This window comes from Lepidochelys kempii, chromosome 14, assembly GCF_965140265.1.
Source record: "Lepidochelys kempii isolate rLepKem1 chromosome 14, rLepKem1.hap2, whole genome shotgun sequence".
In the NCBI taxonomy this organism is placed as follows: domain Eukaryota; kingdom Metazoa; phylum Chordata; order Testudines; family Cheloniidae; genus Lepidochelys; species Lepidochelys kempii.
This window is the reverse complement of record NC_133269.1, coordinates 33,586,166-33,657,684: the sequence shown is the minus strand read 5'-3', so window position 1 is coordinate 33,657,684 and position 71,519 is coordinate 33,586,166. Positions and strand designations below refer to the sequence as shown.

At 49.6% G+C, this 71,519-nt stretch overlaps 1 protein-coding gene and 1 pseudogene across 1 annotated transcript in view; one reads left to right on the top strand and one right to left on the bottom strand.

Annotated features, from left to right (window-relative positions):
• The window catches only part of LOC140898124 (E3 ubiquitin-protein ligase TRIM21-like), a 16,210-nt gene extending 4,960 nt beyond the window's left edge, over nt 1-11,250 (bottom strand). The window contains exons 1-2 of the mRNA XM_073311571.1: nt 11,226-11,250; nt 10,712-10,801 (exon numbers count right to left, since the gene is read on the bottom strand). Coding sequence (XP_073167672.1) covers nt 10,712-10,801; nt 11,226-11,250 — 115 coding nt within the window. The remainder of the gene's footprint in view (nt 1-10,711; nt 10,802-11,225) is intronic.
• Nucleotides 11,251-15,913: 4,663 nt separating this feature from the next.
• On the top strand, nt 15,914-70,334 carry LOC140898123 (butyrophilin subfamily 1 member A1-like; annotated as a pseudogene).
• The last annotated feature ends 1,185 nt before the right edge of the window (nt 70,335-71,519 follow it).

Genomic DNA, 71,519 nt, shown 5'->3' with positions numbered 1-71,519 from the left:
AGACCTTCTGGCTCAGGCTGGAGCTGGGGCTCTGAAGCCCAGGGAGTAAGTGTGGGGTTCAGACCCAGGCTCCAGCCCCAGACACAACATCTAAACAGCTGTGTTTAATGCTTAGCTCAAACCCCAGAAGCTGATGTCTGTCACCCCGGCTCTGAGACTCGCCCAGGAGGGCTGACAGAGCAGCACGGTACAGACACCTTCCATGATGGTGGGACATTCACTCTCCCAAGCTGATGTCTGGAGGGCCAGCAACAGCCAAGGGTATTCCAGCTCCCATTGCTGGAAGTGCCCACGCACCCACAGCGATGCACAGAGGAGGGCCAGTGACTTGAAAGAGTCACCCTGGCCCATTGCAGACAGGGCTGGTCCAGTGCTGTGCACAGACTGTGGGCAGGACGGGCATATAAGATGGGGCTGCCTCCAGAAGCAAGGATGGGCAGACTGGCCTGGTTTCCCAGAACGCTCGGGGAACAGAGGAGTCCCAGGTTATTAGACACCCTGCCATGGGGAGGTCAGGCCCAGGACTGTGGGAACCCTATTTTGGGCTGGGAAGAGTTCCCCCTCCAGGGTCAATTTGTTTTGACTACACAGAAAAGGGACACATAAAAAGATGCTGCCCTACAAGAACTTTGGATTTTGGACAGAGGGGATCGGGGATGTTGCTATGGGGCAGTGAGAGTTTCTAGCACTGAGCAAAATGGGTAGCTAAGAAAGCAGGCCCTGGGGTATAAGCTTCAGAGGGAGAGGCCAGCCATGGGTTTCAGATATCCCTCTGCTTACCAGGGATATCTTAGCCTCGCTCCCAGAAACAAAGCTTGAGAACTGGGGGCATTTGAGTAGCTTCCTCCAGGATCCTGAAAGGACTCCCTTGGAAAATGATCCAACCAGCAGCTTAGTGGACAGCAGGCTCTCTGGGCCAGGGGAGCTGAGGAAGAAGCTAAATGTGATTCAGCATTTCTGGTGGTCCCAAGAGGGTGGTGTTACTAGAGCTCTGAGAGGGCTATTGAACAGCTCTGTAATTTGCAGGCCCAGGTACGGGTTTTCTTACTGAAACTGGCCAAGCAACAGGAGCAAGCCCACTGACCAGAAGACAGGCAGAAGGAGCTACTCACAGAGCAGGAGAGAAGCCACCAGGTTGTGGCTGTGGAGAGCAAACAGGTCAAGGCACTGAAAAGAAATAGGGCATTCGGCAGAAGAAATTCTGCTCTAGCTCCCAAAAAGCCCAGCTGTTGAAGATTAAGCTCCAGCACCGACATGAGCCGAGGACTGATGAGATTATTGATATTCAGGAGAAACTCACAGCTGCTGAATGTACCAAGCGCCAGGTACCATCCCACAGGGAGGAAGTGGCAGTTGGAATTGACAATACTCCTGGTCAAGGAGCCCAGGCCCTAGAGGAGAAGCAGCACCTGGAGACCGGAATCGTTCAGCCGAGGGAGGAGTAAAGCAACAGGGAGATGGGGAACAACAGTCTCCAGGCAGCCAAGGTAGCAAATGAGCCATGCAAGAGGAAAGTTACCCAGGAGCCAAAACGGGAAGGGCTTGAACAAGCCCTAGGCCTTGGAAGGAGGGGCCCAGAAAGGGCTGCAGGATGGGAGTGGTGTGGCTGGGAAACTAGAGGAGGGTTTGCTGGGACACAGGAGCCTGCCACGCTGGTTAGAAGGAAGAAACCTGGAGAACTTGAAACAGAGGGTGTCTGCAACTGAGCGGGGAGGTGAGATTCCCAGCTCATGTAGATGTACCTACACTAACTCTGCTCAAGCTAGAGCGCTAAAAGTAGCAGTGTAGCCCGGCGAGGAAGGGCAGCTCGGGCCAGCTGCCTGAGTACGTACCAAGGGGGGCTGGGCGGGTTTCTACTCAGATGGTTAGCTGAAGCTGCCACCTGTGCTACCCTGGCCACACGGCTGTTTTTAGGTGCTAGCTCAGCTACGTCTACATGAGCTGGGAATCACACCTCTTAGCTCCAATGTAGACGTTTCCTAATAGAGGAGAAGGAGCAGCTCCTGGACTAAGTTAAAGAACTAGACAGACTAAAGCTGAGGGTTCAGGAGAGGGCAAAGGTGCAGCCTGAGGGCTCTGGTGTGTGCGATAAGAGAGCCCAGCAATAAATCACCAGGAGGCTGCATTTACACAGGGGAGTGCAGTGATGCTGCGGGTGTCCTGGGAGGCTTTTTAGGGGAACAAGTGGATCAGTCACTGAAGGGCTGGATGTCGATGGGCACAGATACAGAGGTGCTGGCTACAAAGGAAGCTGCACTAGTGGCCGAGTCCTCTACAGCGACCCAGCAACCCCACCCACAATGGACTGGGCAGAGCGAGAAGAAAAGGTTGCTGCAGCTGAGGGGAGCAGGGCAGAAGGCCTTGCACAGCTGAGCACCCTCCAGGCCCAAAGGCTGAGGCCCTGCAGGAGCTAGAGGAGATGCGCTGACAAGGGACTGGATCTCAGCCCAAGCCATCCAGTGGGAACGGGAGCAGGAGCACTGGAAGGAGCCCATCTCAGCACTGGAAGGTGACCGGGAAACAGCAGTGTTTGTTGTTGCAGAAGAAGCTGACTAAGCTCCAGATCCAGCTTAAGATCGAGTATGGAATGAAGCCCGGCTCTAAGACGCATACGAAACAGGAGAGCCCAGAGGCCTTGTGGAAAGAGATGAAATTATGTCAGAGAGAGAAGGCGCAGCTTCTCCAAAAAACAGAGCAGCTGGGCAGTGAGCTACACCAGCCGGCTGGAGACAAGAACAGCGCTGTGGTGGGTGCAGAGGTACAGGCCCATCGTGTGGAAGATGGACTGTCTGAGGTGGAGATTGCACCTGCTGGAGGGAAAAGCCACCATAAAAACATACGTCCAAGAGGAAGTTGAAATAGAAAAGGAAGAGACTGGGGACCTCTCTCCCCAGAGACCTGAAAAAGCAGCACAAAGCCCGAACCAGAGCTGGGCTAAAACGAAGTCCATCCTACAGGAAAAGGGGAGAAGCAGAAAGGCACTTTCCCAGCTCCTAACATTACACCCAGCCAGGTGAACGGAGGAGGATCTGAAATGTGCTCCCAGAGCTCATTTACTGAAGGCTGCAGGAAAGAAAAGCTGTGCTCAGTAATAATTAGAGATGCTAATAAGGAGCTATCTGAATGAAAGACAAACTTAACTCCAAAGGGCATGTGTGTGAGTGTGTCCTGGGAGGCAGCTGTTGGAGGGACCTTGTAGCTAGGTGGGTCTGTGTGTAGCAGACCTTATTTAAGCTAACCTCAGCCAGACCTGGCAGAGCCCTGAAGGGCCTTGTGATGAGCACATCTGGTGTGTACCTGGCTCCGGAGGAAGCTCTGTAGCCAGCCTGTATCTGTTACAGCATCATGACGGCAATGGTGAAAGCCTGGTGCTATTGCCTACCTCTGCTATGGCCAGAGGGCCTGACTCACACAGTACATGTTGTTCTGAACTACGCCATGCTGAAGACTATGGGAGATTTTGCCCATCACATGAGCTACACAGGACTGTGGGGAACACAACTCCTGGTCTCTTCATTTTTTCACAATTCAGTGATGAGGATAAAAATATGGCCAAGGGCCTTGTAGGTTTCCTTGTGGCAGAAGGGCAGGAAGTGCCCCCTGGCTGCAGAACATCACCAAGTGTTAGCCACGGTCAAGCCTGCTTTTAGGTAAACGGGGGGAAGGGAGGTCATGGGGGCCGGCCCTTTACGGGGAGTCAGGGATCAGCCTACCTGTGACAGGCTCCTGTAAGGGAGAACCAGCCAACCCAGCCCCACCTGGAAGTAATGAAATCCCTAGTGCCTGGTTGGCAGCTAAACAGCTAATGAGCCTGATAAAGGGTTATCAGGGCTCAGCTGAAGGGATCCCAGAAAGAGGAAGCTGCTGAGGAGAGGGGGGCCCAGGACAGCTCACAGAGCAAGGACCCTGGAAGGGGTGCACCTAGAGAGAGGAGCTCCTCTAAGGGGGAGGAGCTGCCAGAGATGACATTGATAGAAATAGCAGCTGAATGAGGACAGAGGCCTGCAGGTGAGGTCTGCAGGGAAAAAGGTACAGTCTGAACTGAATCCAGCTCCAGGAAGGAGGGCTGGGGTCTCCTGACTCGAGGAGAGTGAGGACCTTGAATTAGAGCCAGAGGCTAGAGCAGAGTGAAGGAAAAGATTTTATTTTGGGGTTTGCTGGGACTCAGAGTAGACCCCAGCAGGGGACTTTTGTCTCAGCCCTTTTGGACTGTGGGGAGCAGTTTAAGGAATGCTGAAGAGAGTAAACTGAGGCAGGGCAGTTGCAGGGCCACCCAGAGCCGGCTGAGGGTGGTATGTGTGGGCGCCACCCCATGATGCGTCTGCACAACTGGCCCCCATTTAACAGAATTGCCCGTTCCCCAGGCAGACAGAGCCTCGCTCTCTCCAGTCTGTCTGCTTGGGCCCAATGGAGCCTGCGTCGCTGAGTGAGAACCTGGAGCAACTGAGCACAGGGTGGTGCCTCCCACCTGACTCCTGGCCTCCCCATCCCAGCTCCCAGGCTGTTGCCTCTTGCCTGTGACTGCCCCGTCCTCTGAGTGCCCCTGCCCTGCCCTGTGCCCTGGGGGTGCTGAGCCCCCTGCTGGCTGTACATTGAACTGGGAGTGACCCAGGGCCCGGCAGGGTCACTACAATACTCTGTCAGACCCAGCCAGACAGGCCCAAGGGTGCACTGGGATCCTTGCATCATCTTGGCGTTTGCTGCTCCCCTTGCTGGGCCTTGTCCGCACTCAGACCGGGAGCCCTTTGGGGCCAGCAGCCCCTTGTTCTGTCTCTGCAGCGCCTGGCTCACACATGGGCACTCACTGCCCAGCCCCTAAGGTCTGCATGACAGCATGGGGCCTTCCCCATTGCACATGGAGCCCTGGTTACTCTGCCCCACAAATTCACGCAGTGACTCCCCCGAGTTGCCAGACCTGGGTCCCTGGGGTCAGAACGCGGGCAGTCGAGTGGCACTGACCAGTCAGGGGCTGGTGGGGTGGGTGGAAGGAAAGGGTTAATCCCAACACGGTGGCACTTTGCTGCCTGGCCCTGGCTGGTCTCTGCCCTCCGGGTGCAGCACAGGGCGTGTGTCTCTGAGCAGGTCCCTGCCCACTCGCCCGGCCACTTGCCCCAGACGCAGAGAACCCAGGTGCCGGCGGAGGAGCAGCCCCAGCAGCGCCGCATTGGCCCTGGCACGGGCTGAGCCTGCGAGCGCAGCACCAGAGGCAGCGGCAGAGAGAGGGGCTCCGCCAGGCAGAGCTGCAGAGGAGGGGTCAGTGCTGGGGCAACAGGCCGGCCTGGGTCAGGGGCTGGGAGCTCTGGCCACGAGAGCGCGGTACCAGCACCAATGGCCCTGGCCAGCTGGGAACAGCCAGTGAGTCTCTCAGGGCCTGGACCCTGCCCAAGACAGGACAGCTGGGGTGTGTGTGTGGGCCGGGAGTGGGGGCAGGAGGCTCCCCAGGGGCTGGAGATTCCCTAGAATGAGGCATCGAGGAGACGGGCTCAAGATCACAACAGGCTCAGGGGCCAGGGGTGTGGAATGGCCCAGAGAGCCCAGCCATGCCCAGGGCCCCGTGGCCATAGAGTGCGCTGGGCTGGGGGCGGGGAGGGAAGCAGGGCTGGCAGTGCCAGGGGTCTGAAATAATCCAGAAGGAGCATTTGGCCTTGCTGACTCTAGTCTTGCCCTGCCATTCTGTCCTGATCGCTGCCACCAACTCCACCTCCTCCTCATCATTCTGGCCCACCACATAAAAAACAATGGCTCACGTTTTAGGTTCTTTTTCAACAAATTATCTAAGTATATGAATGTGCCGATGGACGTTCTACAGCATCTCTGTCTACCTTCCTGAGCTGGGGTGTGTGTGACTTTGCTAAATGTGTTAATAAACTATTTGTAAATCTAAAAGGGTTCCTGATGTAAGCAGTGTCAGGATGAGCTCCACCCTGACATCTGGTGGTGAGGTGTGGCAAGTTGTGGAAAAGAACTTCAGGGGCCGATCTCATTTGCATAGGCACACCCACCACGCCTAGAATGAGACCATAGCTGCCCAAATGGTCACTTTGGCTGCTGTGGGATCCCCAGTGTCTCTGTTATTGGGGCAGGAAGAATAAATTGTTATTACCCTGATTATGGGAACTGTGCTTGGAACTGTACGTGGCCTTTTGTTATGATGGAGGGATTCACCATCAACTAAGTAACACTCGCTAGGCAAGGGTCATGGGTTCCAAAACTGTGTGACTGGAGAGAGGCTGGGGACAAGTATTAATACTTGGTGGCATGGGCCCCTTGGTGAGGGCCTTACATGCTGATTGCGCTTCCTCCTCTCTCCACTGTGGAATATCAGAGCTAATTTTGGTTTCATTAGAAGTCTAGTTATAGGCTGCTGAGCTCACTTTGGGCTGACAGTGCACCAGCACTAGGGCTCCCCTACTATAAGCTGAATTCACCTAAGAGCTGAAATCACTGAGTGTTGTGTTAAGTAGTGGGGGAGCCTGAAGATATATTGTGGAGCAGTTTGAGGGAGGGCTGGTGAAGCAGTTAGACGCGGAGCAGTGTGTGGATGGCAGGAGCTGCTTGTGGGCCGTGGAGCTGAGTGAAGGAGTTCGTGGGGCGGCTGGCGGAGCGGAGCGCAGCTGAGCGAAGGAGTTCGTGGGGCGGCTGGCAGAGTGGAGCGCTGCTATGGAGCTATGGGGCGGTCAGCTTCAGATCGCGTAAGGTGCCTCTTACCCCCGTCCCATTTCCACCCAGGTTGGGAGGTAAAGCTCCGCAGATAAACTTTCGAACTCTGGGGCTGCCCTGACCAGGGACAGAGACTTTTGGGACTTTTGGGACTTTTGGGACTTTTGGGACTTTTGGGACTTTTGGGACTTTTGGGACTTTTGGGACTTTTGGGACTTTGGGTGATTTGGGGTTGCTGGACTCAAGAACCAAAGGGAAAAGGGCATGCCCCAATTTGCCTGGGGTGGGGTTGTTTTTGCTCATGGGTTGTGTTATGAATCCTGTTGGTGGTGTTTCCCCAACATAATGCCACATTGTTTCTCTCTGTTATTAAAAGACTTTTGCTACTCAGACTATGTGCTTGCGAGAGGGGAAGTATTGCCTCTTGGAGGCGCCCAGCGGGGGTGGTATATATTTGTCCCAGGTCACTGGGTGGGGGCTCGAGCCGGTTTTCATTGTGTTATTGGAATGGAACCCCTAGATATTGAACCTGGCCCTTGTTGCTGCCAACTCTGACGGGCAGAAGGGTTACATTTTTGGGGGCTCGTCCGGGATGAGAGATGTGAAAGGGCTTTTCGAGAAATCATTACTTGCCTAAGTCATGCTCCAGTCCTAGTTTTTGCTGACCCAAGCAAACCATTTATCCTGCATACTGATGCCAGTTTGGAGGGTCTGGGAGCAGTCCTGTACCAGGAAGTGGAAGGCAAATGTAAACCTGTAGCCTTTGCCAGCCGAGGATTGTCTGATAGTGAAACTCGCTATCCCACCCACAAGCTGGAGTTTTTAGCCTTGAAATGGGCCATCACTGAGAAATTTCGAGACTACTTGTATGGTGCTCAGTTCCAGGTGTGGACAGACAACAATCCACTGACTTATGTGTTAACAAGTGCTAAGCTGGATGCTACAGGGCAGAGATGGGTGGCCGCCTTGGCTAGCTATGAGTTCAGCATTCAGTACCGATCAGGGAGAAGCAATGTGGATGCAGATGCATTGTCCAGGCGTCCGCAGGCTCCAGAAGTTGCTGTGATACCCACAGATGGAGTGAGAGCTATTTGCAGTGTGAGTCGCCGAGAGCCAGAGGCCCGTGAAGGCTTTCAGGGATGTGTTGCAGAAGCTTTGGGCCTGCCCCCTGAATGCATGCCTTCTGCTTCGGTGAACTATATTGCATTAGACCAATCTCCTTTGCCCATGCTCAATGCGGCTGACTGGCAAGAAGCCCAGCGGCAAGATATTGACATTCGTGATACACTACTTGCCAAAAGGGAGGGGCGAAGCCCAGCTGCGGTTGTCCCACCTAACCCGGAGGGTAAACTACTATTGAGAGAATGGACCAAATTAAAACTGATTCAGGGAGTGCTACACCGAATGACCACTGACCCTTTACAAAAACAACGAGCACAACTAGTACTGCCAAAAAAGTACAGAGCCCTGGCCATGAGGGCCCTGCATGATGACTTTGGGCATTTAGGGATGGAGAGGACCCTGGAACTTATTCGTAGTAGGTTCTATTGGCCCCGAATGGCTGAAGATGTTCGCAGGAAATGTGAGACTTGCGCTCGATGTGTTCAAAGGAAAACTCTGCCCACGAGGGCTGCATATCTCAAGAACATCACCAGCAACAAACCTTTGGAGTTGGTATGCATTGATTTCTTGTCTGTAGAGGTAGACAAGAGGAATGTTGGAAACATTCTAGTAGTGACTGACCATTTTACACGGTATGCACAAGCATATCCCACACGTGATCAGAGGGCCACCACCGTTGCTCGAGTATTGTGGGACAAATATTTCTCAGTCTATGGATTCCCGGCTCGGATACACTCTGATCAGGGGCGGGATTTTGAGAGTCACCTTCTGAAGGAGGTGCTGAAGATAGCAGGAATTAAAAAGTCTAGGACAACGCCTTATCACCCCCAAGGTGATCCTCGGCCAGAGAGGTTCAACCGAACCCTATTAGATATGTTGGGAACTTTGCGACCAGAGCAGAAGGCAACCTGGAGCCAGCATGTCGCATTTCTGGTGCATGCCTACAATGCCACAAAGAACGATGCTACGGGAGTCACCCCATATCTCTTGATGTTTGGGCGAGAACCAAGATTACCCATAGACTTGTGCTTTGGTGTATCAGAGGATGGAGATAGCTATGAAACTCATCAGCAATATGTATCCCGACTAAGAGAAAAGCTGCGGGATGCTTATCGCTTAGCTACCGCTGCGGCTCGGAAGAACGCAGACCGCAACAAACATCGATATGATGCTAGAGTGCGTTCGCAGGAGCTCCAGCCGGGGGACAGAGTCCTGCTGCGAAATTTGGGTATTGCTGGCAAACACAAGATAGCTGACAGATGGAAGGCAATACCTTACCTGGTGATGGAAAAGCTGGGAGATCTGCCGGTCTACAAGATCAAACCTGAAGACGGTCCAGGGCAAATAAAGACGGTGCATAGAAACCTTTTGCTCCCTGTGGGGGAATTGGTAAGCACCCCTTGTGAGATGGGCCATGGCAGGGCCGCCGGGCAGAACAGAGGTGCTAGACCAAAGTTGCCATCCAACACAGACAGTGGGCCCCCTGCAGCTAACTTACCCCTATTCTGCACATCTGAGAGTGAGTCTGAGGAGGAAGACACAACCCTGGTGTATCCTGGGATGGAGACAAGATTTCATTCTCGATCAGCTGAACCAAACGAGAGTTTTCCCTCTTCCGCCCTAAACCCAATGGCGGAACTATTTAGGCCCCTTTCTGATACCCCGGTGCTGCTGATGAGACCCCCCTGTGATGACACACACAGGTTATTGGACAATGGGGACAGACAGGTAGAGGATGTCCTGGGCACCTTGGACCCTCCAGCGTTAGAACTAGGAGTGCAGGGGCCTACGCCAGTAGCCGAGGGACCCTCCAGGGAAGCCTCTCCATCCGTCACTCAGGAGGATGTTCCCCCTACTTCGGCAACAGAGATTCTCAATAGACGAGACAGGGTGATAAGACCAGTGAAACGGTTAACTTATGATGCACCTGGGGTGACTAGTGAGGAGCCAATACATTTAGCACACAGGCTTGTGGAAGCTAAAGTGGGCTTCCTGAGGCCCTTTGGAGGAAACCAATGAGTTGGTATAAAGGGAGTGTGATTTGTCGGGACGACAAAGTCTCAGCTTGGGGGAGGATGTAAGCAGTGTCAGGATGAGCTCCACCCTGACATCTGGTGGTGAGGTGTGGCAAGTTGTGGAAAAGAACTTCAGGGGCCGATCTCATTTGCATAGGCACACCCACCACGCCTAGAATGAGACCATAGCTGCCCAAATGGTCACTTTGGCTGCTGTGGGATCCCCAGTGTCTCTGTTATTGGGGCAGGAAGAATAAATTGTTATTACCCTGATTATGGGAACTGTGCTTGGAACTGTACGTGGCCTTTTGTTATGATGGAGGGATTCACCATCAACTAAGTAGCACTCGCTAGGCAAGGGTCATGGGTTCCAAAACTGTGTGACTGGAGAGAGGCTGGGGACAAGTATTAATACTTGGTGGCATGGGCCCCTTGGTGAGGGCCTTACATGCTGATTGCGCTTCCTCCTCTCTCCACTGTGGAATATCAGAGCTAATTTTGGTTTTATTAGAAGTCTAGTTATAGGCTGCTGAGCTCACTTTGGGCTGACAGTGCACCAGCACTGGGGCTCCCCTACTATAAGCTGAATTCACCTAAGAGCTGAAATCACTGAGTGTTGTGTTAAGTAGTGGGGGAGCCTGAAGATATATTGTGGAGCAGTTTGCGGGAGGGCTGGTGAAGCAGTTTGACGCGGAGCAGTGTGTGGATGGCAAGAGCTGCTTGTGGGCCGTGGAGCTGAGCGAAGGAGTTCGTGGGGCGGCTGGCGGAGCGGAGCGCAGCTGAGCGAAGGAGTTTGTGGGGCGGCTGGCGGAGTGGAGCGCCGCTATGGAGCTATGGGGCGGTCAGCTTCAGATCACGTAAGGTGCCTCTTACCCCCGTCCCATTTCCACCCAGGTTGGGAGGTAAAGCTCCGCAGATAAACTTTCGAACTCTGGGGCTGCCCTGACCAGGGACAGAGACTTTTGGGGCATTGGACTTTTGGGACTTTGGGTGATTTGGGGTTGCTGGACTCAAGAACCAAAGGGAAAAGGGCATGCCCCAATTTGCCTGGGGTGGGGTTGTTTTTGCTCATGGGTTGTGTTATGAATCCTGTTGGTGGTGTTTCCCCAACATAATGCCACGTACAGTTCCAAGCACAGTTCCCATAATCAGGGTAATAACAATTTATTCTTCCTGCCCCAATAACAGAGACACTGGGGATCCCACAGCAGCCAAAGTGACCATTTGGGCAGCTATGGTCTCATTCTAGGCGTGGTGGGTGTGCCTATGCAAATGAGATCGTCCCCTGAAGTTCTTTTCCACAACTTGCCACACCTCACCACCAGATGTCAGGGTGGAGCTCATCCTGACACTGCTTACATGTATATGATGGAAGCCACTTCAAGCTGGGGGTTCCTGCCGCACCCTCAGTATCCCTGGTAGCAGCACCTTTCCAGACATCAGCTCCAGTCATTGGAATTCATTGAGATTCAACAGACTCCTGCTCTCAGAAATCTCCTTCCTTGTAGGTCCCAACAGCCCACAACTTTGAAAACTGCCACTGAGCACTCCCTGGCCATCTACCCTTTGTTTTATCCTCAACAATGGAAAATTAACTTTACTAAAACATCAGAGTCACCTAAGTGAACAAGTAGCAGGCACGTGGGCTTGCATGTTCCAGGCTCTGTGCATGAAGCGCATTTGGGTTGTGCAGCTAGAGTAACATGCATGCCCTCATGCCCGTCATACAGGTCCTGAATACACGGGAACGCCAGGCAGGCAGAGCGGGGCAATGGAGCTCAAGGGACAGAATAAAAGGTATGACAGGCTGGATGCAGCCTGCAGACCATAGCTTGCCCACTCCTGGTCTACACTGACCACTGCATCATTCTAACTAGGTCGCCCTAAGCACTACGCCTCTTGTCAAGGTGGTTTTATTATGTTGGGGTTGCAGGAGAACATAAGAACGGCCATACTGGGTCAGACCAAAGGCCCGTCTAGCCCAGTAGCCTGTCTTATGATAGTGCCCAATGCTGGTGCTCCAGAGGGAATGAACAGAACAATAATCATTGTGATCCATCTCCTGTCACTCATTCCCAGCTTCTGACAAACACAGGCTAAGGACACCATCCCTGCCCATCCTGGCTAATAGCTATTGATGGACCTATCCTCCATGAATTTATCTAGTTCTTTTTTGAATCCTGTTATGGTTTTGACCTTCACAACATCCTCTGGCAAGGAGATCCACAGGTTGACTATGCGTTGTGTGAAGAAATACTTCCTTTTATTTGTTTTAAACCTGCTAACTATTAATTTCATTTGGTGACCCTAGTTCTTCTGTTATGAGAAGTAATAAATGACACTTCCTTATACTTTCTCAACACCAGTCATAATTTTATAGACCTCAATCATATCTCCCCTTAGCCATCTCTTTTCCAAGCTGAAAAGTCCCAGTCTTATTAATCTCTCCTCATAGGGAAACTGTCCCACACCCCTAATAATTTTTGGTTTCAGAGTAGCAGCCGTGTTAGTCTGTATTCACAAAAAGAAAAGGAGTACTTGTGGCACCTTAGAGACTAACCAATTTATTTGAGCATAAGCTTTCGTGAGCTACAGCATCCGATGAAGTGAACTGTAGCTCACGAAAGTTTATGCTCAAATAAATTGGTTAGTCTCTAAGGTGCCACAAGTACTCCTTTTCTTTTTGCTAATAATTTTTGTTGCCCTTTTCTGAACCTTTTCCAATTCCAATATATCTTTTTTGAGATGGGGCGACCACATCTGCGCACAGTATTCAAGATGTGGCTATACTATGGATTTATATAGCGGCAACATGATATTTTCTGTCCTATTATCTATCACTTTCTTAATTATTCCCAGCATTCTGTTCGCTTTTCTTACTGCTGCTGTACATTGAGTGGATGTTTTCAGAGAACTACCCACAATGACTCCAAGATCTCTTTCTTGAGTGATGACAGCTAAGTTAGACTTCATCATTTTATATGTATAGTTGGGATTATGCTTTCCAATATACATTACTTTGTATTTATCAACATTAAATTTCATCTGCCATTTTGTTGCCCAGACACCCAGTTTTGAGAGATCCTTTTGTAGCTCATCACAGTCTGTCTGGGTCTTAACGATCTTTAGTAATTTTGTATCATCTGAAAATTTTACCACCTCACTGTTTACCCCATTTTCCAGATCATTTATGAATATGATGAATAGGACTGGTCCCAGAACAGACCGCTGGGGGACACTACTATTTATCTCTCTCAATTCTGAAAACTGACCCTTTATACCTACCCTTTGTTTCCTGTCTTTTAACCAGTTACCAATCCATCAGAGCACCTTCCTTCTTATGCTGAGCAGCTTACCTGCTTAAGAGCCTTTGGTGAGGGACCTTGTCAAAGGCTTTCTGAAAATCTAAGTACACTATATCCACTGGATCACCTTTGTCCACATGCTTGTTGACCCCCTCAAAGAATTCTAGTAGATTGGTGAGGCATGATTTTCCTTTACTATAACCATGTTGACTCTTACTTAATAAATTAAATTAATCTATATGTCTGACAATATTGCTCTTTATTATAGTTTCAACCAGTTTTCCCAGTACTGAAGTCAGACTTACAGGCCTGTAATTGCCGGGATCACCTCTGGAGCTCTTTTTAAAAATTGGCATCGCATTAGCTATCCTCCAGTAATCTGGTACATAAGATGATTTAAATGATAAGTTACAGACTACAGTTAGTAGTCCTGCAATTTCACATTTGAGTTTCTTCAGAACTCTTGGGTGAATACCATCCAGTCCTGGTGACTTATTACTGTTTAATTTATCTATTTGTTCCAAAATCTCCTCTAATAATACCTCAATCTGGGATGGTTCCTCAGATCTGTCACCTAAAAAGAATGGCTTGCGTTTGGGAATCTCCCTCACATCCTCAGCAGTGAAGACCAATGCAAAGAATTCATTTAGTTTCTCTGCAATGGCCTTAAATGAGAGTTAAATGAGTGGGAGTAGCATTGCAGTGTGTACACCTTTGTAGTTAGGTCGACATAAGATGCCTTATTTCGACTGAACTTTGTAGTATAGACAAGGCCTTAGACCTGCCTCAGAACAGGGAACTGGACTAGATGACCAATCAAGGTTAAGTGGCCTGTTAACACTTTGCCAGTCAAACGGGCATTAGTGGGTTACAGACTGTTGCCTCTTATAATTTTAGGTAAAGGGAGTGGGAGTGAGGACTGAGATGCTCTCGCTATCCAATTCCACTGGGGTAGTGCAGAAGCCAGGAAAGTTCCCCACAATAATGAGACCATTCCCCCATTAACATAATTGGCATTGGAAACAGGATCCTATCCGTAGGATTTGCCCCATTGGTATACTGGTTGAATTCTGGTAGTACTGTCCAGGTCTGGGTCAGAAATCTATAAAGGCTGGAATTGAAGAACTAAACACACAGTTTTCTGAACTTCAGCACACATTACTGGACAGGCTGAGGCATTACGACAAGCTAGATCTGAGCAGCAAGAAGTTTTATCATTGGCTAAGGTGGTGAAAGACCAGCATGCTGATGCAGCTAAGAAGCCTCCTACCATTTATGTTCCATGAGACTGGAAGATATCTGAGTTCAATAGCTTGGCAACAAAGTCAGGGGACATCACAATAGAAGACTGGATTAAGTCAGTGAAAGCAGATCTACAGGTGATGAGAACTGAAGATCATATGGATTTTGTGGAAGAGCATGGAAAAAGCCAGACCCGATCCATAGTGAAGTTCAGGGCAACAGCTGACAAGACAGATGTAGAGAAGACATTTCAGCTTCTCTTAGAAGAGTATGGAAACTCTGATGGGTTGGGTCACAGAGATCTCCTTGGGATTGTCACCTGATGTGCTGAAATCACCTCTGAGCCAGTCTTCCCTGCCAGCCCAGGCCCCCCAGAACCCTGCCTTGATGGACCAGACACACTAGCCTGCCCAACACAGACCCAGGGTCTGGGCTAAACCCCAAAGCTGCAGACTTTAACTGAAAACAGCTCAGCAAGTTACCTATTTCCAGCATCCAGACACCCAGCTCCCAATGAGATCCAAACCCCAAATAAATCCGTTTTACTCTGTATAAAGCTTATACAGGGCAAATGGATAAATTGTCCACTCTCTATAACACAGATAGAGAGATATGCACAGCTGTTTGCTCCCCCAGATATTAATCACTTACTCTGGGTTTATTAATAAACAAAAGTGTTTTTATTAAGTATAAAAAGTAGGATTTAAGTGGTTTCAAGTAGTAACAGGCAGATCAAAGTAAGTTACTATGTAAAATAAAACAAAACACACCAGGCCAATTTAATACATTGAGGATCTAGTTACAGGTAATATCTCACCCTCAAAGATGTTCTGATAAGCATACTTCACAGACTGGATTCTTTCCTGGCCTGGGCCCAGTCTTTTCCCCTGGTACAGTCCTTGTTAGTTCCAGCTTACATCTCAGGTGGTAGACAGGGGTATTCTCCTGACTGGCAGCCTCTTGAACCAGCTGAAGACAAAATGGAGGGGTTTCCAGGGCCTTTTATATTCTCTGCCTAGTGGGAGGAAACCCTTTTATTCCTTTGTAAGATTACAGCAGCTAGATGGAGTTTGGAGCCACATTGGCAAGTCACATGTCCATGAATGATTGAGCTTTCTGCAGGCCGTCGCCATTGTTTACATGTTAGCTTAGCACATGTGGACTGGTGTCTCCCACAGTCCATTGTTAGTCAAGTACTTCCAATTTACCTGAATAGTCTTCAAAATAGGTTGGCTCACCCTCCCTTATGTGTTTCCCACAGCAAACACTTAACATATAAGAATAGAGCCAACGCTCATAACTTGAAATATAAAAATGATACATGCATACAAATAGGATGAATATATTCAGTAGATCATAACCTTTTCAGAGATATGTTACATGGCATACTTAGCATAAAGCATATTCCAGTTATCTCATATTCACATTCATAAACATTTCCGTAAAACATATGGAGTGCAACATCACAGAAACAAAGTGCCCATTGGAACCAGACTCAAGGAATTCTACAATCTGACACAGAATCCAGGTGAGACCATTTGGACCTACACGTACAACCTTCAGGAGAGAATGAGTAAGCTGAAGCGCTGGGACCCACAAAGAGTTCCAGACAGAGATATGGTCCTGAAAGAGCAGCTGGTGCTGGGGCTCTGGGATGACTCCCTCTGCTGTGAAATGAAGAAGAGGTTTAAAGAAGAGACCATTAAGAAGTTCCATGAACTCGTGCCAGCTGCCATTACATGGTCCAAAGAAGAGGAAGTTCCTGTGGAAGAGATGGACAAACCTAATACCTGTACACAAAGTGGAGGCCTAGTGAATGCAGCTACCAGGGAAAAGGCCCTGCCTCAAACACAGTTAACACTGGAAAGTTTAAATGAAGCTGTTCAGAACCTGGCTGAAGGAGATGACTGAGGTGATGAAAGCTAAAATCTCCCCAGTACACCGAAGTATCCAAGGGCACTGATATCCTGAAAATCTCCACTGAAGGATGAGCAGGGAAGGTACATTTGCTACACTTGTGAAGGGCCAGGGCATACTAGCCGAGAATGTCCACTGAGAAGGAGACCAGAATGCCAGGCACTCAAAACCAAAACTCATTCCTGATGCCCCATCTACAGTAGAAGCCCAAGCAGTGGCAGAAGGATTCCTAGGCCTGTCCTTGGTGTCACTCTGCAGACAGTGCTGGAAGAAACATGAACAGTGCCAGGATATGTAGTGACTTCTGTGAGTGAGCATTTGGAGACTGTTTAACTGCTGAAGGACTTATAGCAGGGGTGCAGACCAGATGTTTGTTAGATACTGGCTCAGAAGTCACCACTGTTACTGAGTCGCATTTTAAAAATATTTGAAGGACAAGGAGCTGACCATGCACAGCACACGGTTTGTACATCTAACAGCAGCTAATGGAATGACAATCCCAGTGGTAGGGTGCCTTGACACAGACATAGAGAACCTGGGTCAGACACTGCCAGGAAAATGCATCTTCCTCCGGAAAGACAAGGTCTCCGAAGGAAATCATATGGGAGATGGAGTCCCCGAGATTCTAGGGATGCACATCATTAGTGAGCTGAAGGAGCTACTGTTGCCAGGAGAAGGAACCAGGAGGATGAACTGTCATAGGCACTTCAAGAAGAATGCTGTGCAGAGTAGGGTACTGGCTTGAGCAGAGAGACGCCATTCCCTGGGCCCCTTGGGCAGATTGGAAATGTGAAAGTGGCTGGAAGACAGAAGGTGGCTATTCCTCCCTGGAGAGGGAAGATCCTTGATGAATGCTGCCGGGTACCAGGAAATACGGATGGATATCAAGTGCTTGTAGAGCCCGCATCTTGGGCAAGCCTACCTAATGGGTTTCAGCCAGCCAATGTACTGACAAATGCCATGAAAGGAAGAATACCAGTGAGTCTTCTTAACTCAAGTGTGAAGGCTGAAGGGTTGTATCCTCGAATTAGAGTTGCTGAGGTGTACCAGCCTGAGGAAGTGGTTCCTCAGGTGGAGATGACCTTTGAAAAGAATGAAGATGAGAAGACAAGAAGAGAGAAAGAAGAACAAATTGCCAGTTGCAGTTCAAGCAGAGCTCCAAGAGTTGATTCCTGTCACAGATGGTTATTTAGGGCTTGTCTATACTACCACTTACTTTGGTATAATTCACCTCGCTCAGGGGTGTGAATAAGCTACCCCCCGGAACAATGGAAGTTACTTTGATCTCAGCACCATTGTAGAGAGCACTATATTGGTGGAAGAATTTTTCCCACCGACACAGCTACAGCCTCTCATAGAGGTGGAGTTTTATGCCCACATGAGAGCTCTCTCCCATCGGCATAGAATGTCTTTATTAGACGTAGAGCTTCTAGTGTAGACTAGTTCTTAAGCATGTTGCTAGAGAAGCATCAAAAAGTCTTTTCTATGGATGAACTGACCAATATGGAGAACTGGGTCAAAGGTCACCATGACAGGCTGAAGACAACCTGTGAAGTTGCTCCCAGCACAATGCAAGACACAGCCCAAAGTAGGAAGAGGACTTCTGATCACGAGACCAGTGGGGCTCTCATCAGACCTGGTGACCATGTACTAGTTCGTAACCATAGATACTGGGGATGTAATAAAATACAGGACAAGTGGGAGTCAAATCTCCACATTGTACTTGCTCACAACAACCCTGAGCTGCCAGTTTACACTATCCGGCCTGGAGGAGGAGATCCCGAAAGAGTCGTGCCTAGGGACCAACTAAAACATTGCACTCTTAGTCCGATTGGGGACCAAAGGAGGCACAGATCAGCATACCTCAAGGATACTGATATCAGTGTGAGTGTGGTTCTAGTCACATAAACTGAGTCCCAAGGAGAACAGAGTAGAGCAAACCTAATGACAATGGCCAGATCCCTCAAATTGACCCAGTGTTACTCGGGGACGGGGAATAGAAAATATGGGTAATAAAGATGGTACCAGGGAACTAAAAAAGGTGAAACACCCATTAAATTTACAGATGATTGTTATTCGTTTTGTGCATTATATTAATGAATGTTATCATGTATAAGATAAAGAAGTGGGCATAGAATGTTAAATATGTTCAATGTTTATATATATAAAATGCTTGTAAATGTTGTTAATGTGGGACCTGGATGTGCTGGTGTGGACATTCTGGATGTGGCAGAAAGGGGGAATGTAGAGGCTGTTGGCCCTGTACTGAAACTTAGTGGAGGTTTGGCACTCTCCTGAAAGAAAGGGGAAAGGCTGAAGAGAAATTAAGATCCTAAGACTGGCAGTCCCCAGGGCCAATGTGGGAGAGGCCAAGGCTCCAGGTCAACCTGACTGACAGGGCAGGCCGGCCAATGAAGGAATCAGGAGCCCAGAGGACCGTCCTCCATGTGAGCTGGAGCTGCCTGACCTAATCCGTCACAATTAGCTACCCCTGTACGAGAGGACGATAGAGGTGAGAGGTAGAAAATTGTGACGGATGATTGATAGCCTGTCACAATTGGCTACTCCTGGACCAGAGGATGGGAAAGCTAAAAAATTGTGAGGTGTACCTCATCTGTCATAATTTACTACCCTGAGACCAAGGAGAAAGGAGGGGTAGCAAATTGGGACACGACACCATGGGTGTCAGTAACTGCTACAGGTCACAAACTCTGCTTGACTTTTCCAACATGGCATTTAGTATCAGTTGTGCAAGTCTGTCTGTATTGCTGGTCTTCAGACTGCCTTCACTGCATGCACGGACAATTCAGGGACTAAGTGTTCTCCACTTTACACGGTCTAAAGGCCAGGAGAATGTGGCCGATGCTTGCCCTAGAAACCAAAGGGAGGTTCGAAATGGGAGGGGGGTTGAATCCTTAGTGTTCTGTAGCATTTCTATTTGCAGAAATTTCCAAAACTTCCATAACCCTGATTTTCTATGTGAGCTTTGTGATATTCCCGCCGCTCCTGAAATCTTCTCAGTGCACTTTTAACTCACTGGTGAATGGGAGCTATGCATCCGCCTCTGGTCCCGAGCCACAGAGTATATTAATCTTTTACACCTCTCTACTCATTGTCCACCCTCCTTCCTTCACCACCTGCTCCCTTTTCCTGCTGTTAAACAGGGTCATACAGATTGTAATCAGGTCACAAATGACACAGGATGAGGAGAAAGTTCAGTTACAGTGTTTCTCTGCACTGGGTGGGGAGACTGGGTGGGGTCAGATAAGTCAAGTAAATTATTTACCAGGCACTGGGAGAAATAGCAGCCAGTGAAGGTCTCGTGTCCTCCTGCTTGGCAATCAGTGTATTTCCACACTGGGGAGTAACCTGCATGTCACTGAGCTGCTTACATGGTGTAAACACAGTGTGGAGTGGACATCCCCATTTAATCACCAGGTTTAAAAGCCTGATTCTGCCTTTGAAGAGGGAGGAGAGTTTGGGGGCAAACAGGCTAAAATGACTGGATTTTGCCCCGACATCTCTCTGCTGCCATGTGTGATACTGAGCCACTGGCCCAGCTACAGCCCCCATTGACACCAGTGGGGATTTTAACCCTTCACCCAGTGGGAGCAGGACTGGGGCTCACAGGTTTGAAACATCAAGATGAGGAGTGTTGATTCCCCCTCCCAGTTTCAGGAACAGACAGACCACATGGGGGGATCCTGAGCCTGGATCTGCCAAGGAAAGAAGGGAACAGGCTAAGATAAGAGACGGGTGGGACACTGGAAGCAGGGAGAAGGGGTGGGTGGGTGGCAGCAGGAGAGGGGGTGATTAGGGCAGGGTGAGAGCTTGCCCCATGAGGGGTTCTGTACCCTTATCCTGTCCTCTGTGTGAGCCAGGATCTGCAACTATTGTTCCATTGTTCAATGTTAGATGAAATTTTCTAACTTTTCTTCCTTCTCTTCTTAAGAATGAAACTTCCCAAGAGCCAGACACTTAATGTCTCCCTGGCCATCAAGCAACCGTTGATCTGATAAGGGAATGTTTTATGGTGCTACCCATATTATTCATTGCTGTGTAAAGTCTGAAGTTTACAACAATTCCTGCCTCCAGAGACAAGGAGCCTTTCAGCACAAACTGGTGTGAAGAAAAGTTATCAAATACGGAGGTGACTCATGTCCCCCTGCCCAGATCTGCTCTCACAGGAAACCTCTGCACCAGGGTCCCCTGCTGTGAATGGGGCTCAGAGGTCTCTGTGGCACTGCCGACACCCCCCCCCCCCAGTAGAGTGTACTCCATGGACCCTACAGCAGATGGTGCGAGGAATGGATAGGCCAGAGCTGGGGACACCCATCGTCCCTCCCTCAGCCTAGTGGAGATTCATTGGAAAAGGCAATATCACAGGGGGCTATATGATATTTTCTGCACCTTCCCATTCATGGTGGGGATCCCCCTTTATCGGGTTCCCCAGGGGCAGCTGTGATCACAGGGGACTTCCAGCTAGTGCTGCTCCCTAGGAACTGTGTTTCCAAGGAATGGCCATGGGCACTGCCTGGGGCTTAGGGCCTCCTGACTTCTTGCTGGTCCCGCAGCACCGGCCAGTTTTGGGGCAAGTCTCTGGCTCAGTCTGTGGGAGAGCCAGCCCCCACCCACTGACAGAGCTGTGTGAAGGGTATTCCTGTATGGGAGCTCCATGGCGACTTCCTCCAGCTGCAACCCCTCCAGCAGGTGTTACCACAGCAGGGGTCTGATCCCTCCTGCTCTAGTCAGGTTCTTATACTGCACCCATCCCTGTGTGCTCTGCAACCTTGCAATTTATATATTTAGTCTTTCATTAATTTTGGAAGTGTTTAAAAAAGAAAAGGAAATCAACCTTACGGAAAAGTAGAATACAAATGTTCCCAGCAATAACTTGTACAAACGATTCTGGGGAAATGCAGGGGAGATATTGAGGTGTCAAACCCAGAAATGAAAGCAGCTAGAAGGACAAATATAATCAAATGATCCTTCGAAAAGGTTTCTGTTACAGAGGAGTGGCTGGGCATTGGCCCACACCTGGCTTTCACCACTAGGGCACTGGTACCGTTGGTCAGTAATAGCACAGGACAATACGTGGACGATGTCTGGAGACCTGTGTGAAGTGAGCTGTTGGGTCTTCGTCTATTTCATAGGGAACTGGCCACACATCGCCTCATCCACCCTCACAATCGGCACCGACACAGATGCTGTTTGGAGTCTCAGCAGAGAGGTGAAACAACCCAGGACGGGGAGAGTGCTTGACTCTGATCCCTAGAGAGGGCCTTGCCCATGGGGTCTCAGCCTGTGCAGCTGCATGAAGGGGACATGGCCACAGACTCTGCTAAATTGTTTTATTTAATTGCACCAGGAAGACTATGAATGAAACTGACACTGTGGAGAGGGTTTTGTCTGGTTATCTTGGGCGGCTGCTGAGCTCCTGCCAGGCTGCCGGCCTTTGTCACACGCCTCACAACCAGACCTGTGTCGGGGTTTCTCTCCAGTACGGCAGGAAGGCTGGGCAGGTGGGTGTTACATAAACATTATTTCCTTAATTACACCGGGGCCCAGTGAATTTCTCAATTCTCAGGCTGCAGAATTCACCTCTTGCTGCAGAACTGGGCTCCAGAGTCTCCATCTGCATCTTCAATAATCACAGGTGGGATTTTCAAAGCCCCACAGAAGATTTGGAGGCCCAGCTCCCATTTTAAATTAATGGGGATTGGGCACCCAATTCCTTTACTCATTGACTTCAAGGGCAGAAGGGACCATTGTGATCATCTAGTCTGACCTCCTACATGGCACAGGCTACAGAACCTCTCCCACCCGCTCCTGTAATAGACCCATAGCTGCTGCCTGAGTTACTGAAGTTCTCAAGTCATGATTTAAAGACTTTTAAGCAATAACCTTGAAAATGTGAACAGGCAATGACTGCCTGAGTCTGCAGACAGCCTGAAACAGTAGCTCTGAGAGGAGTGAACTGCCCCAGACATCTGAGCCAAGGTCCCATGGAGGGGAGAGAAAAGAACAGCTGAGAGAGAAAATGCAGCTTCTGTCTGTGGGTCTGACTCTGACTCGCAGCCTTGCTGCTGGAGAATCACAGCACACAGTCTGATCAGCCACTGCAAAGACAGAGCAAACTTGTACCAGCATCCGGTTGTTTAGGTCATTGCTTTTAGTGCCTCCTCTGCAAAATATACAGAAGGCAAAAGGAAAGGGACTGGACAGAATAAAAATAAGGTAGGGAAGGAAAAGGACAGAGAGAGAGAGAGAGTATGTGTGTGTGTGTGTGTAAGTCTCTTATCCCAGGGATGTAGCCAGAGTCACTTGCGATGTCACCTGGGACCCTCCCTGGCTCGGTCTGGTCAGCACATCTCTCTGGATCAGGGCTATGAAGGCCCAACTGCATAATGGTGGATTCTGAGGTCCTAACACATGATGGGGGTGGCAGCCATGATGGTGAAGCTCGCTCTTTCCGGCCAACCTGACTCCCAGTCAGCCAGCATCGGCTAATTTCCCCCGCAGGTTCTCTTTTAGAAGTCCCCAAGGGGATTGGTGGGTGGAATAGCCCATCCCCTCATTATTTTGCTCACCAGCTAGGCCTAATTTCAGACACACGCATTGTGCTCCACTGATTTCCCACACCACCCTCCTCATGTTTACCAGGCACGATCTGAACACAGTCCTGGAGTTAAACCAGGAGCCCGTCTGTTGGGACTGATTCAGGCTGTCTGTCTCCCACCAAAGCCAGCCCTCGGCATAAGCTGACTAAGCAATTGCTTAGAGGCCAGGACAGCTCAGGGGGCCCTGTTTTTTGGAAATAATGCAGTTAGTATTCTCAGGGGTGGGTAAAGGCCACCCCGCCCCTGCACCGCCACACACACATTGTTCTCTCTTAGGGTCCCCAACAGGGTAGCACCGGCTTGGTTTGCAGCTTTTCCTATCAGCATTTATTGCTATCGGCTATTGTGATATTTTATCAACTTTTTCTCACTTCTCACCGCTCAGCTCACAATTCGGGCAGATGTGTAGCCCAATTATCACAACATTCCACAGTGAGGGAATTCAGCATTTTCCATGATCCCACAGAATTCAGGAGGTTTGTTGCACACAAGGTTTGTATTTTAAAGAATCCTTATTGAGGTTGCAAAAACAAACCATCCCAATGTGTAGAAAGAATAGTAAATATGGCAGGCGACCAGCTTGGCTTAACAGTGAAATCCTTGCTGTTCTTAAATACAAAAAAGAAGCTTACAAGAAGTGGAAGATTGGACAAATGACCAGGGAAGAGTATAAAAATATTGCTCGGGCATGCAGGAGTGAAAGCAGGAAGGCCAAATCACACTTGGATTTACAGCTAGCAAGAGATGTTAAGAGTAACAAGAAGGGGTTCTTCAGGTATGTTAGCAACAAGAAGGTGAAGGAAAGTGTGGGCCCCTTACTGAATGGGGGAGGCAACCTAGTGACAGAGGATGTGGAAAAAGCTAATGTACTCAATGCTTTTTTTGCCTCTGTCTTCACAAACAAGGTCAGCTCCCAGACTACTCCACTGGGCAGCACAGTATGGGGAGGGGGTGACCAGCCCTCTGTGGAGAAAGAAGTGGTTCAGGACTGTTTAGAAAAGCTGGATGAACACAAGTCCATGGGGCCGGATGCACTGCATCAGAAGGTGCTAAAGGAGTTGGTGGATGTGATTGCAGAGCCATTGGCCATTATCTTTGAAAACTCTTGGCGCTCGGGAGAGGTCCCGGATGATTGGAAAAAGGCTAATGTAGTGCCCATCTTTAAAAAAGGGAAGAAGAAGGATCCGGGGAACTACAGCCTCACCTCAGTCCCTGGAAAAATCATGGAGCAGGTCCTTAAGGAATCAATTTTGAAGCACTCAGCGGAGAGGAAAGTGATCAGGAACAGTCAGCATGGATTCACCAAGGGCAAGTCATGCCTGACTAATCTAATTGCCTTCTATGACGAGATAACTGGTACTGTGGATGAAGGGAAAGCAGTGGACGTGTTGTTCCTTGACTTTAGCAAAGCTTTTGACACTGTCTCCCACAGTATTCTTGCCAGCAAGTTAAGGAAGTATGGGCTGGATGAATGCACTATAAGGTGGGTAGAAAGTTGGCTAGATTGTCGGGCTCAACGGGTAGTGATCAATGGCTCCATGTCTAGTTGGCAGCTGGTATCAAGTGGAGTGCCCCAAGGGTCGGTCCTGGGGCCAGTTTTGTTCAATATTTTCATAAGTGACCTGGAGGATGGTGTGGATTGCACCCTCAGCAAGTTTGCAGATGACACTAAACTGGGAGGAGAGGTAGATAAGCTGGAGGGTAGGGATAGGATACAGAGGGACCTAGAAAAATTGGAGGATTGGGCCAAAAGAAATCTGATGAGGTTCAACAAGGACAAGTGCAGAGTCCTGCACTTAGGACAGAAGAATCCCATGCACTGCTACAGACTAGGGACCGAATGGCTCAGCAGCAGTTCTGCAGAAAAGGACCTAGGGGTTACAGTGGACGAGAAGCTGGATATGAGTCAACAGTGTGCCCTTGTTGCCAAGAAGACCAATGGCATTTTGGGATGTATAAGTAGGGGCATTGCCAGCAGATCAAGGGACATGATCGTTCCCCTCTATTCGACATTGGTGAGGCCTCATCTGGAGTACTGTGTCCAGTTTTGGGCCCCACATACAAGAAGGATGTGGAAAAATTGGAAAGAGTCCAGCGGAGGGCAACAAAAATGATTAGGGGACTGGAACACATGAGTAATGAGGAGAGGCTGAGGGAACTGGGGATGTTTAGTCTTCAGAAGAGAAGAATGAGGGGGGATTTGATAGCTGCTTTCAACTACCTGAAAGGGGGTTCCAAAGAGGATGGCTCTAGACTGTTCTCAGTGGTAGCAGATGACAGAACAAGGAGTAATGGTCTCAAGTTGCAGTGGGGGAGATTTAGGTTGGATATTAGGAAAATCTTTTTCACTAGGAGGGTGGTGAAACACTGGAATGCGTTACCTAAGGAGGTGGTGGAATCCTCTTCAGGTATGTTGGCAACAAGAAGAAAGCCAAGGAATGTGTGGGCCCCTTACTGAATGAGGGAGGCAACCTAGTGACAGAGGATGTGGAAAAAGCTAATGTACTCAATGCTTTTTTTGCCTCTGTTTTCACTAACAAGGTCAGCTCCCAGACTGCTGTGCTGGGCATCACAAAATGGGGAAGAGATGGCCAGCCCTCTGTGGAGAAAGAGGTGGTTAGGGACTATTTAGAAAAGCTGGACGTGCACAAGTCCATGGGGCCGGACGAGTTGCATCCAAGAGTGCTGAAGGAATTGGCGGCTGTGATTGCAGAGCCATTGGCCATTATCTTTGAAAACTCGTGGCGAACTGGGGAAGTCCCGGATGACTGGAAAAAGGCTAATGTAGTGCCAATCTTTAAAAAAGGGAAGAAGGAGGATCCTGGGAACTACAGGCCAGTCAGCCTCACTTCAGTCCCTGGAAAAATCATGGAGCAGGTCCTCAAAGAATCAATCCTGAAGCACTTGCATGAGAGGAAAGTGATCAGGAACAGCCAGCATGGATTCACCAAGGGAAGGTCATGCCTGACTAATCTAATCGCCTTTTATGATGAGATTACTGGTTCTGTGGATGAAGGGAAAGCAGTGGATGTATTGTTTCTTGACTTTAGCAAAGCTTTTGACACGGTCTCCCACAGTATTCTTGTCAGCAAGTTAAGGAAGTATGGGCTGGATGAATGCACTACAAGGTGGGTAGAAAGCTGGCTAGATTGTCGGGCTCAACGGGTAGTGATCAATGGCTCCATATCTAGTTGGCAGCCAGTATCAAGTGGAGTACCCCAGGGGTCGGTCCTGGGGCCAGTTTTGTTCAATATCTTCATAAATGATCTGGAGGATGGTGTGGATTGCACTCTCAGCAAATTTGCGGATGATACTAAACTGGGAGGAGTGGTAGATACGCTGGAGGGGAGGGATAGGATACAGAAAGACCTAGACAAATTGGAGGATTGGGCCAAAAGAAATCTGATGAGGTTCAATAAGGATAAGTGCAGGGTCCTGCACTTGGGACGGAAGAACCCAATGCACAGCTACAGACTAGGGACCGAATGGCTAGGCAGCAGTTCTGCGGAAAAGGACCTAGGGGTGACAGTGGACGAGAAGCTGGATATGAGTCAGCAGTGTGCCCTTGTTGCCAAGAAGGCCAATGGCATTTTGGGATGTATAAGTAGGGGCATAGCGAGCAGATCGAGGGACGTGATCGTTCCCCTCTATTCGACATTGGTGAGGCCTCATCTGGAGTACTGTGTCCAGTTTTGGGCCCCACACTTCAAGAAGGATGTGGATAAATTGGAGAGAGTCCAGCGAAGGGCAACAAAAATGATTAGGGGACTGGAACACATGAGTTATGAGGAGAGGCTGAGGGAGCTGGGATTGTTTAGCCTGCAGAAGAGAAGAATGAGGGGGGATTTGATAGCTGCTTTCAACTACCTGAAAGGGGGTTCCAAAGAGGATGGCTCTAGACTGTTCTCAATGGTAGCAGATGACAGAACGAGGAGTAATGGTCTCAAGTTGCAGTGGGGGAGGTTTAGATTGGATATTAGGAAAAACTTTTTCACTAAGAGGGTGGTGAAACACTGGAATGCGTTACCTAGGGAGGTGGTAGAATCTCCTTCCTTAGAGGTTTTTAAGGTCAGGCTTGACAAAGCCCTGGCTGGGATGATTTAACTGGGAATTGGTCCTGCTTTGAGCAGGGGGTTGGACTAGATAACCTTCTGGGGTCCCTTCCAACCCTGATATTCTATGATTCTATGATTCTATGATTCCTTCTTTAGAAGATTTTAAGGTCAGGCTTGACAAAGCCCTGGCTGGGATGATTTAATTGGGGATCAGTCCTGCTTTGAGCAGGGGGTTGGACTAGATGACTTCCTGAGGTCCCTTCCAACCCTGATATTCTATGATTCTATGATTCTAAGGTGCCACAGGACTCCTCGTTTCCATTGATATGTGTTGATTCCAGTCCAGATACTCTGAGTGGCTCTACATCTCAGATATCTGGCCTTTTCAGCCTAGTCCCAGTGAGAGAAGCAATTCTTTCCCCCAAAGAAGTAGTGATGCCAAGGGGATAGGTAGAGAGTCCTACTGATAGTTCATTAAAATATTTCAGTAAAGTTTCCCATCTGTCAGACCTTCTGTGACAGAGCAGGGAGTGGGGAGTATTGACCTGGGAATGTTGTGTGGGAGTTGTACTCGTATTGTCTGCATTGATACTGGATGGTGGTGGGATATCAGGGTGTGACTTCACTTGGGGGATGATACGTGAGCATGTAACCTGAGCCCTGGAGGGGGTTGGGGCCAGGTGACACCTTCTGCCTGGGAAACTGGACAAAGGCTGGAGGAGGAGCCAGGGTGGGGGGTTGGCTGGGTGAGATGGCTGGAGGAGGGTCTCAGTTTGGAGCTGGCTGGGGAAATGGAGGGAGACCCAGGACCAGGGTCTGGGCTCCCTGGCTCTCAAGATGGACGTGACTGAGGGGGTCCTGTTGTCTGTACCTACAAGCCCTGTTTTGGACTGTGCTCCTGTCGTCTAATAAACCTTCTGTTTTACTGGCTGGCTGAGAGTCACGGTGAATCACAGGAAGTAGGACACCCATCCCAAGGTCTTCTGCCTTGTGTTCTTGAGTTCTACAACCAGACGTTCCTTTTCTGTGCCCCGCTCTGCTCCCTCACCCCACCCCACCCCACTCCACTCACAGTGGTTGTCCTTGGTCAGTGAGGACCCAGGGGATCAGAGGTGCATCTGTGTGAGTTTACCTCCCTCCCGGAGAAGAAGGCACCTGACTTGATCTATCCTCTGAGCACTTGCTCTGGCTAGTTACCCCACCAGCCCCTGTTCCTCTTGCCGATCACCTTCTGCCACCTGTGTCTGCTGTGACCTCGGCAGGTCAGTCTCTTGAGGGTCTATCCAGCTCTTAGTGACGGTCAGCTCTGAGGCTGGGCAGAGACACTGTCCCACCAGAAGTGATTGTCAGCTCTTTTAAGCACTTAAAATAACAAAAGGCTCCTAATGGAGACTATTTAGCTCTACCTCTGAACCATGGGGAGGAACAACTTAAACCAGCCCAGGCACCCTTAGGGAGCATCCACACCTCCTTGCTAAAACACTTGTCCCCACCCTGTCTCTGCTTTCTCAGGGGGGTCTGGCATTTAAGCCCCTGGCTTAGCGAGGTGACCTCTTATTTGGGACAGGTTAAGCACAGTTCTGCTCCCTTCTACTCAGACAATAAAGACAACAACACTGATAACAGCATTTCACTACCCCTGCATTCAGTACTAAAGTGATTTGTAACCCAGCACCAGCCAAAGTAGATCACTTGGAGCTACACAGCTCCTTTCTGCTAGATATTTACACAGAGTAGGAGTGTTCATGTAAATACAGTTTGCTCCTGAAGTCTCTCCCCTCTCAACTAGATGTCAGGGGACAGCTCATTCAGACCCTGCTTACATCTAGTGCTCCTGTCAGCTAATTACTAAGTTACATATAAAAAAACCACTCTAGAGTTTTCAGGTACCTAAGTAGCCCCTGGAATCACAGTTAAAGTTGCCCCCACTCCCCAAAATCAGAAATGGCACCCCGGTGAGCCAGGAGTGGCCCAAACGGCTATGGGCTCTGGCAAGATGCAGCCCCTGTGTGATAGTGTAAAGCCTGCCTTGAGCTGCAGGCCGAGTGCCAGGCACTACGAGTCACAGCAGCAGCAGTAAGGGTAGCATTATAGCATATATCACGCCACCCTTACTTCTGCGCTGCTGCTGGTGGCGGTGTTGCCTTCAGAGCTGGGTGCCCGACCAGCAGCCACCACTGTCAGACCACCCAGCCAGTGCTTAATTTGTGCCGGGATTGAGCTCTAACACCTCTTTCAATATAAATTGAGCACTGGGGGGAGGCAGTGGGGCAAGGAGGTGATGGGGGAGTAGGAAGACTGTGAGTGCCAAAGGTGATAGGGGGAGGCACCAAAATAAAAGCTTGCCCAGGGCACCAGTTTCCCGAAGGCCAGCCCTGAGATCAGGTCCAGAAGTCTAAGGGAACAAAGATTTTTGGTTTAAAAGCTGGATTTGAACTGACCAGAGGCCCAAGATCTTGGGCTACAAAGTGACAGGACCTGTTAACCAAGGGGGTAACCTTTAGAGAAAGGTTTGAAAGACTCTGAACCCTACCAGCGAGTCCCATGTGCCAGATGAGAATCCTTTGGGACAAGTGTAAAATGTGTTCAGACTTTTGATGGGTTTATGGTAACTTTTCTCTCTCAGGCTTTTGTCCTTAAATGTTCTCTGCTTTGCAAGAGCTCATAGAATCATAGAAGATTAGGGTTGGAAGAGACCTCAGGAGGTCATCTAGTCCAATCCCCCGCTCAAAGCAGGACCAACACGAACTAAACCATCCCAGCCAGAGCTTTGTCAAGCCAGGCCTTAAAAACCTCTAAGGATGGAGATTCCACCACCTCCCTAGGTAACCCGTTCCAGTGTTTCACCACCCTCCTAGTGAAATAGTGGTTCCTAATATCCAACCTCGACCTCCCCCACTGCAACTTGAGACCATTGCTCCTGGTTCTGTCATCTGCCATCACTGAGAACAGCCTAGCTCCATCCTCTTTGGAACCCCACTTCAGGTAGTTGAAGGTTGCTATCAAATCCTCCCTCACTCTTCTCTTTTGCAGACTAAATAAGCTCAGTTTCCTCAGCCTCTCCTCATAAGTCATGTGCCCCTGCCCCCTAATCATTTTAGTTGCCCTCTGCTGGACTCTCTCCAATTTGTCCACATCCTTTCTGTAGTGGGGGAAGCAAAACTGGACGCAGTACTCCAGGTGTGGCCTCACCAGTGCTGAATAGAGGGGAATAATCACTTCCCTCGATCTGCTGGCAATGCTCCTGCTAATAAAGCCCAATATGATACTGGCCTTCTTGGCAACAAGGGCACACTGCTGACCCCTATCCAGCTTCTCATCCACTGTAATCCCCAGGTCCTTTTCTGCAGAACTGCTGCTTAGCCGGTCGGTCCCCAGCCTGTAGTGGTGCATGGGATTCTTCTCTCCTAAGTGCAGGAGCTGTTTGGTTACTGGCACACGCTGTTCATAGCCCTGGGACAGGAAGCAAAGCACAGGTCTTTGGTCAGGCCTGCTGGGAAAACCACAGTGAATTGTGGGGCCTGAAACCCCAGTGTGAGGGAGAGGGACGGTGAGAGGTGACGGCTGGAGGCCCGAGACCTAAGGAGACATGCCTTGAGCAGACCACAGAGGGGTCAGAGGTGCAGTTACCCCAAGCCTGTGACTCTCTGCATTCATAGACGTGACTAGAGCACTGCATGGGGACATGATTTTCACTTCTAACGCAGGGCACGCTCTCACTGTGGGTCTTACTGCTGAATTAATGCTCCCTCTCGCCAATTTAATTTCCATTTTTCATTGTACATTTCACAGCACAGTTCACAGTGACTGGACCTGACCGTCCAATCTCCGCCTCCCTAGGAGGTGAGGCCATCCTGCCCTGCCACCTCTCCCCGAGGATGAGCGCTGAGAACATGGAGGTGGGATGGTTACGATCCCAGGACTCTGCAGTCGTTCACCTGTACCGTGATGGGCAGGATCAGTACGGAAAGGATAGGCTGGAATATCGGAGAAGAACTGCGCTCTTGAAAGATGACATCACCAGTGGGAGAGTTCTCCTGAGAATACGTGATGTCCGACCCTCCGATAATGGGCAGTACACGTGTTTTTTTCAGTCCAGTGTCTCTTATGAAGAAGCTTTATTGGAACTGCAGGTGGCAGGTCAGTGACTTGTGGTACTTTGACGTCTTCAGCAGGGTAATAGGTGGAGTCGGGGGGGGTCATTGTGAGATGACAGGTGATTTTTCTCATTGTAGTGGGGCAGTAGCTCTGCTCTGGTTAAGGTTTGTTCTAGTTCACTGTTTAACAACAATTTTTCCCCCTAAGGGCTCTAAAATCCACACGCATACTCAGATTGCCTTGAAAATTGTTGTGGCTCATTGGAGTCTGGGGTAGGGTTAGTGGGCTAAATCTGAGGTCATTAGAGCAACGGTTCTCAACCAGGGTACATGTATCCCCGGGGTACGCAGAGAGCTTCCAGGGGGTACATCAGCTCATCTAGATATTTGCCGAGTTTTATAACAAGCTACATAGAAAGCACCAGCGAAGTGAGTACAAACTAAAATTTCATACAGACAATGACTTGTTTATACTGCTCTATACGCTGTACACTGAAATGTAAGTTCAATATTTATATTCCAATTGATTTATTTTATAATTATGTGGTAAAAATGAGAAGTGAGCAATTCTTCAGGAATAGTGTGGCTGTGAGACTTTTGTATTTTTATGTCTGATTTTGTAAGCAAGTAGTTTTTAAGGGAGGTGAAACTTTGGGGGTAGGCAAAACAAATCAGATTCCTGAAAGGGGTACAGTAGTCTGGAAAGGTTAAGAGACACTGCATTAGAGCCAGGGGTTAAGAAGATACACAAACACCAATAAAATGTCAGGTGATATTAGCATGTTGTGGTTATTACAACTTTTTTGTGCACAGCTGGGGAAAACAATGGCTGATCCTCCCCAGACTGATGTCACCAGTTGGGATTGGTTCTCGGCTTGTGTCTGGCGCCCACAGGGTAACAGTGGTTGATACACAGGAACCCATAACCCAGAGTCTGGTCTAAGCATGGGAGAACTGAGGAATTCCCCCTACCGCAGGACAGGTGAAGGCAGGAGGCCTGACAGCTGAAGGTGCTGCCAGACAGACCAGCCAGGACACAGGTGTAGCTAGTTCTGTAACCATGACATGAGATTTAGGGCAGGTGCAGTAAACACCACACTGCTGACAATCCCCATGGCTGGAAGACACCTCTGTGCACTTTTATTGACACAGCCTACAGACCTAGGGTGACCAGATGTCCCAATTTTATAGGGACAGTCCTGATATTTGGGGATTTTTCTTATATAGGTGCCTATTACCCCCCACACTCTGTCCCAATTTTTCATATTTGCTGTCTGGTCACCCTATACAGACCTCAGCACTGAAATGAGACATATGTGATCATATGACAGCGACAGCTCTGCCAGCCTGCTGTAATGCATCCCTTCACCAGTCACTACAGAAACTCCAGACACGGGGAAGGCAGTGGGAGTGCAGGCAGATCGATGCTGGAATCCAGATCCGAGAAATACAACACAAACAATGGCACCTTCCTCATGCCTGTTTATTATGGCACCACCCTCGCTGAACCACTCCCCGCTCCTGTTGCCAGCCCCAGGAGGCAGAGTTAAGGTTGCATGGCTGGGGCGCTGTGTGCTGTTACTTTGTATCTCTTGGGTCTCAGATATGTAAGTTTAGCCGCTCTCTGCATTTGGAAAGGCACAAGGCCCTACTGGGAAACTGTAATTCTGCACTGGGAAGTACTTTGTGGGAATTAATAGGTAACTAGAGAGCCCTCATGGCCAAGATGGAGTCTGCTCTGCAGAGCAGCTCCGGCCAAAACCAGGCGCACACAGTGCGGTAACTCCCTTCCACTCCAGGGGCACTTGTTCCAAACCCCACTGATGTAAATACACACACACACCAGAACAGATCAGTGAATACAGGAAAGGGAAATATCTACAGAGGGATGAAGATAGAAAAACAACAGGGGGGGAAAATGGGAATGCCGGTAAAACAGGTTACGGCCCAGTGATACCACAATTAAAAATGGGAGACACCAAGCACTGCGTCTACACTCACAGTTCAGGAGTCCTGGGTCGAGTTCTCATGCAGCAGTGAGTCTTGGGTGCTCCTGGTCATCTTTGACACCAATGAATTTTCCACAGCAAACCCCTCTAGTGCCCTCTTCTGCCGCTCTCTGCAAACCCACACAGAGCGACAGCCTTCCCACTTACCTGGCTAACAGCCTCCCTCCTTATTCCCAATGTAGAGTCACAAACCCAAGTACTCACAGCCCCATACAGCTCGGGGTGACAGCGAAACTGGGTCTGGCTCTGGTTTGTCCTTCTCAGGTGATTCCTCCCTGGCACAGTGCTCTTCCTGGCTCCCATCCTGGGGTGTCCCCAGCCAGCCGCTCTGTCACTCCTGGGCTTTGGGCAGGTTCTTGGCTGCTGTCACTGTGTGAGGGCCTCTCGCTGTAGCCCTCTTGTTGGGAGCTATAGACACACTCACCCTGTCTCTCTGCCTGTCTCCACCCTCCTCCCCCTGGAAGACCCAGCACTTCCTTTGCTCCAGGACAGGTTTGAAGGGGCCGTGCTCTCTAAGCCCCAAGGGTGTCACAAATGTTTGTAAAATTATCTTTGTAACTAAGTGAAAGTCGTGGACGACTTTAGCCTCCCTGCCCATCAGTTAAGCCAGGGGTGGCCAACCTGTGGCTCTTCAGAAGTTAATATGCGGCCCCATGTATAGGCACCGACTCCGGGGCTGGGGCTACAGGTGCCAACTTTCCACTATGCTGGGGAGTGCTCACAGCTCAACCCCTGGCTCTGCCCCCCTCCCCCCTTTCTGCCCCCTCCCTTCTGCCTGCAGTGCCCTCGCTCCTCCCCCTCCCCCCCAGATCCTCCTGCATGCCACAAAACAGCTGATCAGGAGGTGTGAGGAGGGAGGGGAAGGTGCTGATCAGTGGGGCTGCCTGTGGGTGGGAGGTGTTGGGAGCGAGGTGTGGGAGCTGATGGGGGGCTGCTGACATATTACTGTGACTCTTTGGCAATGTACACTGGTAAATTCCGGCTCCTCCTCAGGCTCAGGCTGGCCACCCCTGAGTTAAGCAGTACACAGCTCCTTCCAATGGTTCTTCTGATTCAACCCTTTGTCCCTGCTGAGAGGCACTGCCTGTGTTCATAAAAGGGAGAGTCAATCTCTTGTTCCTGCTCAGGAAACTGCAGGGTTATGTAGCAGCACCAGCTCCCCGCTATTGGTAGAGAATATGAAGCATGTGCACGTAAGGTAGAACAGCACTAAATGAGAGACACGATTGCCTCGTGGATAGCAGGGATTTCCCTACGTCCCCCCTGAATTTTCCCAACACTCCTCCCACCAGTTTTGTGAACTAGTTACACGCAGTGTTGCAAATTTAGTGATTGTTTGGAAATTTGAATTGAAATTGAAACATTAATACACACTTTAAAAGCATGTAAAGTGTATGATAAAATACGTGTATCTGAAAAAGTATAATTGATTTGAAAAGTATGAACATAGACTAGCTTCCTTATACAGCTGTTGTTTTTCATGACAGTGTCAGTGCATTCATTTCGGTGATGTTGGCCAACCTAATCATTTCAAATTATGATTTGTAAGCAAAGTCTAAATGAGCTCTCCCTGACAGCTAGTGATGAGCTGGGGGCTGTGGGGGAAAGGCTTCAGGACCAGATTGTATTTACATTCACACCTAATCTACCTAGGTATCCATCAAACGGACCTGTGTTGCCCAAGTGATAGATTTTGGCTGGGATTGGATTACAAATCTCTTGAATGTGGGGGTAAAGAAATGTTGTTATTCTTATTGTATGAGTAAAGGGCAGTAGAACTGTACTTAGCCTGTGCTGATTGAGGGCATCGAGAGAGAGGGTGGGGCCAGGTGTTTTGCTTGATGGTCTGCCTGAGTCACAAGTACTATTTGACTTACCCCCTCTACTGTTTAAAGACAGAGCTGATTAGGCTCCATAGATAGTCTTTTGTTTTGTTAAGTGACCACTACAGCTGAAATCACTGATAATCAGGTCTAAGTGCTTAGTCCTGCTGTGGGGACAGTGTTTTTGTGGAAGAGTTGGCCCAGTCTGCACTAGCAGCGAGGTTCCCCCACTGAGAGCTCAGCTGAAATCACTGAGAGCTGGGTGAAACCTCAAGAGACCAACTCACAGAGGTCATGATGGCAGCAGAAGGTGACAGCGCAGGGCCATTGGCAACAGAGCGATGGAGTGAACGGTGGCATAATGAATAACAGTGACCAGAGCGAACAGTGAGCAGCTGGAGGAATGAGCAAGGTGCCTTCTTGCCCTCCACCTAGGAGGTGAACTCATGTGAAAGCACCTCTAAACTCTGAGTCTCCACTGACCAAGGACAACACTGGTGAGTGTCAATGAGGCTGTTAAGAATGCTGGAGACACAATACAGTTCATGTGAACAAACATGGCTGTGGCATCATACTTTCTATTTAAGCAAGAGATAGCACACACTACAAACTGGAGGCCAATGTTAAGTGCATGGTCACTTGTTCATCCTGAATTTGAACACTGGTTCCGAACAAGACCAGCAGATGCTCACTATCTTTCTGCAAGAAACTCAACTGACTGGCTAGACGCAGGTGGTGCGACAGTGAAAGACTCAACAGTTGAAAAAGTGAAGAACTCTCTCTCCACATTCAAAAAATGTGCATCCATGGCTGATGAATGCACCGATGCAAATGGGAATCAAGTATTAAGTCACTGTGTATGTTATCTTGATGTCAGTGGTCGGCCAGTAGATGCATTTCTAGATGTTCAAGTTATAGAAGACACATCGGCTCCATCTGTGACAACCCACATCTTAGAAGAGTTAAATGCTTGTCAGTTGGACCCCAAACAGATGGCTGCTTGTGCATTTGATGGAGCTGCAAACTTCTCTGGAAGATATGGTGGAGAACAAGCTTTGCTCAGAGAAAAGTGTAACCCTAGTCTCTCCTATACACACTGCAGAGGCTATCTACTCTAACTATCACTAGTACGAGCTGCAGAATCTTCAAACGATATTTAAAAGCTATAAATTTAATGTCTTCATTATATTTTTCAGCAAGAGTCCAAAAAGACGGAATATCTTGGAAAATATAGAAGATATACTGGTATTGAAGTTCAAATTAGTCCAACCTGGGAAAACTCTCTGGCTTTCTCATGAGCGATCCTTAGCTGTTGTCTTAAAATTACTCCAGCCATTATTACGGGCTTTGGAAAGTATCTACCAAGATGGGATGGATCTAAGTAGTGAGGCTGGTGGATTACTTTTTCTACTACCTTCAGAGAAGACTATGACCATTCTCTCTCTTGTAAGTCTACTGTTGAAACCACTTGGGTCATTAAACAATGTCATCCAGGCATCTGCTACAACAGGAGTAGATCTTTGTCCAGCAATAGAAGCTACATTTGGATCAATCAGAGAGCTATCCATTGAAAATGTACTGGAAGAAGCAAAGAATTCAGTCCAGAAGTTGAGTAATGAAGGCATTTATATTGAATCCTTAAGTGAAGAGGACAAAAAGTGTTTGTTAAGACAACTGAAAAAGTACACAGACTTGACTCTTAAAAATCTACAACAGCGACCCCTAGATTCTACTCAACCTCTACATAGCTTTTACAGATGCCTGTCCTCTAAAACACTGACAGTTGAGTGGAGTGAGGCACTACCAGCAATGGGGCTGCTGTGGGATCAGGACAGAATAGAGAATTTGAACACACAGTGGAATATCATACAACGAATGAATGAAGATTTGACTTCAACTTCTTTTTTATCATCACTAGCGGCTCGAACCGATGTTTGTGCTGTGTTTCCTGGGATGAAAGAAGTAGGAATTCATCTCTTGCTACTCCCAGTCACAACAGCTACAGGTGAGTGTTCCTTTTCATCACTGAATAGAATTTTGTGTTCTGAAAGAAGTCACCTTCTGCCTGATCACGTGAATGAACTAATGAGCATATCAACTGAAGGAATGGAAGTACCGGGCATACGAGAAGCCACCGAAGATGAACGCATTGCATTCAAGAAGTTTATTAACAGAGTTGTGCAAAATTATAACAAGGAACCAAGAAAGATGTAGATATAGTGCTTCATAGAAGGCTTGAGTAGCCAACTTTAATTTGTGTGATGATTTTAAAACATGAGTTAAATCTAATAAAATAGTCTTGAAACATTTTTCAGTTTTTACTATGGTGTCATACAACCCACCTTCACCCTCATGGCCTCACCCCTCATCGGCCCTGACCCCGCCCCCCTGTAAATTCAAACACCCCCCCAATTTCAATTCCTGGGGAAAACACTGTTCTCTATCATATCCCCCCCAGTTGCCTCTTTTCCAAACTGAAAAGTCCCAGTCTTATTAATCTCTCCTCATACGGAAGCCGTTCTATACCCCTAATCATTTTTGTTGCCCTTTTCTGAACCTTTTCCAATTCCAATATATCTTTTTTGAGATGGGGTGACCACATCTGCATGCAGTATTCAAGGTGTGGGCATACCATGGATTTATATAGAGGCAATATGATATTTTCTGTCATATTATCTATCCCTTTCTTGATGATTCCCAACATTCTGTTCCCTTTTTTGACTGCCGCTGCACATTGAGTAGATGATTTCAGAGAACTATCCACAATAACTCCAAGATCTCTTTCTTGAGTGGTGACAGCTAATTTAGACCCCATCATTGTATATGTATAGTTAGGATTATGTTTTCCAATGTGCATTAGTTTGTACTTATTAACATTAAATTTCATCTGCCATTTTGTTGCCCAGTCACCCAGTTTTGTGAGATCCTTTTGTAGCTCTTCGCAGTCTGCCTGGGACTTAACTATCTGGAGTAGTTTTGTATCATCTGCAAATGTTGCCACCTCAGTGTTTACCCCTTCTTCCAGATCATTTATGAATATGTTAAATAGGACTGGGCCCAATACAGATCCCTGGGGGACACCACTATTTACCTCTCTCCATTCTGAAAACTGACCATTTATTCCTACCCTTTGTTTCCTATCTTTTAGCCAGTTACCAATCCATGAGAGAACCTTCCCTCTTATCCCATGACTGCTTATTTTGCTTAAGAGCCTTTGGTGAGGGACCCTGTCAAAGGCTTTCTGAAAATCTAAATACACTATATCCACTGGATCTCCTTTGTCCGCATGCTTGTTGACCCCCTCAAAGAATTCTAGTAGATTGGTGAGGCATGGTTTCCCTTTACAAAAACCACGTTGACGATGAAATTATGAAACCATGAAATTATGTTCATCTATGTGTCTGACAATTTTGTTCTTTACAATAGTTTTCAGCCAATTTGACCTGTACTAAAGTGAGGTTTACTGGCCTGTAGTTGCCAGGGTCACCTCTGTAGCCCTTTTTAAAAATTGTCTATCCACCAGTCATTTGGTACAGAAGCTGATTTAAATGATAGGTTACAGAAGACAATTAGTAGTCCTGCAATTTCACATTTGAATTTCTTCAGAACTCTTGGGTGAATACCATCAGGTCCTGGAGACTTATTACTGTTTAGTTTATCAATTTGTTCCAAAACCTCCTCTAATGACACCTCAATTTGGGACAGTTCCTCAGATCTGTCACCGAAAAAGAATGGCTCAGGTTTGGGAATCTCCCTCACATCCTCAACAGTGAAGACCGATGCAAAGAATTCATTTAGTTTCTCTGCAATGGCCTTATTGTCTTTGAGTGCTCCTTTAGCATCTCGATCGTCCAGTGGCCACACTGGTTGTTTAGCAGGCTTTCTGCTTCTGATGTATTTGAAAAATATTTTGCTATTACTTTTGGAGTCTTTGGCTAGCTGTTCTTCAAATTCTTTTTTGGTCTTTCTAATTATATTTTTACACTTCATTTGCCAGAGTTCATGCTCTTTTCTATTTTCCTCATTAGGATTTATCTTCCACTTTTTAAAGGATGCCTTTTTGCCTCTCACTGCTTCTTTTACTTTGTTGTTTAACCACAGTGGTTCTTTTTTGGTTCTCTTATTATGTTTTTTAAATTGGGGTATACATTTAAGTTGAGCCTCTGTTATGGTGTCTTTAAAAAATTTCCATGCAGCTTGCAGGGATTTTACTTTTGGTACTGTACCTTTTCATTTCTGTTTCACTAACTTCATTTTTGTGTAGTTCCCCTTTCTGAAATTAAATGCTACAGTGTTGGGCCGCTGTGGAGTTTTCCCTGCCACAGGGATGTTAAATTTAATTATAATATGGTCACTATTATCAAGCGGTCCAGCTATATTCACCTCTTGGACCTGATCCTGTGCTCCACTTCGGACTAAATCAAGGATTGCCTCTCCTCTTGTGTGTTCCAGGAATAGCTGCTCCAAGAAGCAGTCATTTAAGGTGTCAAGAAACTTTCTCTCTGCATCCTGTCCTGAGGTGACAGGTCCCCAGTCAATATGGGGATAGTTGAAATCCCTCATTATTACTGAGTTTTTTACTTTAATAGCCTCTCTAAAGTCCTTGAGCATTTCACAGTCACTATCACCATCTTGGTCAGGTGGTCTGTAATATATTCCTACTGCTATATTCTTATTATTCAAGTGTGGAATTACTATCCATAGAAACTCTATGGTACAATTTGATTCATTTAAAATTTTTACTTCATTTGATTCTACACTTTCTTTCACATATAGTGCCACTCCCCCACCAGCACAACCTGTTCTGTCCTTCTGATATATTTCGTACCCTGGTATTACTATGGCCCATTGATTACCCTCATTCCACCAGGTTTCTGTGATGCCGATTATATCAATATCCTCATTTAATACTAGGCACTCTAGTTTACCCATCTTATTATTTAGACTTCTAGCATTGGTATATAAGCATTTTAAAAACTTGTCATTTTTTGGCTGTCCCCTATTGCATGACATAATCGAATGGGACTTTTTTTCATTTGACTGTTTCTCATCAGATCCTCCCTGTATTTTATCATTTTCCATTCTCTCCTCCTTATTAGGACATAGGGAATCTCCATTTATAGATCCTTCCCTAAGGGATGTCCGAACCACATGCTCCTCCACACCCGTCGGCTTTCCCCCAGCCCTTAGTTTAAAAAATGTTCTAAAACCTTTTTAATTTTAAGCGCCAGCAATCTGGTTCTGTTTTGGTTTAGGTGGAGCCCATCCTTCCTGTATAGGCTCCCCCTCTCCCAAAAGCTTCCCCAGTTCCTAATAAATCTAAACCCCTCCTCCCTACACCATCGTCTCATCCACACATTGAGACCCTGCAGTTCTGCCTGTCTAATTGGCCCTGCGTGTGGAAATGGAAGCATTTAAGAGAATGCTACCAGGGAGGTCCTGGACTTCAGTCTCTTACCTAGCAGCCTAAATTTGGCCTCCAGGACCTCTCTCCTATCCTTCCCCATGTCGTTGGTACTTACATGTACCATGACCACCGGCTCCTCCCCAGCACTACACATAAGCCTATCTAGATATCTTGAGAGATCTGCAACCTTCGCACCAGGCAGGCAAGTCACCATGCGGTTCTCCCGATCATCACAAACCCAGCTATCTATGTTTCTAATGATCGAATCGCCCATTACTAATACCTGTCTCTTCCTAATAACTGCAGTTCCCTCCCCTGGAGAAGTATCCTCAATGTGAGAGGATACCACAACATCATCTGGGAGGAGGGTCCCAACTATGGGATCGTTTCCCTCTGCTCCAGTTGGATGTTCTGCTTCCCTGAGGCTTTCATCCTCCTCAACAGCACAAAGGCTGTCAGACTCGGGGTGGGACCGTTCTACTGTGTCCCAAAAAGTCTCATCTATGTACCTCTCTGTCTCCTGTAGCTCCTCCAGCTCAGCCACCCTGGTCTCCAAAGTCCGTACACGGTCTCTGAGGGCCAGGATCTCCTTGCTCCGAGTGCACACATACGCCACCTGCCCATAGGGCAGTTAATCATACATGCCACATTGGGTGCAATAAAATGGGTAGCTCCCAATCTGTTGCTGGACTTCTGCCTGCATTCTCTTTTTACTCCCGAAGCTTGTTCCCTTGTTGGTGCTTTGTTTTTATCAAGCGATGTTTTGACCTTTAAGTGCAAAGAATGTTAGGTGTATCTAGCCCCTGCTCACACTCCCCCTGTAAACTCCCTCGTCAAACTCCCCTGTTCGCTAGCTCCTCTGGTCGCTTATTTTTTAAAGCCCTGCTCTGCCTGAGTAGTGCCGCCCCCTGGTTGAGGGTTGATTGGATGCCTCGTCAAGAAGCTCCTAGCTCTCAGCCTTGCCTAGCAGGCTGCTAGGCTCAGCACACACATGGTCAGCACACGGTCCCTCAAACAAACAGACCACACGGTATATTACAGTCAAGCAGCAAGCACACCACAAACACAAAGACTACAGACAACAAACTTACCCCAAGGGATATTGATTTATCTTGAGTCAATTCCTTCTTGATTTAAGAGTGTCCACACAGGAATTTGCACTTGATGAACTAAACCAGTTTAACTAAACTGGAGCAAATTTGTGCATAGAAAAGCCCTATTATAATATCAGTTTTACTGTATATCAAATATTAATCTGGCCAGATTAACTGACCAACCACACTTGTGAACTCACATCTGATTATTAGTTTAATAGGAAATGGCTTTTGATAACAGTGTAATGAAGCTTTTGACTCATTACTGGGCACTGTAGGATTATCACAAGTTCATTTATTTCTTCTGTAGATATGGGCTCTGCTCCTTCCATCTCAGTGGAGGGACATCAGGACAGAGGGATCCGGGGTGGTGTGTCGATCATCCGGATGGTACCCACAGCCCAAGGCTCAGTGGAGAGATCTCCAGGGAAAGCTCTTAGCGTCAGCCTCTGAAGAAATAACCCCAGAGGCCAATGGCCTGTTTCAAACAGAGATTGCCATTGTTCTAACAGAAGAGTCCAACCAGAAAATGTCCTGCTGTGTCAGGAACCCCCGACTCAACCAGAAGAGAGAGTCAGTGATTTCCATAGCAGGTCAGTGCCAGTCTGTGCCGCACATGGACAGACTGAGATGCTGGAGACGTGAGCGGAGAGTATTTATCATTGTGTCTCCTATTTATTGGCCTGAACCTTCAAGGTGCTGAGCACGTCTTGTAAAGTCCTGAACAACCTCCGTTCTCTTTGGAGATGTCTACACTGCAGTTAGACACCTGCTGGTGGCCTGTACCAGCTGGCTCAGGCTAAGGGGCTCGGGCTAAGGGGCTGTTAAATGGCAGTGTAGATATTCAGGCTTGGGCTGGAGGGTCCCAGAGCTCAAGCTTCAGCCTAAGTTCAACTACACTGCCATTAAACAGTCCCTTAGCCTGAGCCCAGTGCACCTGAGTTAGTTGGCAGGTGCCAGCCGCAGGTGTCTAATTGCAATATAGACTTACCCTTTGACTCACAGGGGCCGTCCTGCATAAAGTACATCTCAGTTATGTCATATCCATATCATAAGCATATTTTCATAAAGATTATAGAGTGTAACGTCACAGCAGCAATCATCATTCTTCTCAGTAGGGGTGGGGGAGGGAATTCTCCTTTGTTCTTGTGGTGTGGTGAGGACTGTGTTGGAATTTCAAGCCATCACTTTGAGAGGGGTGTTTGCCAGGTCCTGTTCACAGACCGGAGGGCTCTGTAGAAAATCCTGCAAGTTCACAGAAGCAGTCTGTGGCAAGCTGGGGTGTAAATCTGCCTCTCACTAGCCTGCCACATACTAACTGTCCATGTGGACCCGGCTACGTACACTAGTAATTCCGCAGTGTGCTTTGTTCTACCCTGTTTTGAAATGGGAACAGATCAAAATGCACCAGGGAACTTGTAGTTCACCGTTGCAGGGTGCACACAGCCAGTTAGTGCACAGCAGGCTAGTGCGAGGTGGATTTACATCCCAGGCTGCCACACACTAACTGTTCCTACAGACAAGCCAACGTAAAGCAAGGTGCCCGCTGCCTTAGGGAGCAGCCTCCTCTCTGTGGTTTTAGTTCTTGTGTGTTATGGTTCTGGATTCTAAGAAGTAAAGTCCTGTTGGTGACATCCCCTAGGGTACAGTCTGGACTGTTGAACTGCTGTGTCCCTTTAACTGTCCAGCCCAGGGTGCCTCGTACACGGCTTTGCTAGTGAAACGCAGCCTCTCTGGGCTCTGCTCACACACAGCCATTAGCACGTAAAGTTACTCACAGCAAAGTTACATGAATGCTTTCCCAGCCACTTATGGACTACATAGAGTGACACTTGCAAACTCCCCAGCCTTGCACCCAGGAGTGTGCGTCCTGTAGTGTCCAGCACACTACTGAACAATCTTTAATAGTCAGTCGTTTCATCAACGGAAATGATTCTGCTGGAGTGTTTGTTAACCTGAGTAACACTTAAACCAAAACACACTGGTTTAGGTAAAACAATAAAATAAGTTTATTAACTAGAGAATGGTAGATTTTAAGTGATAATAAGTGATAAGGCATAAAGGTCAGAATTGGTTACAAAAGAAATAAAAAATGAAACCAAAAACTAATTCCTAAACTTTACCAAGCTAAACAACATTTGAAAGCAAAAAGGTTTCTCACACCCAAAAACTTACTGCAGTCCAAACTAACTGGCAAGCCTTCCAGCTAGGACCAACTCTCCCCCCCGCCCCCGTTCAATGCTGCTTCTACTGACTTTCAAGCAGTCTTATTGCTGTGAGTAGAGATGGGGGAGGAGAGGCAAGGTGAAGATCACTGTCTATTATTTTATACCCTCCTCCTCTCTTCGAGGATTACTCCCCACTGGGGTGTAGACAAAACAGTCCCCTGTGTATGTGAGATTCAAAGAGTCTATCAGGAGAACTGTAAATTTCTTGTTCGCACCATCTGTGTACGTGATGTGTGAGATGTCACTGGGGTTGATATGCAAATCTTTTTACAGTCCCCCGATGGCAAATGGTTGCCTCAGCAGTTAATAGCTTCCCATCACCTGTCATCAGTTTGTTGTCTCTGAGGAGCTAGTCTGTGGGCATTCCCCAGAATTATAACATATTTCACTAACAAACGTAGTAAAATCTCATAGCTCCACATACAATGTTATCGTACACATTTAAACAGAAAAATGCTATTCAGTAAATTATGAATTTCAAATGATACTTCACAAGGCACACTTTGTACAAAATATATCAATCATATAGCAGTGGTGAACATGGGGGTTCAGGGTTTTATATGGGGTGCAGTGTGTCACAGTGTTACAGAAAGCAAGGTGGGATGAATTGTGCCGGCTGCCTTAGAGACTCCATTGTAGGGTTCTTGTGGGTTAAGGTTCTGGATTCTAAGGAATAAAGTCACATTATGCTGCAACCTTCCAGCAAGAGTATTGATATCTGTGTCTAACTTCTCTGTGTGCTGTGACCATCGCAGTTCTTGGGGGGGTGGGGGGTGGGGGGGAGGGAATTCTCCTTTATTCTCACTGAGAGCTGCTGGGTGCTGACTGTTTGTGCAAATCTGGCTAATGAAGTCATTTTTCCTGACTAGCACAAGAGAGCCCTGGATATGGTCTCAGCGTTGCTATTTAGATGACATCTGAAACTCCCACATCAATGTGAGAGCTGTGCTATGGGCCTTATCCTGCAGTTCAGACTCTGGCAAAATCCCATCACCTTAAATGAGAGTTTTGCTCATTTAAGTCATAACTGAGGATCAGGTCATAACTTGTACTTAATTGCTCAGAAGGCAGTAATCACAGAGCTCCACAGCCAGCATCGGCCATGAATGTACATTGTGTTTTTTTATTTCACAGCACACAATGGAACGGATCCTACCTTCCCTGCATAACCAGGTTGATGAGAGTTTTGGCAGTGCTAACAATAAAGGATCAGGCCCAAAACATGCAGAAACAAACTTTTAGCTAAAAAGCATCTTGATTTTTAGAAAAAAGGTTCATATTTTTCTGTATTATTATCTACCAAATAACTTTGTTAATACAGAATGTGTAGTTCATCACTATTGTCATAAACATACAGCTAAGGGTAGCCTAGAATTCCTTCTTAACCCCTTACAGGTAACAAGGAATTCTAGGCTACCTGTAGCTGTATGTTTATGACATGTCAAGGTTGCCTCCCCACTCTGAACTCTAGGGTACAGATGTGGGGACCTGCATGAAAGACCCCCTAAGCTTATTTCTACCAGCTTAGGTTAAAAACTTCCCCAAGGCACAAATCCTTCCTTGTCTTTGGATGGTTACTGCTGCCACCACCAAGTGAGTTAGACAAAGGTTCAGGAAAAGGACCACTTGGAGTTCCTGTTCCCTAAAATATCCCCCCAATCCCCTTCACCCCCTTTCCTGGGGAGGCTTGAGAATAATATACCAACCAAATAGGTAAATCAGATTCTTAAAAAACAGAACTTTATTATAAAGAAAAAAAAGTAAAAGAAGAACCTCTGTAAAATCAGGATGGAAGGTAACTTTACAGGGTAATCAGATTCAAAACACAGAGGATTCTCCTCTAGGCAAAACTTTAAAGTTACAAAAAACAGGGATAAACCTCCCTCTAAGCATAGGGAAAATTCACAAGCTAAAAGCAAAACATAATCTAATGTGCCTTGCCTTATTTACTTACTCTTTTTGCAATATTGAGACTCATTTTAGGATGATTTTAGGAGAAGGAATTTTCTGACCTGATGCTTCTCTGTTTCCCCAGAGAACACACAACACAGAGCACAAACAAAGCCTCCCTACCCCACCCCCGATTTGAAATTATCTTCTTTCCCCATTGGTCCTTTTGGTCAGGTGCCAACCAGGTTATTTGAGCTTCTTAACCCCTTATAGCTAAGGAGGAATTCTAGTCTACCCTTAGCTGTATGTTTATGACAACTATAATAATAACAATGTTGCATATGTTAATCACTATTCATCTGAGATCTCATAGTGCTGCGCTGCTGATAAGCTTATGGTATGCCCGGTATCACATGATTGTTGTGTTCACAGCATACCCACAGAGAGTTAGAAACAAAACAAATACTCTTCCTGGAAGGTTACAATGTAATGCTGCTTTATTCCCCAAAATCCAGAACTCTAACACACAATAGCCAAATACAGAGAGAGACAAAGCAGGCTGCTCCCTGAGGCAGGGAGGCAGAACATAGCCCACCTGGCTCTGTGCAGAGTGACTGTAGAGGCCCCACATTGCATGCTCCTTACAGAGCCCCCTAGCCTGCAAGCAGCATCAGAAAACCCCTCAGGATTCAGAGTGGCAATTTGTGATTTCTACACAGTTTTCAATACACCACACTAATCACATAGCAAGGACCCTGTTGTCAGCATCGTTCCAGGGCCCAGGGAAGAGGAATCTGGAGGAATTTTTAATCTGACTCTCCAGGCTCAAGTTTTGTTTGTATTAAAACCCTGCAATAACATCTTTTGGGCCAGACTCTCTCATGTGGCTGAGCCCCTCTGAACACAGGGGAGTTGGGGGTGTCAGGAAGCTAGTCACAACTCTCTGATTCTGAGGGTCAGTCTGCACTGGCTGCAGCTTGGGGATCAGTTAGAGCAACCTAGGAAATACCTGAATTTATGCCAGTGCGGGATAGATGTAACACAGCAGAGCTCCACCCTACCCCCTCCCTACCTCCAACACGCCCCCTCCCTTTAACGAACCATGATCAGTAAGAAGAATAAAGCCTGGACTTTCATTGACTTAATAATAAAGCACAAAGGAGCCACATCTCATGGTGCTTTTCCCCATGAGATTCTTTTAACTAATCACAGTGTCACCACTGTCACAGTGTCCTGCCTTCATTCTGCACGTGTTTGCTCCCAAGTCAATGGCACTTTCTCTTGCAGAGCCATTTTTCCCAAGGGTCAATCCCTTGAAAGTGGCTCTCTGGGTGATCCTGACTCTTCTGGCTGTTCTCATGGCCCTGGCCGGTTACTGCTTCTGGAGGTGAGACAGAGCAACAGGTGAAGTAACGAGAGAGGGGGCTTTGGGGTGAGGAGAGAGATAAAAATGAAAAACAAAAGTAAAGATACAGGGATTAAGGGGCTTTGATTCCATGTTCAGAAGAGTTTCAGGCAATGGGCGGTGGGAGAAGGGTGAACGATGGCTTCACAGTTGAGCTGAGAAGTGTCAAATGGCTTCACCCCTTCAACGTTCATTAAAGGATCCCAATCGAATGGGATTCTGAACTATTCCACGGGGATCAGCACCACTTACATTGAAACACCCATGTGGGGCTCAGTGAGCTGGGCTTGGAGCGCTGACATTTGTAACTTGGCAAGAAAAAACTAACAGAAAGTAGGAGGAGAGAGGGGATTTCTTCGGTTCCAGTTCTGCCCCCGCCCCAGTCTGTGCATGCCCCTTCCCCTCCCCATCTAGATGAGTAGGAGCTGCAAATGGGAAAGTAGTGATAATGGAGAGGTTAGCAATTACCTTATCTACTGTGTGGTCATGCACCAGCAAAACCACTCCACGAGGGGCGGGGCGTAGCTCCCAGTGCTGGGAGCCTGTCTACACTGGCAAGTTACTGCGCTGAAACTTGCTGCGTTCAGCCGGAGGGTGGATCTACACTGCACACTTCTATCGGTATAACTACATCCCACGCTCGGGGGTGTGGGAAATCCTGACCCACGAGCAACTCAGTGATACCGACCTAGCTCTCGGGGAGGTGGAGTACCTACCCCAATGGGAGAGGCTCTCCTGTCAGTGTAGGTAACATCTCCACTAAGCACTCCAGCGGCGCATCTGCACGGTGCAGCTGCAATGCTGTAGGTGTAGACAGGCCCTGAGATCCTGCTACAGGGACAGGGCAATAAACTCTCTATTGTAGTACAAGCGCTCAGCTGTAGGTTTTCCTCTGATCACAAGGGGTAGAAATTGGCCTTCAGTGATCTGGGCATTTCTAGCAATGCTGGGGTTTTCAAAGCTGCCTAAGGGATCTGAATACTCAATTTTTGTTTAAATTAATGGGCACTGAGTGTGCAAACCCCCAAGGCAGCTGTGAAAGTCCCAGCCAGGGTTTTCTCGCCTGAAGTGCTGTGTGGGAATTTACAAGTATCTGAAGAATTGGGAAGGGGAAATATCTGTTACAACCATTTCCCACTGAGGACGGAAGCGGGTAATTCAGAGAAGCAGAAAGGAGCTGTGCTTTGTACTTGTGAAAGTTGGAACTGGGTGTTGTACCTTTACAGCTGTCACCAGTAACCCTTCTGCCTGTTGGAACTGGCAGCAACAAGGGCCGAGTTCAATACCTAGGGGTTTCCCTTCAACAACACAACACCAAACCAGCTTGAGCCCCCACCCAGTAACCTGGGACAATTATATACCATGCTCTGGGTGTCTCTAAGAGGCAATACTTTCTCTCTTGCAAGCACAAAGTCTCAGTGTAGAAAGAAACTTAATAAAAGGTGGGAAATAACCCAGCATTAATTTGGGAATACACCACAAACAGAGTTCATAAACATAAACAATGAGCCAAGGACTCAAGCAGTGTCCTTTTTCCCTCAGGTTCTTCAGTCCAGCAACCAAATGTCCCTTTAACATGCCCATCCCTTCTCTGCACCCCACTCACAGTTGTTGTTGTGGGTCAGTGCAGACCCAGAGTCCAGAGGTGCATCTGCAGAGTTCACCTCCCACCCTGGGTGGAGAGGGGGTAAGCAGGCATATTAGGAGCTCTGCTGCCCAGCAATTGCTTGCCACTCCTCGTCGCCAGCCACCGTGCTGGCTGATCACTGTGCCTCTTCACCAGCTACCCTGACAGACAATTGGCCCTCTGCTTCTCTTCCCCAGCCACCCTGCTGGCCAATTGCTATACCAATCCACCAGGATGTTTTCAGGTCCCCACACTTAGCACAACTCTCATGATTTCAGCTGTTAGAGTGTGGGAGCCTCACTGGCTGGTGCACACTAGGCAATCTCTTACATCAGAGACACTGTCCCAAAGCAGGTCTAACAGTTAGACCTAAATATCAGTGATTTCAGCTCTGGGGTGTATAACAAAACTCTCAATTGACTCCAAATTAACTTTGTTATTACACAGCAGACAAAAAGGATCAAATAGCTGGCTGGCCAGCCTCACTAGGCTTTGGAGCCCATGTCCACTGCCTAGCGAGTGCCATTTAGTTGAGGGTGAGTCCTTCAATCAGTTATGCCACGTACAGTTCTGCTGCCCTTGATTCACACACCAAGGATAACAACCCTTTATTACTCCTGCCCCAATAACAAGGAGATGTGGGATCCCACATAGAATCATAGAATCTCAGGGTTGGAAGGGACCTCAGAAGGTCATCTAGTCCAACCCCCTGTTCAAAGCAGGACCAATCCCCAACTAAATCAGTCAGCCAAAAGTGATCATTTGGGCAAGCAATCCCATCATGTTGAGCACCTAGGCAGGGTGGGTGTGGAGGGCAGAGAGGCCCTGTGACCAGAATATATGGGGCTGCCCTTGCCCTCACGCCCCATGGCCAGAGTCAATATGGCTGCCCCTATCCTCAGGGCAGCGAGGCCTAGCAGCGAAAGTCAATCAATCTGGGGCTTTAACACCCAGTGGCTCTAGCTTCCAGTAGCAGTGCCCAATAGTCACCATCTCAGACAGTAGCACCCAATCCCTGGGGTGGCCCCTGCACCCAGTGGTAGGCACGGGAAGGGGTAGGGGGACCCAGATCCACCCTGCTCCACTGGGTCCCAACCCAGGGCCCTATGAAACCAGTAGCCCTGGTTTCAGATTCAGGTTCCAACCTCAACAAATAATCTTCCTGGGCTGCTTCCCACCCATGATTCCAGTGATGGCATTTCCTCCACCAGCAGCAGCTGTCTGTCTTCCTCTGTCTCCGCAGTCAACCGGGGTCCTGCCGTGGGCTCGGTGTGTTCAGCTGCCACAGTCTGCAGCTCTAGCAGCTTCCTGGCAGGAGCTCAGAGTGTGCGTATGCTCTCTTCCGCTGTTAGCCCAGACTGGGCTGAACTGCTCCCTTGTATATCCAGCATCCAGTTGGAGCGTGTCCAGGAGGGGCGAGGATGCATGGCCTCTTGCACCCATAGGCTGTGTTCAACCCTTGTTAGACCAGTGCACGGTTGATAGGCCCCATCACACAGGGATTCACTCATTTTCAGTCATATGTAAAATTTGTCTGTGTCCAGAGAAAGCTATGTGGGGTTCATTTCCAAGCACTAAAAAAATCAGAAAAATTAACTGTCACTGTCTTGTTCCCTGGGCCTTTCAGAGAATTCTCCGCACTAGCTGCCCTGGTGAGCTGTGGCTAGGATGCTGTAATTACACAAACACACTCAGGACTTGCACAGCTGGTCTGAGATGCTGCTCACACTGGGTCCCAAGACGGTCTCGCTCAGGCTGTGCTCAGCAGTGACTGGCAGACATGACGCTGCCTCCATGTCCAGCAGTGTTGTTACCTCAGGGCTGATGCACCAAGTGGATGAGCTCCAAGTAGGAAAGAGCTGATCTTAGAGGCGATGCCTGTAGGGGCCCATCCACACACCCCTCCCTAGTTCATGCTGACCCAAGCATCCAGCTAAAGAAAAGACCCCATCCACACGATTCTTAGCTGGGGCACCCCATCTACCCAGGCCCTAGAAGGAGCTTTTCCCAGATATCACTAGGATCAGGGAATAGGCATGACCCTAGTGATACATGGCCAGCAGTTGACCCATGATGGAGCCAATCAGACCCTGTCCCTTAACCAGCTCAGGTCAATGCCCCATTCCCATCCTTCACTTTCCTCCCCCATCCCCACAGTCAGGAGCTGGGGAGAACTGGGGCCGCCCAGGGGATGGGCGCAGAGGGGAGCAGACAGGGAACTGGATAAAAAAAGAGACCTTCTCTCCTCTTCCCCCGCAACAGTCAGATCAGACGGGAGTGCGACGAGGCCCAGGAAGCGGGGATGGCTCCTAGGGGAGACACTTAGAGCAGCTCCTAGAGGTGATGGTCAGTGGGGGAGGGAAGTGAGGGATGGTCAGTGCAGGAATGTTGAGACAGATCTGTCTTTGTGTCCTGTCAGTCTGTCTGCCTCACTTTCATAGTTACAGCACAATTATATTAATATCTGGAACTGCACCATAAACATGATGGTGAAATCTCACCTCTTGCCCTTTTCTCCCTCTCGAGATTCTGCGATCTGATATGGAGAGCGAGAAAGGTCAGTGTTTGGATCCCATTACACTAGCTGACAGTAGAGTTATCCCCATAAACACAACAGGGTGAAATCTCGCCATTATTAATTAATGATTGGAACAATTTCCCAAGGGCCGTGGTGGATTCTCCAGCACTGGCAGTTTGTAAATCAAGATTGGATGTTTTTCTAAACAATCTGCTGTAGAAATTATTGTGGGGAAGCCCCCTGGCTTGTGTTATGCAGAGGTCAGACTAGGTGATCACAATGGTCCCTTCTTGCCTTGGAATCTGTGAATTGATGAATCACCTCTCGCCCTGTTCTCTCTCTAGAGACTTTGCTGTCTGAACGGGAAGGAGAGAAAGGTCAGTGTCTGGGCCAGTTACAAAATTAACATTATCCCCATTAAGACTACAGGGGGAAGTCTCACCTCTCCCTCTTTTCTCCCTCTAGAGGCTCTGCGATCTGAGATGAAGAGGCAGAAAGGTCAGTGTCTGGGACCAATGGGATGTGTTGAAGATTTCATGTCAAGTCAGTCAAGTCAGCTCAGTCCAGCCAACTTAACTCAATTGAAAGCCACATTTACTGCCAGTGGAGTCACAGTTTAACACCTTTAGCTCAATTTTAGCAAGTGGAGTTACAGCCTGTTTGAATGAGTGACAAGGAATGTCTCCATATGGGCACCAGAGCCCCAAGCAGGGAGCTCAAGGCTGCTCACACCGACACAAAGAGGCTCTGAAGGGTGAAGGGCCCATTTGTCCTAATAAACCCCATGGAAATTACAGAAATGGCACCTTGAGCCCAGGGCCCTGAATACAACAGCCCAACTTGGTCAGTCTCATTGCTGGAGACTGTGGGTACATATACAGTGCAAAAACCCACCTGTGGCTGCGAGTCTCAGAGCCTGGGTCAACTGACTGGGGCTTGTGCTGCAGGGCTAAATCTAGCAGTGTAGCCATTCCCACTGGGACTGGAGCCCAGGCTCTGAGACCCTCCCCCATCGCTGGGTTTCAGAACCCAGGTGCCAGCCCAAGCAGAAACTTCTACACTGATATTTTCAGCCCTGTAGTGCGAATGCTGCAAGCCCGAGTCAGTTTGCCCCAGGCTCAGACCCACTGACACAAGGTTTTCTGCAACGTAGATGAACCCGGAGAGACTTGTCCAGTGTTTGACAGGATCCCTCACCCAGGAACCCGCTGTGTTCTGACCCTTCTGTGCCCATGTAATATGGGGGGGGGAAGGGATTTTACCCTCAGTAACCACGCACACCCACAACCTCAGCTCCACCCTGCAGTGACTCCATACAATAACCATACAGGTCTGATCAGTGCAGAGCAGTGTGTGTGGTTCTACATTAAATGAAACTGATTTTTAAAGGCACACAATGTTTTTCAGTTTCCCCCTCGTGATCTTACTACAGGGCAGAGTTAAGGTTGTTTAGATGTCTTAGCTGCATTTCTAGACCATAGATTTCTTTTATAATTTAACCATAATTTGTATTTCCTGGGTGTATAACACTTGGTTTGGGAATAATTAAAAGATTCCTCCTGTAATGTGTTTTACCCTAAGTTACAAGTATGTTCTCTCAGCCTTAGCTCCACATTAATGTAGTTTTTATCTGGGAATTGCACTGTGCATTACGGCCCGGATCTACAAAGAAACCCCAGACATAAGCCTCTCAATCCTAGTTTTAGGCACCATGGTCCACAAAACCCCACTTGGTTGAAACCCAACCCTGTAGGCACCTAAACTCACTCAGGGCATTAATCTCTGGTGTAAAAGTTCTCTCAGTGTCTAAGTTTCTGCCTCTGGGCACATGGAGCACACAGGTGCCCAGATATCTACAGCAAGGCAACCATCTCCCACCTGTGCTCCTGGAGACACATAAACTGAGGGGAGGAGCATCTAGCTCACTTGTGGGGCCTGATCCAGTAGATGTGCTCAGAGGCTACCCACCACCACACAGAACGAGGTGGGAAAGGGAGAGGTTGTGAGCCTCCTTTGTAACATTTAGCCCAGGGGTTAGGGTACCCACCTGGGCTGTGGGAGACTCTGGTTCAAGTCCCACATATCTGCCAGATAAGGAGAAGGCATTTAAACAAGTATCTTCTACCTCTCAGGAGAATGCTCTAATCACTGGGCTATGGGACATTCTGATGTGAAGCTCCCTTTGTCTCTTTTCAGAGTAACAGCCATGTTAGTCTGTATTCGCAAAAAGAAAAGGAGGACTTGTGGCACCTTAGAGACTAACCAATTTATTTGAGCATAAGCTTTTGTGAGCTACAGCTCACTTCTGCGAGTGAGCTGTAGCTCACAAAAGCTTATGCTCAAATAAATTGGTTAGTCTCTAAGGTGCCACAAGTCCTCCTTTTCTTTTTGTCTCTTTTGTTACACTTTAATTAAACATTAACTCAGAATCACTCTATAACACCTCTCTACCCTTCGGCCATCTTGCGTGGCGCATGGCCAGTGCCTTCCTCTGTCTCTCAGACACACAGAGATGCCTAATTTGCCTGGTTCCAGAAGAGGGGCTCCTGGCTGTGGATCACTAGCAGAGAGAGGCACCAAATTCAGGAGAGGGGTGGGGCTTAGAACATACCCCTCTTGTCGGCCTCTCCCATTGGCTGGCTTACATGGCTTCTAACACACTAGGTTCTGTGGATCCCATTCTAAGTCGCCTGCTTCTCCCCATTCAGTGTATCGGGAGCTCTGAGATGCCTTTGGGGTTACACGAGTTCTAAATCGCTGCAACCTGCTCACAGTGTGAGAACCTTGTCTGTGCCCACCCAGGGAAACTCTCCCAAAGCTACTGGCTACAGGCAACACGAGGTGCTGTGCTCCGGGCTCCATGAGCCCCACTGTGTCTCTCTGCAGGCTAGCAATTCACACCCCGGCTTTGTTACACCCCTTTGCCCAGTCCCCTGTCTCCTCCTGGACACCAGCAATGCACCCCCGCTTACTGGCTTCACCTTGGTTCAACACACTCCTTTGCACCAGGCACTTAGACACTTCTACAGTAAAACAAAACTGAAGTTTAATTAATAGAGCCTAAGACAGGGACTCAACTAAAAGCAAGTGTAGATTTGGAAACATAAAGTTACAGGTATAAGAAACACAATCTATAGCCTATACTTGTTCACAGGTTATCCTGTCTAACAGGGTATTTCTCACCCACTGGACAGTTCTATTCACAGTGGCTGCGAGAAAGCTGGTGCAGGGAATGGAGTTACAAATTTCCAACCTTTCACACAGTGAGGCTGAGGTTTTCGAAGCTGCCTCAGAGATCTGGATGCCCATCCAAATTCCTGTTTAAAACCTTGTTAAAACTTTGTTTTCATGTTTTTGTTACAATCAGACATGAACAGGGCTCTTTTCCATGTCCTAGGATGTCCTGCAGGTGTCTTCCTGCTCCCTGAAGCTCTCCTTAGCTGAGGGACTTGCTGGCCAGGCTTTTGTGAGGACAAGGCGATCTTTAAGCCGTCACCTGATCCCTGGGCCCAACTTCCCTTAAAAGACCAGACACCCTGTGACACTTAGTCTCACCCATCTTCACACTTTCCATCCCCAACCCCAGTTCCCTCTCTACTTATTGTCCCTTCTGCCTTCCATCTCTAAGCTCAGTGAACACTCTGTCTACAATCGCTGTCTGGAGTTCCTCTCCTCCAATTCCATCCTAGACCTGCTCCAATCCAGCCTCTGTCCCCTGCACTCCCCTGAAACCGCTCTCGCCAAAGTTTCTAATGACCTTCCTGGCCAGCTCCTATGGCTTCTATGTGATCCTCATTCTCCTTGCGCTAGCTTCATGCTCCTCCTTCTGACACCACTGACCAGACCACTTGTCTCCATTAAATCCTTGGCTTTCACAGCTCCCTCCTCTCCTAGTTCTCTTCTTGCCTTTCTAATCACTTCTTCGGTGTCTGTTTTGTTGGGTTGGTCTCTTCCTGTCTCCCTCTTTCAGAGAACATCCCTCCCCCAGAGCCCAGTGCTTGGCCCCCTGCTCTCCTTTCTCCACACCCTGCCTCTAGTAGCTCCTATCTACACACATGACTTCAGATACCACCTCTGTGCCAATGTCTCTCAAACTGTTTCTCCACTAAAGACTGTTCCCACATCTCAACCTATCTGACATCTCCTCATCAATGTCCAGAGGGCAACTTAGGTTCAACAGCTGAGTGTTTAATCTCTTCTGCACCCCTCAGAGCCCTCCTCACTTCCTAGCTTCTTCATCTCTTTGGATAACACCATGAGCCCTCCCAGAGGCAGGGGGCTGGGGCTGCCCTCCCTCCCTCCCTCCCATCCTGCCCACTGGTCTGCCCCGAGCTAGGTACCAGGATCTCTGCCCCTCCTGTGGTCCAGAGATTGTAGCCCTGAGGTGGGGTGTGAGGCTTGAGCTGACTGGAAGGAGCCCAGAGTGGAGTGGGAGGCCTGGGGTCTGAGCCCTGCTTGAGGTGGCTCCTTATGGGAGGGGACCGGGGCTATTTCCCCTGCCCTGGCTGGGAGAACCACTCCATGATGTTGGCCTGAGTTGGGAGTTGAGTGGGAGGGGCAGAAAAAAACTGTCCGGTATTTTTGAAATACAGTGTTGGCCACCCTAACAACACCTCCATCTGCCCAGTCACTCGGGCCAGAAATCTGGGCATCGTCTCTGACTCAGCCTCTCGCTGGGCCCGCATGTCCTGACCTCACCCCAGTCTCCCTGCTCCTGCCTGTATAACACGTCACAGATACAGCCTCTTGTGTCCGTCTCAACAGCCCAGACTCTTGTTCATCTCACACCTCCACTGCTGTGATCGCCTCCTGTCCTGCCTTCATGCCAGCCGCTTTGTCCCCTCAGCTGCATCCAAAGCACGGCTGCTAGGCTCAGCCCTCAGGCTCGTCTCTCCTACCACATCCTCCACTTAGTTCCACTGAGGCCCCCTCCAGCACAAGCTCCTTGTCTTTGCCTTTAGGTCCCTCACCAGTTAGTCCCACCCTGTCTGAGCAATTGGCGCCACCTTCCCTCTGCCAGTGATGGCAGCCTGCAGAGCCGGTTCTAGGGGTGGGCGCATGGGGCCGGGTCACCCTCGGCACCACTTCCAGGGGGAGCTGTACTGCTGCTGGGCTTTTTTTTTTTTCCTCCTGGCAGCCTAGGTAGGGTGACCAGGTAGCAAGCGTGAAAAATAAGGACTTTTTTTTTTGCAGTAGGGTGTATAGTTGCATATATAAAACAAAGCCCCTCGTATTGGGACGGTACTGATAATATTGGGGTCCCCCCAGCCTGGGTCACCTGCCTGTCTGCTTCTCCCTTAAAAACCTCAGTGTTTTCTCCGCCTCCCTTTCCATGTACAGAAAAACACCCCCTCAGTATTAGTAAAGCTGCCCCCTTCTCCTCTCTTTAATCCCTCCTCCAAACCCAGCTGTGCTGTGGCCCCTGGAATCTCTCCTGGCTGGCACTGGGCACCTGGTGAGCTGGGCTTTGGTTTGTTTTTATCATTATCAACCCCTCCCAACCCCTTCACCCCACTTGCCTATTTCATCCCCCTGTTGTACCCTGTCTGCCATGCAGAGGGTGAGCTCCCTGGGCCAGGGACTGTCGCTTTATTAGATGCAGTTTGTGCGGACAGAAGGGGGACAGTGGGTGCGTATGGGAGCCATAGAAGAGGCTGTGGTTTTAGTCATGGCAGGATATAATGAGGGCCTGAGAGAGAGATTGTGCTGCAAGGATGGAGAGAAAAGGGCAGATACTGGAGATAACACCCAAGAAGCAGCAGCAGTGTTTGGAAATGGCCTGGGCGTGCAGAGGGGGGAACCAAAAATAACCACAAAGTTGTGGGCACTGAGATTTGGCCAGGGTGATCACTAGGGACCCCAGTGAGAGTGGAGTGGGAAAAGTCAGACTGGAAGGGATCTAGGACAGCTGGAGACACAAGCATTGTTTGCAGACTGGGTTCACTGAGTTCAGAGACAAAAGGGAGGAGGGAGAAGGGGCAGCAGTTAGAGGGTTGGGTGGGGAAAAGGCGGTTTGTGGATAAAGTTAGACATGGGCATAAATATTTGCAGGGTCAGGCCCCAAGACTGTAAACTCTTTGGAGTAGGGATTATGTCTCTTATAGTCTGGCGTGTGTGCACAGGTCTAGTGCTGTGGGCAGGGCCTTTAGCGGCTGTAGCCCAGGGCCCCGGGCTAAGCATGGGTGGGGGGGCCGGGCTGCAGCCACTAAAGCTCCTCAGTGTTGCATTCTTGGCCAGTTCTGCCTGGCGGGGGGTGGGGGGAAGCGGCTCCGTGCACTGCTGACCCTTTCCTCCCGCACCCGCCCCGGGCTGGAGCCCTGTCCCAATGCTTCGTTCGCTCCGCCCCCGCCGCTCCCATTGGCTGGGATCCATTGGCAGGTGTCTCCCCCCTCCCCCCCCCCGAAGCAAGCGGGAGCGCCAGGTAAGCGCCCCGCATGTCAGCCCTCTCCTACACCCTACCGCCCTCACAGGCCCCGCACTCCCACCCCCCCAGCCTGCTCCTGCACCCTACATCCCTTCCTCCCTCCCAGACCCCGTACCCCCACCCAGCTCCTACACCCTCCCTCCCAGACCCCACACTCCCACCCCTCAGCCTGCTTCTGCACCCTCCCTCCCTCCCTCCCAGACCTTGCATCCCCCCAGCCCACTCCTGCACCCTCTCTCCCTCCCAGAGCCCCCAGCCCCAGCCTTCTCCTGCACCTTACCTGCCGCCCAGACCGCTCCCCGGCAGCTGCCTCCCACACACTGAACCCTGCATTTTTGGCCCAACCCTGGAGCCTAGGGGGCCCCACAAAATCAACTAGCCCCAGGCCCCCAGAAGAGTTAATCCAGCCCTGGCTGTGGGGCCTGGCCCTGAGTGTGTGCGTACAGGACCCAGCTCAGCGGGGCCCGGCCCTGAGTGTGTGTGTGTACAGGACCTAGCGCAGTGGGGCCCAGCCTGGAGTGTGTGCGTACAGGACCTAGCACAGTGGGGCCTGGTGCTGTGTGTGTACAGGACCTAGCGCAGTGGGGCCCAGCCTGGAGTGTGTGCGTACAGGACCTAGCGCAGTGGGGCCCAGCTCTGAGTGTGACTTCTAGGTGCAACTGGAGTGCAAATAACAATGTGGAGTGGGGCAGAAGACTGGCCATGGGATATGCAGGTATGGCATCAGGTGGGGCTTAAAGGTAGGGTTGCCAGCTCTCCAGGATTGGCCTGAAGTCTCCAGGAATTAAAGATCAATCTTTAATTAAAGATTGTCATGTGATGACATCTCCAGGAATACATCCAACCAAAACTGGCAACCCCACTTAAAGGTGTGTCCGTCGGTGCAGAGGACCAGGGATGAAGAGAGGCAGGTGGGGAGGGTTTTGGGGATCAATATGGGAGGGACAGGGAGTAGTGATGTAGAGCCAGGAAGCTCTGCTCTCTGGTCCAGGTTTACCTGTGCAGTGTTTGAGGTGTATAACATAGTACATGTAACAGCTGCAGTAGGACAGGTTGGGTCCCTGCCTCCATAAGAAGCCGGCTCCTGTGCTGTGCTCTGCTTAGCATCTTATGGACAAATCTTGCAAAACATTCGTATCAGCAGTGAGGGAGATGTTGGTTTTCGCTTGACTATTGCCCATTCAGTTTTGAGACACAACGTTAACTCAGGATGTCTTTGACTTTCCAGGGGAATACGAGGCAGTGAAAGGTATGTGTGTTTTTACTAGTTTTGATTATGCTTTAAATTGGAAGAGGAACACTCAGAGCTGCGTGTGCAAAGATGTGTTAGTGTAAAAAATTAATGTGTTACAGGTAAGGTACACGACAAGAGGATATCCAGATATTACCCAGACATAATGGATGAAAAATTTGTGGTATTGAAATATGAATATTAACTACAGTTGCCAACTGAACTGAAACACAGAGAGACTCAGTGACTTGCCCAAGGTCACACGGGCAGCCTGTGGTGAAGCTGGGCCTAGATCTGTTGGTTCCTAGGACAGCACTTTAATCATGGAGGGAGTTTGTTCTGGGTATAGGGGGAGCTGGTGGGAGAAGGAACAAAGTGAGCATGGGGGTGAGTGGGGCTGGTAGTGCGGGAGCAGCAGGAGGTGAGAGGTGAGCAAGGCAGAGCCTGGGAGGGGAGGGCAGTGGGTGGGAGGCATCCAGGGTGGTGAGGAGGAGGAGTTGGATGGCAACGATCAGAACAGAATTGCAGAGCAAGGCGAGAGTCAGGAAGGCCAGATGCTCTTTCCAGACACCAACCTAGGCTCTGGTTCGTTTCATCCCTGCTCCCCTCGCCACCTCTGCTCCCCTCCCCCCTTGCTGCCCCCAGCCCTGTGCAGTCTGTGTCCATTGAACCTGGTCACAGATGGGTCTGGGCCATTTCATGTCCCTGAGCCTGTAGGGAGCCCGAGCCTCCGATCATCACCCCCTTCTCACATCCCCCTCCCACACTCCCTCAGCTGGCTCAGGGTGGCCCTGCAAACACCCCACCTCAGTTTACCCTCTTCACACTCCTTACATTACTCCACACAGCCCAAAAGGTCAGAGACAAAAGTCCCCTGCTGAGGTCTGTTTTCAGTCCACATAAACCCCAAAATAAAATCTTTTCCTTTGCTCTGCTCCAGCCCTGACTCTCACTCCAGCTCCTCACTCTCCTCGAGTCAGGAGTCCCTCAGCCCCCCGATTCCCAGAGCTGGGCTTGGTTCTGTCTTCCTCATGGAATCAGGAGCCCCCAGCCCTTCTTCCCATAGCCAGGCTTGGTTCAATCTCCCTCATAGAATCAGGGGACCCCATAGCTGGGTTCAGGTCAGGCTGTACCTTGATTCCCTGCAGCTCTCAGCCTTAGGGCTCTGTCCTGCTGTAGCCTGTCATTGTCACCTCCAGGTGCTCTTCTCCCTCAGGGGAGCCCCTCTCTCTGGGGGCATCCCCTCCAAGCTCCTTGCTCCGTGAGCTCTCCTGGGATCCCTTCTCCTCAGCAGCTTCCTGTCTCTAAGACCCTTCAGCTGAGCCCTGGTAACCCTTTATCAAGCTCATTAGCTGTTTGGCTGCCAACCAGCCACCTAGAGATTTAATTACTTCCAGGTGGGGCTGGGTTGGCTGCTTCTCCCTCACAGGAGCCTGTCATAGGTAGGCTGGGCCCTGACTCCCCTTAAAGGGCCAGCCCCCCCCCCGTGACATCCCTTCCCCCCACAAAGCCAACCTGTACCCAAAGGAAGGCTTGACCATGGCTCACACTTGGTTATTGTCTGCACCCAGAGGGGTACTTCCTGCCCTGCTGCCACAAGGAAATCTGCAAAGCCCTTGGCCACTGAAGTGTAAAGAGACTACGAGTTGTCCCCCCAATGTTCTGTGTAGCTCATGTGACAGGCAAAATCCTCCATAGTCTACAGCGTAGTTCAGAACTTGTACCCCCTGTAAGGGCATGTCTACACTGCAAACTTACGTTAACCTATGTTAGGTCGCCTTACAGCCACAGCAGTCATTACTGGGGTAGGTGTTGTCCACACTGCCCTCCTTTTCTCAGCTGTGTCCAGCTCCCCGCCAGGAGCCCAGCTGCCCCATGGGGATCTTGGGCAGCCACCCACATTTCTCACCTCCTTTAGCAGGGAGCTAGGATTGAGGGCAGATGGACTTCAGCTGAAGCCCATCATGGGTCTGGGCTTTCTTGATAATTTCACAGCTCCAGCATGGAGCCATGAAATTAACGACAGCTAACAGCTGACATAAGTAAGGCAGTGTCTACACCAACACTGCATCACCCTAACTACACCGACATTAGTCCTATGCCTCCTGTGCAGGTGGAGTCATTATGTTGGTGTAGTGCAGCACTTACATCAGTGGGAGCAAGGCTGTCATGTGTACACTGACATAATTAGGTCAACGTAAGCTGCCTTATGTCAGACTGACTCTGTAGTGTAGACCAGACCTAAGTCAGGCCCTCTGGCCATCACAGAGATAGTCAAAGCACTGACCTTTCACCACTGGTGTCATGCTCCTGTGCCAGATATGGACTGGCCACAGCGCTTTCCTCTGAGCCAGATACACACCAGCTGTGTTCAGTGTAAGATCAATTAATGCTCTGCCAGGTCTGACTGAGGATTGTTTAAAAAAGGTATTTAGCACACAGCAGCACCTAGTGGCTGAACAGTATAATACAGTTTAGCATTCCAATACATCTTCCCCTTTAAATCCTACATCCCTACCGTTGCCAGTATTTACACTATCACACTGTATTTGGAGTGCAGTATGGATCAGTCTGTCAGGTGTCTCTGAATGGTCCTGGTCTTCTAATTACATGACCCGAATATGTAACAGATTGGTCCTCTGAGTGTTCGTTAGTTGCAGTGACTGACTATGGTCGGTCTGGAATCCTTGAGTCGTCTTCTTGCTCTGCATCCACCATCTGTAGAGTTTGCTCTGTCGATTGTTCTTTCTGAAGAACCAACTGTAGATATTGACAGTTTCTGCTGAGCTCTCCTCTGTCAGTCTCGACCACATACAACCTGGGTGCTGAATTATTTTCCTTTACGACAGCTGGAGTATTCCATTCTTTTTCTCCATCCAGTTTGACACAAACACCGTCACCAGGTTCTAGACCTGGTAGGTCTCTGAGTGATGTCCTTTGTAAAAGTGTTCCTAAGCTCTTTTTATCTGATTTGGCTACTCCCTACATTGGGAGGGCAGTTCTGAGTTGTCTTCCCATCTGGAATTGTGCTGCACTGTATCCAGGAGCTGCTATTGGTGTAGATCTGTAGCTCAGAAGAGCAAAGAATGGATCTTTCTGCTGTAGGATATTCTTGGCTGTCTGTACATTGGCTTGGCTTCTCCATTCGCATGTGAGTAATATGGGCTGCTAGTAATATGAGGAAGACCATATTTTATTTGGATAAATTAAATTCTGCTGCAGTGAATTGTGGTCCATGCTCTGTCACAAGTTTTTCTGGAACCCTGTGCACTTCAGTTGCTCTAGAACACTCTGGTGTGTTACGTCTTTCAAGTACACTATTTCTATATACCTGGAAAAATAATCCACAACTACCAAGTAATGAGGTCCCCTGAATTCACATAAATCTGCAGCGAGTCTCTTCCAAGGTCTCTTTCATTCAGACTAGCTTCTTTGCATCATTAATTACTACTGGCCATATCTTTTTTCCTGCTGCCTTCAGCAAAGGAGCTCTGGGAGCCCATTTTGAATCCTCCTCCACCCACATGACTGTGTGTAATGTTATCAGCTGGAAAAGCACCTTCCTGCTCCTCCCCTGGGGAGATGTCTTTTCCTTTAGGATGGACTTCTTTATGGCCCAGCTCTGGTTCAGGCTTTGTGGTGCTCTTCCAGGCCCCTGCAGGGGAAAGGTCCCCTGTCTCTTACCTTCTTATTTCAGCTTCCTCTTGGATGTAGGGTGACCAGATATCCCGATTTTATAGGGACAGTCCCAATATTTGGGGCTTTTTCTTATATAGATGCCTATTGCCCCCCACCCCCTGTCCCAATTTTTTACATTTGCTATCTGGTCACCCTACTTGGATGTGTGTTTTTATGTTATTAACGTGGTTGCTTTTCCCTTTAGAAACCAGAATCTCCACCTCAGACAGCCCATCTTCCACCCGATGGTCCTGTACCGCTGGACCCACAACAGTGCTGACCTTGTCTCCAGCTGGCTGGCATAGCTCACTGCCCAGCTACTCTGTTTTCTGGAGATGACTTGTCTTCTCTCTCTCTGGCATAATTTTATCTCTTTCCACAAGGCCTCTGGGCTCTCCTACTTTGTATGTGTCTCAGAACCAGGCTTCATTCCACACTCGATCTTACGCTGATTCTGGAGCTTCGTCAGCTCCTTCCGCAACAACAAACACTGCTGTTCCCTGGTTACCTTCCAGTGCTGAGACGGGCTAGCTCCTGCTCCCGCTAGATGGCTTGGGCTGAGATCTAGTCCCTTGGGCAGCGCATCTCCTCTAGCTCCTCCTCAGCCTTGGGCCTGGAGGGTGCTCAGCTGTGCGAGGCCTTCTGCCCTGCTCCCCTCAACTGCAGCAACCTTTTCTCCTAGCTCTCTCCAGTTCATTAGTGGGTGGGGTTGCTGGGTCGCTGTAGAGGACACGGCCACTAGTGCAGCTTCCCTTTTAGCCAGCACCTCTGTATCTGTGCCTGTCGACATCCAGCCCTTCAGCGCGAGATCCACTTGTTCCCCTAAAAACCTCCCAAGGACACCCGCAGCATCACTGCACTCCCCTGTGTAAATGCAGCCTCCTGGTGATTTACTGCTGGGCTCTCTCTTATTGCACACACCAGAGACCTCAGCCTGTACCTCTGCCTTCTCCTGAGCCCTCAGCTTTAGTCTGTCTAGTTCTTTAACTTCTTTCAGAATCTGTTCCTTTTCCTCTATTCGGAAACGTCTACATTGGAGCTAAGAGGTGTGATTCCCAGCTCATGTAGACGTAGCTGAACTAGGACTTAACAATAGCCGTGTGGCCAGGATGGCGCAGGTGGCAGCTTCAGCTACTTGCCTGAGTACAAACCCGCCCAGCCCCCTTGGTATGTACTCAGGCAGCTGACCGGAGCTGCCCATCCTTGCCGGGCTACACTGCTACCTTCAGCATGCTAGCCTGAGCAGAGTTAGTGCAGGTACATTTACATGAGCTGGGAATCTCACCTCCCCGCTCAGTTGCAGACATACCCTCAGTCTCACCTTCTCCAATTTTCTTCCTTCTAAGTGGTGTGGCAGGCTCATGTGTCCCAGAAAACCCTCCTCTAGTTTCCCAGCCACACCACTCACATCCTGCAGCCCTTTCTGGTCCCCTCCTTCCAAGGCCTAGGGCTTGTTCAAGCCCTTCCCATTTTGGATCCTGGGTAACTTTCCTCTTGCATGGCTCATTTTCTACCTTGGCTGCCTGCAGCTTGGCTGTCTTGAGACTGTTGTTCTCCATCTCCCTGTTGCTTTGCACCTCCCTTGGCTAAAGTATTCTGGTTTTCAGGTGCCGCTTCTCCTCTAGGGACTGGACTTCTTGACCAGGGGTATTGGCAATCCCAACTGCCACTTCCTCCCTGTGGTCTGCTGTCTGGTGCTTGGTACATTCAGCAGCTATGAGTTTCTCCTGAATATCAATAATCTCACCAGTCCTTGGCTCACATGGGTGCTGGAGCTTTATCTCCAATGGCTGGGCTTCTTGGGAGCTAGAGCAGAATTTCTTCTGCCAAACGCCCTGTTCCTTTTTCAGTGCATTGACCCATTTGCTCTCTGCAGCCACAATCTGGTGGCTTCTCCCCTTCTCTGTGAGTAGCTCCTTCTGCCTCTCCTCTGGTCACTGGGCTTACTCCCGTTGCTTGGCCAGTTTCAGTAAGAAAACCCGCACCTGGGCCTGCAAATTACAGAGCTGTTCAATAGCCCTCTCAGAGCTCTAGTCACACCCCTCTCCTGGGACCACCAGAAATGCTGAATCACATTTAGCTTCTGCCCCAGCTCCCCTGGCCCAGAGAGTCTGCTGTCCACTACGCTGCTGGTTGGATCATTTTCCAAGGGAGTCCTTTCAGTTTCTTGGGGGAAGCTGCTCAAACACCCCCAATTCTCAAGCTTTGAATCTGGGAGTGAGGCTAAGGTATCTCTAGTAAGCAGAGGGACGTCTGAAACCCATGGCTGTCCTCTCCTTCTGATGCTTATACCCCAGGGCCTGCTTTCTTAGCTACCCATTTTACCCAGTACTAGAAACTCTTCCTGCCCCATAGCGACATCCCCTCTTCCCAAAATCCAAAGTTCTTGTAGTGCAGCATCTTTTTACGTGTCCCTTTTCCCTGTAGTCAAAACAAATCAACCCTGGGAGAGGATCACTTTTTCCAGCCCAAAATGGGGTTCCCACAGTCCTGGGCCTGACCTCCCCATGGCAGGGTGTCTTTAATAATCTGGGACTCCCCTGTTCCCTAAGTGTTCTGGGAAATCAGGTCAGAGTAACCATCCTTGCTCCTGAAGGCAGCCCCATCTTATGTGCCCGTCCTGCCCACAGTCAGTGCACAGTATTGGACCAGCCCTGTCTTCGGTGGGTCAGGGTGACTCTTTCCAGTCACTGGTCCTCTGCAGTACGTCATTGTGGGTGCCTGGAACACCCTTGGCTGTTGCTGGCCCTCCAGACATCAGCTTGGGAGAGTGAATGTCCCACAGTCATGGAAGATGTCTGTGCCGTGCTGCTCTGTCAGCCCTCCTGGGCGAGTCTCAGAGCCGCGGTGACAGACTTTGGCTCTTGCAGTTTGTACTACAGCAGTAAACACAGCTGTGTAGATGTTGTGTCTGGGGCTGGAGGTTGGGTTTGAAGCCCCCCCTGCTACCTGGGCTTAAGAGCCCGAAATTCAGACTGAGGTCTGTACGGCTGTTTTTAGCGCCATAGCAGGAGCCCCAGAAACCTCAGTCTGTGGACCGAGCTCGCTGCTGCGGGCTGTGTAGACGATCCCAAAGTGTCTCCAGAGTCTGGGTTTGAAAGTTCCCAGTGTGTCTGACACAGGGCCAGTTAATGAGAGTGAGGGGGGTGGCTGGTGCTGTCGTTAGATGGAGACACCTGAGCCTTGGGGCTCTGAGACGGTCTCTGGGACCATTATCCACTCTGGGAGACACCTAGGTGCATCTACAGAGAGTCTGTGCCACTCGCAGAGTCCATGGGACAAATCTCTCCGGTCAGAGAGTTCAGGCTGGAGCCAAGTCTCCATTTTCAGCCTGATGTAGGGGTGAGATCAGGGTCTGGAGGGGGGCATTTTTCTACCTAGGGCAAATTTAACAGCAGCTCTGGAGTGTTTCATAGCTGATGCCCTGAGCATGGCCTGCCCATAACTGTGTGTTTCTGGGGATATTGACAGTCACTCACTGCAAGTCTCTGGAGTTTGGACTCCTAAGTCGCTCAGACAGGTTTGAAGTGGGGCTGGGAGAAATGTTTTGGAGAAATAGTTTATATTTTTGGTTCGATTGAAACTCTTCCTGAATCCATGTTGAGTTTGCTAACTAGTTTCAATGAACAGAAAAAGGTGCCCCTTGTGTGATGTGGGGTGGGAATTGGAATGTGGGTCTCCTCCCCTCAGGTGAGGGCTGGAACCGCTGGGCTCTGGGTGTCTGACGTGGGGCTACCTCAAGCTCTCCTGCTGAAGACACCCCCCTGTGTCTAAACACTGCCATGGGCCCTGGTCCAGAGCGTGGGAGTGAGAATGACTCTGCAGCTCAGTGGGTCGGACCCTACCTTGGAGCCCAGAGTCCAGCTGCCCTGCTCCAGTGATCCTGTAATTACTAACCCATAACCCCAATGAGGAGAGGGGTTACTGCCTCTTGCACAGCAGTGTCTCAGGCCATGTCTGCCGGGGTTTCCTTGCACCGATGTAGCTGCCCCGGTGCAAACCCCTAGTGCAGACGCGCTGCGCAGGTATGGATTGGGACTGGCACCCGATGTACCTTCTCCCAGATGGAGGGGGCAGAAAGTGAGGAAATCCCCCCTCCAAAGCAACAGAGATTCCCTGGGGTCTGCCCCTTCCCTCATATGCCTCTGCCTCCCAGGTGCCTGTGACTGCACAGTACCACTTGGCCCTTGCCTCTATTCATCCATAACCACAGTGAGGGGAGGGGTTACGGCAGGGGATGGCCACCGACATAACCCAGCCAGCCTCCTCTGACTTTAGCGCAGGCAGGAAGGGGTTAAGCCCTAAGGATGCATTGTGCACCAGGGCCCAGGGAACTTGATTGCAAGGGCTTCAGCGAATGGGGCCAGAGAGGTGGCTCAGCAGGGGAGGGTGCCTAGGGGATGGAGTCGCTCTGCACTCCCTGGGGGCAGGAACCTACCCTGGGGGCTGCTGTGGAGCCTGCAGGTTTGGGGCGTGATCAGGCTGGAAATCACCCCCACCCCCACTATCACCCCCAGAGCTTAGCTGAGGAGAGGCTTCCTTGTCCCAGTGCTGGGGGCGGGGGGGGGGGGTTGACACATGCAGAGCTCGGCTCCTCTTGGCCAGTGCCCTGGGCTGGAGGGTCTTGGGCGTTCCCAGAGTGCTGGCCCAGCCAGAGGCAGTGGGGGAAGGAAAGAGCCTGCTGGTGATGCGGCTGGTGAGCTGCTGAGTGCTCAGATCAGGGGCAGGTTCTTCACACAGTGCTGGGAGCAGGATGTGCCCCACTGGGGGGTAGCAGATACGGAGGAGCAGTGAGGCTGGGGGCGGGGGAAGGGGCAAAGGACAGCGAGGGAGGGGGAGCACGTGAAGGGCCGAGGGGTGGGAAGCAGGGGCAACATGTAACCGGCTGCCACCTGGTGCCTGCCTGCACTCACCAGCCACCGCAGCTTGCAGCGAGCAGCCAGCGCTGGCCGGAAACGGGCCAGGGGCAGGGCCCTGCTGGCTGAGAGCTGGCACGCAATGGGGGCTGCGCTGGTGGACCAGCAGGGGGAGAGTCCGGCCCTGCGTTCTGCATCTTCGCCCCGCCACCAGCCTTGCAAACCCACCCCCATCGTCAGCCACTGGCCGCCTCCTCCTCACCGCTGGTGGGTGGGCGTCTGGTGAGCAGGGATCTGGCCAGCAGCAGGACCCGTCAGAACTGATGGGGGCAGAGACAGAAAATACGGGACAATTTGCCCATTTTGAAGAAAAAGTCGGGACACCGGCAGGAGGGCTTAAATACAGGACTGTCCCTTTAAAAAAGGGACGTCTGGTCACCCTCCCCCCTGAGGGGAGTCAGGGCCCGTCTGCCTGTGAGGAGACAATGAGCCGGGAAAGGGCAGGGGGAGCGGGGGTGGGGAGGGGAAGGGGACAGGCTGATGCTGGGAGGGGAAAGGGGAGGGGCAGGTGATAGGAGCAGAAGGGGGAGGAGAAGAAGGGAGGGGCAGGCACAAGGGCAATGGGGGGGCAAGAGGAGTGGACACCAGGAGGTGGAAGGGATGAGGAGTGGGGCAGGTGCCAGGACCATGGGTGCGGGGGAGCGAATGGGCAGGCACCAGGAACAAGGACCTGGGGATTACAGTGGACGAGAAGCTGGATAGGGGTCAGCAGGGTGCCCTCATTGCCAAGAAGGCCAACGGCATATTGGGCTGCATTAGTAGGAGCATTGCCAGCAGATCGAGGGAAGTGATCGTTCCCCTCTATTCGACATTGGTGAGGCTTCATCTGGAGTATTGTGTCCAGTTTTGGTTCCCCACATTACAGAAGAGATGTGGACAAATTGGAGAGAGTCCAGTGGAGGGCAACGAAAATGATTAGGGGGTTGGGGCACATGAGTTACAAGGAGAGGCTGAGGGAACTGCGGTTATTTAGTCTACAGAAGAGTGGGGAGTGGGGATTTGATAGCAGCCTTTAACTACTGAAGGGGGGTTCCAAAGAGGATGGAGCTAGGCTGTTCTCAGTGGTGGGAGATAACAGAACAAGAAGCAGTGGTCTCAAGTTGCAGTGGGGGAGGTCTAGGTTGGATACCAGGAAACACTATTTTACTAGGAGGGTGGTGAAGCACTGAAACGGGTTATCTAGGGAGGTGGTGGAATCTCCATCCTTAGAGGTTTTTAAGGCCTGGCTTGACAAAGCCCTGGCTGGGATGATTTACTTGGTGTTGGTCCTGCTTTGAGTGGGGATTGGACTAGATGACCTCCTGAGGTCTCTTCCAACGCTGATATTCTATGATTCTATGGCATGGAGTGAGGCAGGAGCCTGGGGGCAGAGGGGCTGGCTGGGGCAGAGGGGCTGGCTGGGGCAGGGGCAGTCACCAGTGGGTGGAGGAAGGTGAGAGGAGGGGCAGGGGGAAGAATGGAATGATGGGAGGGGTGGGCACTGGGGGTGGGGGTTAAGGGGGAAAAGGAGGGGCAGGCATCAGGGCCATAGAGTATGCATGAGGGGCAGGACGGGAGATGAGGGGAGGGGTGGGCTCAAGGGGCAAAAGGGGGGCAGGAGAAGGGACGGGAACTGGGGCTCAGAGGAGGGGGAGAGGGAAGGGCCTCGCACCAGGGGACACAAGGGGTGGACAGAGGGGCAGGCACTGGGAAGGCAGAGGGTGGGTAGAAGGAGGGGCTGTCACCAAAGAAAAGGAGGGTGTGGGGGAAGGCGCAGGTGACAAGGGGAGAAAGTGGGGTGAGGTGCAGGGCGGGTGCCAGAGGGCCGTGAGGGGTGGGGCAGACCCCAGGGGGCAACAAGGGAGCAAAGGAAAGGGACAGTCATAAAAGTGGAGAAGGGCATGAGGGGAGGGTGCCAGGAAGACAGAGGGGGGCGAGGGAAGGGGCAGGCACCAGGAGGGATGTGGGGACTGAGCAGAGGGGCAGATGCAGGGAGAGGAGAGTGGAGGGGCACCAGGGGGCAGATTGGGGGCAAGGGAACAGGTGAGCACAGGGGGGCAGAGAGAGGGGTGTGGAAATGTGGGCACCAGGGGGGCAGAAGGAGGATGAGGGGAGGGGTGAGCACCAGTAGGGCAGAGATGGAGTGATAAAAAGGGCTTACACCAGGGGTTCAAAGGGGGGAAGGGAAGGGGACTTGTACCAGGCAGGCAGGCAGAGCAGGTAAAGGAAGAGGCAGGCACCATGGAGGCAGATGGGGGCAATGGTAGAGATGTGACTCAGGGGGGCAGAGGAAGAGTGAAGGGCAGGGCTGGCACCAGGGCACTAGAGGGGGGTGAGGGATGCTGGTGTCAGGGGGGCAGAGGGTGAGGGGAGGGGCGGGGGGAGAACTAAGGGGAAGGTGCCGGGGGAGGGGGTGCGAGGGAAGGGGCAGGCACCGTGGGGAGCGACGGGAATGCAGGTTAATTTCCCTTTGATCCCAGTGACCAGCCCCTGCCCCTGGCACTGACTGTGACTCTCTCCCCAGTGGACGTGACTCTGGATCCAGACACGGCAAATCCCAACCTCGTCCTGTCTGAGGATCGGAAATGTGTGAGACACGGAAACTGGGATCCGCCCAACAAGTCTGAGGGATTCGATCATTATATCTGTGTCCTGGGCGCTGAGGGGTTCACGGGCGGGAGGCGTTACTGGGAGGTGGGAGGCAAGACAGGCTGGTACCTGGGGGTTTGTAGGGAATCTGTGAGCAGGAAGGGGAAGGTCACACTCAGACCTGAGGATGGATACTGGGTCGTGTGGCTGAGGGGTGGGGTATACCAGGTCCTCACCTCCCCCTCGACTTCCCTCCCAGTGAGCATCAGGCCCGGCCGGGTGGGGATTTTCCTGGACTATGAGGCGGGCGAGGTCTCGTTTTACAATGTGACTGACAGGTCCCGTCTCTTCAGTTTCACTGACACCTTCTCCGGGACGCTCCGCCCTTATTTCAGGCCTGGTTACTATGTTTCGGGTACAAACGCGGCTCCCCTGAAAATCTGCCCAGTCCCAGCTCAGGCCGGGGGGAATCTCGGTCCCTGACAGTGACCCCCACAGCACAGACTGGCCCCTCCCAGCGCTGCTGCTCCTCCAGCTCCCAGTGGTGGGGCCAGTCACTGCAGGCAACTGGACTTTTTGTGCTGACTGGACGCTGCCAGTTTCCCTTTTCAACTGGAGGTTCCAATCAAGAACCGGACACCTGGCAACCCCCGCCCAGGCTGGGTGAATAGGTCCCACTTGCTGGAAGGAGCCAGACAGATTCCCCCCTCCCCGTGTTTGCTCCATCCCTGGCACAGGATGATGCTGGTAAGAAATACTGCCAGACAGCTAGTGGTTTTTGCTGCCCTCATCTTTCCCTGTCCTCTGTCCCAGGGGTAGGAGATGGTGACAGATGGAAATTATTCACTCCTGTCAGAATATTCTACCCCTGTGAAATCTCAATGTAAAATATGAAAGATAAAAGATTATTCTAATTTAGAAAATGTTTTTATTGTCACAAGGTGTAAATGCAAGAACATTTTCATTGACATTTCAACAGCATTTCCAAAACAAGCGTCTAAACATATTTTTAGAAATGGAATTATTTACATTAATTTTTTTAATTCTTCCCTCAAATCTATATTGAAGTTTAACTTCTCTAAATAGTATAATTTGTATTTCAGCTGTGGAATTTCAAGAAATCCAAAATATTTATCTTAACAAAAAAAATTATTAAATTGTCAGACTGGGTTGTTCAGTTACAATGTACATGTGTCGTAAACATCACAACTACACACATGTGCAGCTGCTCTCGCTCTCTTTCCCTCTCTTTATTGTCTTGACTGGTTCTCTCTGGAAGGCAGAGCACATACACCCACCCTCTGCACTACACCTTTGACAATTAATTGGTGAAAAAATGATAGAATTAATTAAGCAATATATTTAAGTTAACTCACACAAGATTATAAAATAGTCTTTGAACTTCTGTTAGTATTAATTCATGTGATTTTTAACTTTCTAGCTTCATATAATCTGTAATCAAGATATGACATTTCCTTTCTTGTTCTCACATCAATTAAGAAAAAACGGTCCCGAACCTCAAATGCTATCTTCCTGTATATAGAAATCTCTTCTACAATATCCTTTTCTAAGTTTATTTTTCTTTAGAACTATTATTTGCAGGCAATGTACTGTCAGTGTCCACTGTTGATTTCAATGTACTGATGGGCTCTTCGTGTTCTTGGTTCT